This window comes from Gracilinanus agilis, chromosome 2, assembly GCF_016433145.1.
Source record: "Gracilinanus agilis isolate LMUSP501 chromosome 2, AgileGrace, whole genome shotgun sequence".
Classification (NCBI taxonomy): Eukaryota; Metazoa; Chordata; class Mammalia; order Didelphimorphia; family Didelphidae; genus Gracilinanus; species Gracilinanus agilis.
In genome coordinates this window covers 544,347,509-544,419,597 of record NC_058131.1, presented here as the reverse complement: position 1 = coordinate 544,419,597, position 72,089 = coordinate 544,347,509, and the positions used below count along the sequence as shown (strand labels likewise).

Sequence of the window (72,089 nt, the reverse complement as noted above, 5' to 3'; positions counted from 1 at the left end):
AAGGAAGGAAGGAGGGAGGGAAGGAAGGAAGGAGGGAAGGAAGGAAGGAAGGAAAGAAAGAAGGAAGGAAGGAAAGAAAGAAGGAAGGAAGGAAGAAAGAAAGACAGACTATGGGAAGCAACCCCTTTGGGGTTTTTGCATGGATCTGACAGATGGGGAAAGCTGAGAAATACAAAGGGGAAGGGATTAAAGGCAAAGTAAATGGAAGATCAGGAGAAGCCTCAGAAAGATTTTCTGGTAAAAGACTGGAGGGCTTTTTGGCCTTCACTTACAAGGTAGCAGCTTTCATAGATTAGAGGATTTGAAGATTTTGTCAACTTTGTCTCCTAAACTGGGAGAATGTATTCTAGAAGGCTGAAAAATGGAATGGGAGAGATTGAAGAGATGCCATTTCAGCCTTTCCCTTATTCCTACTTTTAAGCAGGCTATGAAAGTCTATTTAGGGAAGGACTTTCCTCACCATTGGGTGAAAGGATAGACCTGAAATTTAATTGGGAATAAGGAATTCCTCAGTGACAAAACTCCCTCTAATCAGATATGTTTGCACCTTCTTTGCAACTTGTAGTCTTAGAGAGTTACCCAGAGTCCTCAATGTTAAATGACTTTCCAATCTTTACCCAGGGCTGGCTTGAACCATGGCCTTTCTGGGTTTGAGCTCAGTTCTATATCCATGATGTCACTATGCTCTTTTCCCACAGCTTCAAAGAGATTCTGATCAATCATATGCCTCTTTGGGTCTAACAGTTACTTATTATAGGAGTTTTAATTGGCTTTCATCATTTTAACAAAATTACTTAATTTACATGAACTGTTTGCCTCTAAGTGGGGAGACAGTCTCAGGAAGTCATGGGGTATTAGACATTTGGGGTTTTATGGTTTTCCCTGGGAAGGAGTTATGGACTCTGAGTGACAGGATCCCCTGAAACACCCCTGAATTCTTTGGGCTAAGCCTGAGTCTGACACAAGTAGTACACATATAACTTTAACTTTCACCTTGTAGTTATTGTGACCTAATAATAAGTAAACGCTGGTGTTGTTCACTAATGGGAAAATATGTGAGCGTGTGTTACTATGCTTTATGCCCCCAAGGGTAAGGCAAACTTGGATTTGGGGTTTAAGACAATGTGGCAGCTCCCAAGGCCTGGGAAGGAGAGCACTACTAAAGGGGGGGCAGGGAAAGGCTGTAAAGGGATAAGAGGGTGTCACAGCTGAACTTCATCTATTTCCAAAAAAAATGTTTTTTAAACTCTTACCTTCTGTCTTGGAGTCAATACTGTGTATTGGTTCTAAGGCAGAAGAGTGGTAAGGGTAGGCAATGGGGGTCAAGTGACTTGCCCAGGGTCACACAGCTGGGAAGTTCTGAGGTCAAATTTGAACCCAGGACCTCCCGTCTCTAGGCCTGGCTTTCAATCCACTGAGCCACCCAGTTGCCCCCATTTCAAAATATTGCTGAGGGGCGGAATTAGACCCAGAAAGGGTCTTGTTTTTGCTGTACCTCTAGTAAGTACCACTTCTTCTGGGACTCAGATCTTAGGACTTGGTATTAAATCCAATTACATCCTAGATTAGGAAATAATTTGCTAACGGGGCTAGATACTATTTAAAGCATTATGTTGAAGGGAAAGTGCATTCTGAGTTCCAACAACTGACAGATAGCCACTTTGGAACTTTGGTTGGGGAATGTATTATTTTACAGGCGCTGCTATTTTGAGCCTTAGGTTACAAACATCTCCACCTTCCTAGTGTAAAAGGAGTTCTTGTGTCACTCATAAAGTCACATTATACTTACTAAAAGTCTATTGCTTCAGAATTGGGCTTATGAATAGGTAAGGTATGATTTCAGGAGTGCCAGGAGAATGACTGTCACCCTAGCGACTATTTTTAACTTGATTGTGTTGCTTCTATCTCAAATCACATGAAATTTCACATTTGAAAAGCAATTTCTTTTAACCATGATATAGGTATTATGGCTCATGTGTGAAAGGTTACTCATTTGTTATTAATGCATTTCTTTTTTTTTTAGTGACTAAATCAATCAGTCATCCTGCATTTATTAGGCACTTTGTGCCAAGACACCATGTAAAGTTGTGGAGATTCAAATGAGCCCTGACCAACCAAAAACTAGTTCCACAATGCTTATGATTTAATGATTAAAATCTTAAATTGGTAATTTTTTAAAAATTGTAAATATCTTCAGATAAAGTAGGGCTTATATAGAAAAAAGAGCTAATTGGCAGAAGACAAGAAGACTCAAGTCCAAATCCTGCCTTAAATACTAGTGGTGTGGTCCAGGGCAAGTCCTTTAACCTCTGTGAGCTGTACTTCCTTACCTGTAAAGTGAGGATAATAATAGCACATGCTTTACCCAGTTGTTGTAAAGATCAAATTAGAAAATATTTGTAAAGTGCATTGTAAATCTTAATAGATTATGTAAAGGCCAACTATTATTACTATTATAATTAGAGGAAAAGAAATAAAAACTACTGCTTTTACCTCTTGTTCTTTATTCCCTCTCTGATCTCTCAGTCCCTTACCCCTGTTTAGTTTAGGTTTTTTTTTTTTTTTTAATCTTACCTACTCTTTAGGAAGTATCTGAGGCCAGATTTGAATCCAGGGCCTCCCATATCTGGGTCTGGCTCTCAATCCACTGAGTCATCTAGCTGCTCACTAGTCTGGACCACATAGTGGACCATTTCAACAAATCACTGCCTACCCTTTAAAAATACCCTTGCCCTTTTGCTATTTTGTACCCTTGGTCATTCCTGCTTTCTTTACTCTAACTATTCCTTCTGGAGGAAGCTCCTGCTCTTTCATTGCTGCTCGAGGAAATCATGGAACTATGCTGACCACAAGTTCATGCTATCAAATATCAAGGGGGCTATAATTTCAGCTCTAATTGACTCATCACATTTTCCATGGTAGTTTTTCCACACATCTTTTTCTCTTAAGTTCTCAACTCTATCTACACTCCTTCCAATTGCTTCCACTAGATTACCTCATTTCCCTCTTATTTGACCAGGATTATAGCTATCATCTAATCTTCTCCACACTTAAACAGCCCCTTTCTGATTTTTTTTGGTCATTGAGGAAGTGTCTTCCTCCTTGCTAAGACTAATTATTTCCCTTCTTTCTCTCTCAGGATTTTGCCTTGTCAGTCATTTTCCTTTTTTTCATAGGATTGAATAAGGGCCCGAGAGATCATTTAGTAGCATAATCCCCTCATTTTATTTTATTAAAAATTTTTAAAAATTTTATTTCAATAACATATTTACACATATGTTTTTCAAGGTTACATAATTCATATTGTCTCCCTCTCCTCTTCCCTTCCCACTTCTGGAGTTGACAAACAATTCCACTAATGATTCCTCATTTTAGACTTGAAGATACTAAAACCTAGATTAGTGAGGTGAAGTGAATCTGAAGCCAGTTGCACAGCTCTGATTTCTTTTTTCATCTCTAATTTCTCCCTCCCTTCTGAATCCTTTTCCTTCTACCTAAAGACACATGCTGATCTTAAAAACCTTTCTTTTGATTTTGCTAGTTCCACAAGTTATCAGACCTAACCATTTTTTCTTTCAATTAAACTTCTAGAACTATTTGACTATATTTTCACAATATATCCTCATTTCTCTAAAATAGAGCACTACAAAATATTCTCTTCAAAACTGCTAACTGTTTAATTGTCAAATCACCAACGCTTCTCAGTCGAATTCTTTGATCTGTCAGAAACACTTGATGTTTTTAACTACTCCTTTTTAAAAAATGTAAAATAATTTTTATTGCTAATTTACATTTATATCACATTTTCCAATATAGCCCTCCTTGAACTGCTCTGAGTCACTCCTTACAACAAAGAGAAAATTACTCCTTTTTAATATTATCTCTGGTGTAGCTCTATCCAACCGGATTCTCCTGTCTGTTCTCAGTCTCGTTCACAAAGTTTGTTTTTCTCTTCCTGACACTTAATTGTAGATTCCTCCATCCATGACCCTCCTTTTCCAACACTCTTTCCCTGGAGGACCTTATCCACGCCCACGACTTCATTTACCATCTCTAAGCAGAAGAATACCAAAGAATACATCTAGCCCAAATTTCTCTGCAGAACTCAATTTTTGAATTTGTAACTGTCTGCTAGACACATCTACTTGCTTTGGTTTTATAAGATTATTCTCTTTCAAAAATGAATAATATGGAAATATATTTTACATGGTAATACATTTATTACCCAGATTGAATTGTTTGTCAGCTCCAGGGGCAAGGGGGAAGAAAGGAGGGAGACAATATGGATCATATAGTTTTGGAAAAGTTATGTGGAAATTTGTTATTAAAATAAAAAATCCAAACGGAAAGAAAAAAGATACATCCATCCGAATACCTGATTCTCATGTCCAAAAGGGAATTCACTGTCATCCTCCTAAAATTTGCCTTTCCTCCAAATTTCCCTATTCCTACTGATGGTATCACTATTTTCCCAATCACTCAGCCTTGAAATTTTGCTGTCATCTGTTTCTTCACTAACTTCCAATATTCAGTCAGTTGCTAAGTCCAGTCTGTCCTATTTTAGTAATTTCTCTCATATTTGTCCTCTTCTTTCCACTCACACTGATGCCACACAAGTTCATCATTCCTCTCTTAGACTTCTACAATGCAGTCTTTCTCCTTTCCAATCCATTCTTCATAGCTGCCAAAATAATTTTCCTACTGTACAGGAATGACCATGTCCCTCCCTTAGTCAAAAACCTTCAGGTCTTTTTTTATTAGATAAAATTAAAATTCATGGGGGCAGCTGGGTAGCTCAGTGGATTGAGAGCCAGGCCTAGAGATGGGAGGTCCTAGGTTCAAAGCCGGCCTCAGACACTTTCCAGCTGTGTGACCCTGGGCAAGTCACTTGACCCCCATTGCCCACCCTTACCACTCTTCTACTTATGAGCCAATACACAGAAGTTAAGGGTTTAAAAATTTAAAAAAAAAATTTAAAATTTAAAAAAAAAATTAAAATTCATTAGCCTGTTACTAGAAGCCTTCGACTGACTATTTGTGTCCAACCTACCTTTATGGCTTTATTTGACATTCTTCTTTACAAATTATGTGTTCCAGCCAAACTGGCTAATGGTCCTTTATCACAATCTGTCCTTTGTGAGTGGAGAACACACCTTCCACATTTTCCCTTGTGGAAATCCTTCTTTTTCCTTCTAGGAACAAATGTCATCTTCTTCAAAAAGCTTTCTGTGATTTTCCCAGTTGAAAAGGATCTACTCTTCTTCCTCAAAATTTCTTAGAGAAACTTGTCTAAATCTTTCCTTTTGCTTTTATCACATTGTAGTTTGCAACATTCTTATTTCTTTATACAGTATGTCTATCTTCCCTGTTAACTTTTAAATTTCTCTTAGATTGCCAGGAGAGTTTCCAAAAAGTTATTGTGAATTATTACAAGAACACATTCAAGAGCTTCAAGAGCTGTGAGGTTTCCTTTGGAAAAAATGCTATAGTCTTTGGACTGTGTCTCAGAGAGAACAGAATGATCATAAGGTGATCGTGTTAAGTAGGATTTACTGAAGATTCAAGATTTGAAGCGTAAGTACTTATTTGTCCTTTTAACAAATTTATCTAAACTCAATATATATTACATCTAACAAAAATCCCCAAATTCAAATTTCTAAGGTAATCATCTCTGAAAAATGTTACCTAAAAAAGGTGGATTCCCCCTAATTCAAAAGAAAGGGGCATTTTAGAAATGAAGGAATAAGGAGCCAAGTAAGCATTAAATACTTTGGTAGGATTTAATTTACTTTTCTTGGCAGATTCATGGAAAAACCTCTTGCAAATACAATCTCAATCGACACCTGATGTAGAGGAGAAGCTTTAATAATACTAATAGTTAGTCTTTAAGTAGGGCCCTAAGGTTTGCAAAAGGAAGGTAAGCATTCAGATTACTGGTTCTTGCTCACAAGGAATATTTTTTCCTTAAGTTGGACAGGAGAGATGATATGTGGAGAAATACATGCAGGATGGATAACCTCTATCAAATTGCTTAATGTTTGAAGGAGGAGGGAGGGAGAGAATTTGGAACTCAAAATTTAGAAAAGTAATGTGTTTTTTTTTTAAATTAGAAAACTAATGTCAAAAATTGTTTTCACATGTAATTGATAAAAAATAAACTATTGGAAGATAAAATACATGAAGGAGGAAAATGAGACATGTAGCTTTCTTCTACACACTTAGTTTGAATATTTTATAATCTATCTTTCCTATTAGTGCATTCTTAAAGAAAACTTCTCTTCATAAACAGCTAATTTAAGGCTCAAAACATGATAAATATTTATTAAGTAGCCCCAGGGTGCTAGATTATGACATAAACTACAGTGATTTACCAGTATCCATAGAGAGCAATTCCCCTTTGAATGGAGCTAAACTTTTGTGTTGATGAAGGGCTTTATTACTGGGACTAGCAAATTAAAAACTAAATTAACTCTTTTGAAGAAAATGTGAGGATATAATGAATGGAATTAAGGAAGCTGGACAAAAGGAGTAGAGGTATCCTAGAGCCAAATGTAGCAGCCCCTTCCCCACCCCCATAAAGGGCTGTTTTTCTTCACTGGAACTTGTTTTGGTTCTGTAACCTGCACTCAATTATCCAGAGCAATATTTTTCTAAGAGAATATGTAGAAAGATGAGATATTTGTTCTCAAAACATGGGCTCCATAGACCTAGCAGACAAACTCTGATGGTATTTATATAAGCACTAACTCCCAAGTTCTCAGCCTGAGATAGAAGTACTACTTTGCTTATCATCATGTTTTGAGAACTGGAAAGAACTCAAATTAGAATATTTACCCAAATCACATGTTCACCTAAACACTTTTGGATGATTAAAGATAATAAAATGGCATGAGGAACTACAGTGAAGCACTTTTCTCACTGCTGTATGCTTTAAAATAACTAATCAATGTCATTTCATGATGAATTACTATTATTCACCTTAGTGAGACCTCAGTGTTTTCTGAAAAACTTGAGAAGGTAAGTTATATAAAGTTATATAAGTAAATGCACTTTCTTTTAAAATATTTTTACTTAAAATTTTTATAGCATCTTTATTTCTGAATATATCTTTCCTTTCCCTGCTCAATGAGCCATCTTTAATAATTATTTCAAAAGAGGGAAAAGGAAGCCATTTAGCAAACCTTATCAACATGTAAATTGAGTCTTACAGTACATGCAATGTTCTACTTCCACAATGCCCTATTTCTCTAATGAAAGGAAGGAGGTACATTTTCTCATCTCTTTTTCAGGCATAAGCTTAAAATATTATTTAGGAAGCATATTCAGCTTCTGGTTTGGGGTTCTTTCAATTTTCATCAGTGTAGTAATTGTGTACTCTTTTCTTGGCTCTGCATCAGTTCATATAAACAGGTAAGTACATTTTTGACATGATTCTCTAGCTTCACACTTTCTGCCTCCAACCCTAGTTTGTTTAAAATTTGTTTTTAATCATTTAAAATTATATAAAATACAAGTTAGAAATAAGGTTTCTAGAGGATAACAGAGAAAGCTTAAAATTTTCAGTGCAAATATCATTACCTATATCTCTAGACTATACTCCATTTAATCACCAAAATACATTTTTAAATTACAGCCTAGTTCAAGGAAAATGACCAAATTTTAAAACAAATATAAATGTAAATAGATACAGTATAAAAATAAACAAAGCTTGGCTATCCTCAAGAGATATTCATCTTGTTTTCATGAAGATCCTAAGGGGACAACATTCAGCTAGCCTTAAGTCTAATACAACTCAGTGCAATTAAAAACTAATTATAGCATGCACAAAAATCCAGTAAAACTCACAAACATGTAAGTATAATAGACTAACTAACTTCCAATGATTAAGATAATTTAAATTTAATTTATTGTTAATTTAAGATAATTTTAATATATTGTAGGGTTCCAATGTTAAGGATAACCTTTTCTCATGGTAGTCGTTCTTTATTTCAGGTTTTATAGATCTTCCATACATGCATATATGAATTTCAGATGTGTGTATATATGTGCATATATACACAGACACGGAAGCAAAATTTGATGGTTCAAGAAACTACATCAAATTTTTTTTAATTCCCAGAACTTTAAAGGCAATAAATCAGTGAAGTATCATAGACATGTTTCTATGTGGAGATTTAAAAAAAAAATGTTTTCCCTTCCTAGATGAAATCATAATAGAAGGAATTTTGGGGGTCACATTTTAAAAATACATACAAGACAGTTCAAAAGATGTGATTTAATTAGTAGGGCTTTTCTCTCATACTTTAATAGGCAATCTTCATAACCTAGTGTAAGTCCCCCAAATTATACTTGGTAGTTAACCTTATGATAATAAACCTCTCAATTTAGGCACTATTTTGCAGAATGTTTTAGATGTCCCGCATTATTCCTACTCCAAAACTTTGGCACATTCTATCACATTGGAAAAGCTACAAATAAGGGCTTGTGAAGGGACTGAGTGCCTTTTGACCAATGTCTAGCCTAGCTAAATTTGGAAAGGCTCATCATCAGGTTGGCTATACTGTTGAATTTTCATGATATAACTTCTCTCCTGGGACAGGATGATTGGCAGAGCGTTAACCGACTAAAATCCAAATGGTTAAGGTAAAATGTAAATAGTATCTTTGATTTAAATCAGAATTCTAATAAGTACCTTTTCTGTATTGCATAAACAAATTACTTGGAAGTCTTCCACATTTGAATAAGTCATTTATTCTGTCAAATGAAGTCATCTTTAATAGAATTTCCCCCTTTTCCCTTTAATCTTGTTTCATAAACTGAAAAATCTGGAAAGGAATTCAAAGATACCATCTAGTCTCTATCTCCATGCTCCAGACAAGGGGAAAAGCTAAATCAGCTCAGAGAAATATGGTGGTATTTTTTTGAATAAAAAAATGAAAGCAACTTGACATATTATAAACTTTTCATTTCCTCAAAGGAAAAAATGTACATAGTTTATTGTTGAGCCTATTAAGAGCATTTAAGAGGAAAAAGTTAAATTCTAAAAATATTTAGTGAATGTCCACTATATGTGTGGAAGCTATAGGAGCACACTAAATCGTATATGACATAATTCTTATCCTGAAGGAGTTTACCTTCTCAGCTGAGAACAAACATATATACCATATACCCATACAATTAAATAATCCAGGTTAAAAAAAAAGAATATTAAATTGTGTGGTACAGATTAAGTGAGGCAGGATACAAAGCACTAATGTGAAGAGTGTAGTGTACTCAGGTTTCATGAAGAAGTAGGACTTGAAATGAGATTTTTAAGGATAAGTATGATTTGGATAGACAGAGAGAACATTCTGGGTGGTGGGAACAGTTTAACATGTGGAAACAACTATGGCATATTAGCTACAATCAAGAATGCTTTTTAACTTGATAATTTCTGGCATGTAAATATCAATGCAGTCCAATTCGATCACAATTTTTCATTAAAGCTATTGTCAAAGTAATCCATCAGAAATTGTTTTGGACCTATTTAAATACCTTTATTACAGTTTAAGGACATTGATAACCTGGACTTTCTAGAAGAAGGTAGCTAGAAGGGCAAAGGGTCTTGAGTCCATGTCCTATGAGGATCTTTTGAACAAATAGGTGATGTTAAGCCTGGAAAAGACAAGACTCAAGTGGGATCTAATAGTTATCTTCAGGTATTTAAAGTGCTATCAAGAGGAGGAGGAAGTAGACTTTTATTTGGCCCAAGGGAACAAAAACAGAAATAATGGGGGCAAGTTGTAGAGGAAAACTGAAGTTTGATGTTAGGAAAATCTTTCAAGTCTGCTGACAACTGGAGCTGTCCAAAAAGAGAATGAGTTGTATGGAGTTTCCTTCTTCTTAAAGGTCTCTAAGAACAGGCTGGAACACTACTTGTCAGGTGTATTAGAGTGTAGATTGATATGCGTGTATATAACCCTTTTATGTATGGGTTGGATTAAATGGTGGCTGAGGTCTCTTCTACAACTGGTGATTATGTCAAGGCAGCACCATTCTAATAGGTCTCAGTTGCATTTTCCCCCCATAATTTAAAATATAAAAGAGTCACAATTGTTTTTTAAAGAAAATGTCTTTATTATCAAATTTCATAAAATACATTTAAAATATTGTTTTATCTTGTCAGTATTTGTACATCATAATGGTAGTTCAAAGCACAATGCATAATTGTCTTAATTGAAAAAACTTCAAAATTAATTTAACACGTTTCTGCAAAAGAAAGCTAATAATGTTAAGTTTTAGGCTAACATAAACACTGAAATGCAAATTATAAATATTCCTTTCAGTCCCATTAATTTATTAAAAAATAAATGCCACACTAAATGAATCATTTAGGAAATAAAAATATAACTATTTGCTATTTAAAAAAAACAGATTTTTACAGATAAGTCTTTTTCTTTACATTTGAACTGAATAATATTTTGGGCCACTTTACAAAATGAATTGATAGTAAGAATAAGCAGAGATATAGCTAACAAACTGCTTTGTTTTCAGGTTAGTAGGTAGCCTTAACTTTTAACAATGTTTACCCTTGAGGAAATGAAGATAACTGCAAGTGGTTTAGTGGCTTTCAAGTGGAGTAACAGTTCATTGTTACATTTCCTTCAATTTTTCATTATTTATCTTAAATGTTCCTTCTTTACAACTAATAATGGTTGGCTTTGGGGTGTTAGATGAAAACTTGTTTTCTGAATGTCTCATTTCACTCCCAGCTTTTTCCACAAAAACAAAAAGTTTTGTCCTAAATTATGGAAATATTATGATGACTTAAAAGCTCAGCAATGGAGGAGAATGTTTACTAAAGTAATACTGTATAATATTAAATGTACAAAGTACAAAAAGTTTTGTAATTCAATTTAGGTATCTTCAATTTGTATGATTTTTTTGTTGTTTGTGAATTCAAAGTGATTTTATGTATGACATTTACATGGTTGTTTTGAAGATAGTATCTTGAAAATTATAAAGAAATATATAAGTGGAGATACTATTGTGTATTTTTCCTTTATGATTTTTCTATTTGGTAAAAAGGACAGTAATTTTACATAAATTGTCAGAGGACTGAACATCAGCAAAATGCAAAAGAAAAAGTTAAACATTAACACTGCAAGCTAATGATTTGGCATTGTGTGGACAAAAATAACAAAGCTGATCGAATTTGACCTAAAATTGGCCAAAAGCTATGTTTGTGTAGTACAACCTTGCCCATTGTCACATAATTACAGTCAGTATTCATGAGAACTAGAAAATATTCCTAATCTAATGCCTTCCACTAGAATGAAAAGCATCCTTTAGAAAAAAAATCTCATTGGCTAAGATCAGGAAAGAAGTTCCACTAATTAAGCACATATACACATATTGATACAAAAGTTTAATATTCAGAAATATGATTTTTTTCCAATGAAGAAACCAGAATTCGTTGAACATCTATCAAACACCTTTTGTGTGTATTGTACTGTGAATGGTAGGAGTTTGCAAAGCTTAGTTATTTTCTCTTTAAATAAGTCCTCTATGTGCAAAGACCAATCACTAGAATTAATATTCCATCAGAGAGACCAAAATTCTCACTGAAAAAAAAAAAAGCCAAAGAACTCACCCTCTAAAAAATAATTTTAAAAGGTAAGTTTTTGTAAGTTGGGGAAAAGAGAATCAGAAAATTAAAAAGTTTCTCAGGTACACATTCCATAATTTGATTAGGAAAACTCAAATGCAGGGGAATGTTGAGATCCTTTCTTCAACCCTTGGTAGCCTCACATATTAGTAGCATCTGAATCTAAATAAATAAAAGTTATATGTATATAAACACGTATATTTACATATTCCACATAGAAGGAATATTTGATAATCTACAAGCAGTTTTACATATCTTATATTTGTTGTAATTTGTTCTACTGTGTTAAGGATGAGTAAATGCAAAATCATTGTTTTATGAGATGAGCTTAAAAAGGAAATTTTCTTCTGAAACTAATAGGAGAAAAAAATGTGAACTAATTTTTACTAATTTCAGATTGTTTTGGACTTTGTTTTTGGTGATTAGGTAATTTTATACAGTGCATTTTAAAGTTACAAAGTTAAAAACTTGCTTGAATTTTACCTTGTTAACTGTTATATTTGAGTTCTTGCACTGACCAATATAACTTTTTAATAACACATTAAATTCATGATAAGTTAAAAATTTCCTATTTCTGAGTTCATTTGATAGTTTTAACTAAAAATAAGTTTTACCATAGAAAGCAGCAATGAACAATGCTTAGAAATAAGGAAATTGTATCAAAGAGTTCACATTTTCAAGAAGCAGAAAGATTATTAATTAAAAATATTATAAATAATTACTTTTTCAATGACATGAAATGGAATTTTTATTGTAAGGCATATGCAACAGACAAAATCACAAGCTATTTTGGTTTAATTTAATAAAGTAGAAAAGGATAATCATGTTTTTAAGGCTTTAATTGTCAGTTTAGATGAAAGGGCATTTTTGCAAGAGAATCTATTAAATGAAAAATCTTATTGATATATGTCAAAATATAGATGAAGCTTTTTAAGCAATTTAATTTGTTATTCACTCTTTCACTATGAGAATCTTCCAAATAAACTGGATTTGCACTTTTCTTCTTCTTATTTTTCTTTTACTTCTTATTTTTAAGCCACACTTTATTTTTCTGTCTCAAATAATTCAGTGAGAACCTACAAAAGCCTAGGTTTTGGTCCCAGTTAGGCCAATAACTAGTGTTAATATGGCGTACAAACTCTCCGGGCTTTAGTTTCTTCATTTTCAAACTGAAAAGGACAAGACCAGACAAATTCTTAAGGTTCCCTTCAGTTCTTAAATTCTATGGCCTTAAATTCTAAGCAAAACTAAGGGCTCCAGTGTTCAGAGGGCCCAAAGGGAATTGTTTTAATATGCTATGCTTAATTACTTTAGCCTCTTTTCCATTGGTAATTTACTTAAGCAAAGTTAAACATTAAACCAAAGAACAAAACTCCCTTCTGGTCCAAATTTTGTCTGCGTCATATGTCTGATCTTTGACAAAGAGAAATATTAGCCATAATTTCTGGTAAGTTAAATTTTGTCCTTAAAAATGGAAGATCACAGCTACACATATCTTCAAAATTATTTACTGAACCGTAGTATCTTGGCAATTGCAAAATCACTCTTGTATTTTCTCTCACTGTTTAAGAATTCACAAAAGCAAAAAGGGAAAAAAAAAAGGTATAAAGGTGATTCTGACTCACTGTCCTCTACTAGGATTTATGTCTTTGAATCAACTGCCAGATTCCTAATTTGATGAGTCTTAAATCATTGAATATTAGAGTAGGCAGGGACTTCAGAGTTCATCTAATCTAACCCTTACACAGGTGAAGAAGCAAAGGCAGAAGTTAATGACAAGGACTAACACCTAGTCCTTGACAAGTTCATGTGCTTCCCATTACATAGGCTACCATTTTGCCACTATATGATTATAACCATTTAAGCCTAATCTAATGTTAATGAAAAAATGAAAGCTACCACATCAAGACATGGTAAACCATTGAAAACCAGTAATTAAATTTTGGTGCTAGCAACTAAAATTTTAGTCATCTATTTTCTTAATATATGCTATTGCGAAAAAAGGGTTATAACAAGATATGTGATTAACCCTTAATTTGGCTCCCAATTGTAAAGTTCCTTTATGTTATATAAAAAAATAACATCTTGTGCATATTCCCCAAATTAAGATTCTATGCCCTGTTTACTTGAGAGGGTCAATTATTCATTAAAAAAAAAAGAGAGAACTACTTCTTTTATATTTTAGTTATTTCTACATATATAAGGACTGATAAAATATTTGTATGATTCTTTAATAGTATAATCTGTTCAGAGGCTTACTGTGACAAAAATAGTCATTTGTCACTAGTCAAAGAACCAAAATCAATCCAGAAGAAGTATTTAACCAGAGGCCCAGGAGCAAGAAATGCTTTCAGAAAAAAAAATATTCTATATACAATGCATTTGAAAATTGCACAGACAATATGCTTTTATTTAATGTGAAGGCACAACTAATATTTTGGCTCTTAAAATACATTTTAATTATTTATGCTGTACTTCTTTGTATCAGCTCATAAAAAAATACATATTTTGCAAGCATTACAAATTATTGAATATTCTTTCAGAGTTCCCATTCAAAATTCTTATTTTAAAAAATCAAACTTCATTGTCTATCTATTTGTAGAAAAATGTATATAACAGATTATTGCAGGTCCACTTAATATCACTGTTCGACAGTTTGTTGACGGGTTGTTACAACATTTTCTTCATTAGTTCCATAGTCCATGTTTTCCATCATCTAAACACAAAAGAAAACATTTAAAAAATTTGACATTTCTCAGTTTCTCAATGGAAAGCCTCTAGATCCTAAGATATCACGTGGAGCCTTTAGGACTGGAAAGTATCGCTTTTGCCAAGAGGTGAAGTTAAGAAGATAATACATTATGGATATGAAGGACACATACAAAGGCATGGACTTGGGAAATAAGAGTACAGAGGTTGGGGAGATATTAATTGATGAGTCACCCTTCTCTTTTGATTTGATTCTTTCAAAATGTGACACCCCCCCTCACCCCATCTTGCCTTCTAAAAGAAAATGTTTTTAAATGAGTTTATAGAAACAAATATTATCTCCTTGCACTTCCTTAACCTTTAAAATCTTTCCAGTAGTGGGCAGCTAGGTAGATCAGTGGATAGAGAACCAGGCCTAGAGACAGGAAGTCTTGGTGTTCAAATATGGTCTCAGAAACTTCCTAGCTATGTGACCCTGGGCAAGTCACTTAATCCCCATTGCCTAGCTCTTATTTTCCTTCTGCTGGAACAAATACTTCGTATCAATCCTAAACTAGAAGATAAAGGTTAAAAAAAAATCTTTCCAATAAAAAAGAAAAAATTCAGATTAAAATACAAATGCTAAACTTCTAATAAGCCTGGATAGCTTATAAAATTTACAAAAGGAAACATAGTATTTTTAAAAGTTATCTTCAAAAACACAATAAAACTAATGAACATGTAGACAGAAGAAATGCAAAAATTACTTGTGAATGGACTAGCTCAAATTGGAGATCTTCTTGAGTATTGATTTGATCATTTGCAGATAGCTATCTCTTTTTATAAATGGAGCTTTCTCAAAAGTTAGGCCATTAAATATTCAATATAAAATGATAAAACTGAAAAGATGCTGATATCAAGGTTGAAAAGGCTGTTCTGAGTGCTTTTGTATTATCACTTGTTAGTTTCAGCTTGTGACTTCTAAAAATAATATAAGTACTTGTGACATTTAGCAGAGCCAAAATGGATGGATTGTAGGATGCTAGCCAGCTGTAAAGTTATTTCACATTCAGATAAGAATAATGAAAAAAATTGAGGTTTTAAACTTAGTGTTTCAGGATTGGAAATTTTTACTACAAAAGTAAAATAATTCTCTAAAATCCTCCATAGCTTTAAGTCCATCAAGCAAACCCCAAGTTTTTCAAAAGAAAACATACCATTATATACTTGTTAGTCAGAAACAAGGATTGAGTTAAATCAAAGAAATGAAACAGAAAAAGAATTGTTTTATACTCCGAAACAGATTATTCCATAGCAGCATCATATATACACATGTGTAATTTACTTTTTCCAAGTTAAGAGTGCTTTAATGAGTCTGAATTTTTGCTATAATAATTTACTATTTCTGTGTAGAAAAGACCAGATAGCAAGCACTAAGATTAAGGAATAAATCCCAAACTTTTTAAAGCAGACCTTTCTTGCTATAAGCGCACAGATGTAAGCAAAGTCTGCTTTTTGAATCACATAGAAGAAATGTTAAATTTGCCAGACTATTCATAACATTACCAAATCCAGAAACAAAAGTAAAAATTCTGTCACTTCATTTAGATCTGACTTCATCAAGGGAGACAAGCCAACAGCCTAAGTTCAGAGCAATAACAGATTAAATAAATATGCTATCAAATTTGATTTGTATGTTTAATTGATTTTATTTTGGATAGTTTTATATTTCACTTTAAAACAGTTTGAGTTAAAAAAAAATCTCATTGAGAATAAAGACCACAAACAAATTAGAAGTGGTATAAACCTCTGATTCAAAGTTCAAAATGTGCCTTCATATATAATCACATATGACAATTTGGCATACTAAAAGATAAACAGGTTTGTTGTTATGCACACATCTAGTTTTCTCCCTATTAGAATATGAGCTCTTTAAGAGTAGTGATTGCTTCATTCTTTGTATTTGTATCTCTAGCATGGTGTTTGACACATAGAGGTACTTAATAAATACTTTTGATTGGCTCAGTAACTAGTAGAAAGACTACATAATGGAGAAAAGTGAGAATGATCAAGTAAATCAAATAGTAGCTGTCATTCACATTTAGCTTTCTATCATATTTAATATCTTTAAGAATGTTTAAGAAGTGGTAAAATATTGATGACATTCAACAATTTTTAAACACAGCAGTATATCATTTCAGCGTACCCCTTGTATCCTGAAGGGTTTTTTGTTTGGAAGAGCTCTTTCTTGTATACCCCATAAACATCCCACATAAGATATCTCTTTGAGGGTGAATCTCTTTGGCTATTACTTGGTCACAAAAGGCCATTAATTTTGTAAGATCTCTCTATGAAACCTCTGTGGGCTGTGAATGCAGGATAAGGATTTTGAATTTGATCTGAAAGGTGATGGGAGACTACTTTGCCTTTTTGTGCAGCAGAATAACATGACGAAAATGATGTTATATGAAGATTGACGAGGATGGCAGAAACATACTGTTAGTCTGTTCAGGTCATTGATATGACATAATGTGGAATGAGTTACTCCTGCCATCTTAAAGAGAGAGTGGTTAAATAATAGAATTGCAAAGGTGAGTTTAAGAATTCAAATGAAAGGATAAAAGCTGAGAGTGGAGTATAGATGAATCAAGTTGAACATCCTTTATTCTTTGTAAAACTTGGAATATTTCCCCACTCATTCTCTCTGATGAAGTATGAATTTAAATCTGTACCAGCCAACTATGACCTAATGGCAGATGTTAATCTATGATGTAAGGACATTTTCACCCAAGTAAGAGTACATTCCTTTTAGGACAGCTCTTCTATTTATTCAAAAATGCCAGAAATGTCTGTGGGGCCATTCAGCTTCTTCACAAAATATGGATAATAACCTCATTAGCACTTTGATAATTGCTATTCCTAGAAAAAAATTCCTCTAACTTCTCTTCCAAATACTTTTAGTCTAAAATAGGGGAAAAGGATGAAATAAAAAGATTCTGGATCTGATCCACATTTTGAAGAGAGAAAGTTAGGTAACTGAAAGACATTCACATATATAATTTTCTTTTTGAATTAGGGTTTAATTAACCCTTTTTAAGGGCTTTAGGAATCATTTTTGATAGCTGTGCATGAATCATTAATTTGCATTGACACAGATTAAGGTGAATATGATGGCTACCATTCTTGAAGCTATTAATTTTATATTTTAAAAAATGTTATAAATTAAGTTTTTATTAACTCAGACCAGTGTCTTAGAAAGAGCTTACTACAGTACAGAAAAGTAGGTAGGTGGAAGGTATCAATTTCATTTTGTAAAAAAAAAGATAATCTATGGGAGACATATTTATTTTTTTATGAGTAAAACCTCTGTAATGGATGCTCACACATGATGATAATTAAAATAGGTCTTAGGTCCAATTTCCATGAACAATTTTGTATCAAACTTCAAAGTTTTTTTTTTTACTAAAACACTGGGATTCTTGATTCATGGCTTCCACATATATAAACAGGGATGCAATATTGGCATAAGTAGGACTCAAATGTGGCTGCTTCTAGCTAATTCCCTTCCAAGCAGAGATATGTCATATGACTTGAAGATAAATGAGACACTTAATTATGGAAGAGTCTATAGGAAATTATCTAAAAAGTAAAACTAGTCTTGCTATAAACTGGTGTTTTCAACATGACTTTAAATAATAATGATATTCTGATGCATCAGTTATCTCATTTCCTCCACTGGTTTGGATGACAACCTTCTATACCTTCTCAACTTGTTCAAGTCCTTCTATTAATCTTTCAAATAAATGAATAAATGAACAAAACATTTATTAAGCACTTACTATATCACAGGCACTGTGATAAACCCTGGAGGATACAAATCAAAAGAGAGGCAGTCTTTTCCTTTTTGGAGTATTATCTGCCATGTAGGCTAGATTTTCCTGACAAGGTATTGAAACCATCTTTGAGACAGGCTTAGGTTAGTGATGTTTCCTGGGGAGTTAAGTAGACAAACCAGGAAACAAAGAGGCAATAGTTGTTCTCTCAGGTTAGACTGGTGGGCCAGCATGGCCAACAAAGAGTCAGGGAAACTGCTCCCAAGACAATCAATGTTGGTTCCTTACCGAGTGTCCTTTCAAAGCAGTGGCTAATTAAACTTCCTTTATTAACTGTTCAATAGTCTATAAGTTTCTTCTGGCTTACACCTGGCAGAGTTGCCAGGTTAGAATGGAATGGTTTTGCTCAAGAGTGAAAAAGGTGATACAGAGAAAGGCAAGCCCCAGAGGATCTCCTTGCTTATTTAGAATGGCAGGGTCTGCAGAGTGTGAGACAGCCCCACTGCTTCAGTGGGATAAGAGAGTAAACTGACTATGGATGCCCAGCAGATAGAGGGAGATGTGAATATGCTTTGTGTCTTTAAGAACCATGCACTGATAATGATAAATGCTATAAACAACCATTTGATGAATTTATATAGTTCTTGTATTTGGCAATAGTGATCTCCAGGCTCACCAGCTGTGGTAGGCCTTAGACACTAAAGAATGGGATGTGAAAACTGTCCGAGAACTATCCTGAAGGAACATCTTAGGATTTTTACATGGCATTTGCTGAACTTTATTGGTATCCTCTGCTTAAAGGTCTTGGGGAGACACACGAAAGGATAAAGCTTGATCTTTTACAGCAACCTAGTGATCTTTCTAGAATTTGAGATTTGTGTTTTATGTATAGCAGCTGATTTGTTGAAGACAATTTGAAATAAGCAAAAGAATAGATTGCTTCCATTCTTGTTCCTGTGAAATCATAACTTTCTTTTTTTCTAGGACTCCCAGGTAGGAATACGTTAGGGTTCCAGAAGAGGGAATCCTAGCACATGTCCCAGAATGGGAGGGGAAAGCATAACCCCCCTCAACAGTGTTTTCTCTGGCTCAGCACAGTAAAACTCAGGCTTCAGGAGGGGTAGCGCCTGTGGTAGTGCTTGGCTCTGGCATAAAGAAGCAGCCCTTAGACCTTAGGAGTAGCAGCATGTGCAACAGCACTTAGCCTGTCACAGGACACAGTATCCGAAGCAATGGAATGGATGGTGGCAAAAGCAGAGCAGGCAATAGTGTGGGCACTGGTTTGTGCCACACTGAAGGCAAGCCCCATGAAGCCCTTTTCTTACTGTAATCTGGAACTGATAGGTCTCTTCCATATTGCTGTCAATACAGTAATTACTGGTCACTGGCTAATCCTTTCTCTGAAGTGGCTCAGAGAATAAAGGAATAGCATTGTTGGGAGGTATTGGGAGATCTAGTGTTAAAATGGACTAAAGTCCCCTGGAAGAGGGGAGGAGCAGAGGCCTCTCAAGGGACACATATTCGGTATTCCTCATATGCCCTCTTCCCTAACAGAACTCCCAATTCCTGGTTGGTAGACCAAGGAGCAGGGAGAAGGTGGTGGTATAGGATGATTCTTTTTTTTTTTTTTTTTTTTTTTTTAATTTTTTTTTAAAGCCTTAACTTCTTTGCATTGGCTCCTAGGTGGAAGAGTGGTAAGGGTGGGCAATGGGGGTCAAGTGACTTGCCCAGGGTCACACAGCTGGGAAGTGTCTGAGGCCGGATTTGAATCTAGGACCTCCCGTCTCTAGGCCTGACTCTCACTCCACTGAGCTACCCAGCTGCCCCCCATATAGGATGATTCTTAATATTGACCCTAGCACTGGGATAGGCTGCATGCAATCTCTTAGCTACCTTTGTAGAGATGACCCTGACCCAAGATGGGGATCAGTGACTTTGCCAGAAGCATCATCATCTGTGCTGTGGCCTTGCTGTTCTTGGTGTTGCTCCTGTTCATCATCACCGCTTTCCACTGGGAGTCTCACTGTGAACTGCAAAGATTTGGTATCACCCACCACATGACCTAGATTATTAAGATCTAGGACTTGGTCCTTCTTAGAAGGGGGAGGGGGAAGGAGAAGAAACTTGGAATTTTTGGACTTCATTCATTTCCATAGTCAGTTTCTCCTCTATGGGGTCATTACATTATTTGTGTATGTGTTTTTTTTTTTTTCATCTTTCTGTTTTTCTTTTATCTTCACTAAGCTCTTCTTTGAGTGCCTCCAGTATCTCTAAAATGCCAGCTGTCTAAGGAAGGCTCTAAAACCACTTGTGAAAAATCCTCTGGGGACTATTAGAACTTTGCCACCAGGTGGTGGGGTGTGGTAATGCTACTCAGACTTGGCTAGTTTTTCTTTTCCAGACAGAAATACTCCTTGAGACTGAACTGATTCAGGGAACTAAGGCTCTTGCCTTGTATAGCTTCCTAATGGCCTAAAGTACAAAAGCCATTCCATGAGAAGGCAGAAATTGAACAGGGTGAGGAGCCAGCACAGAAACTGCACTTAAGTGAATCAACATTGTGTGTTTGCCGAGTGTCCTTTCCATATTAGAGTAAAGGTAACTTCCTTTTATTAGCTGTTAGGTAGTTGAACGTTGAAGCCGCAGACTAACTTGAATCAGGTTGAGCCTACCATAGGGAATCTAGTGAAAAGATCTGTAAGACAATCAATCGACAAACCTTTTCTAAAAGCAATAGTATTATTGATTTGATTACAATTCACAAAGAACAAAAACCCATCACAATAAAGGCCTTTTTAGGTAGAATTTCACGGAGACTAATGAAACATCTGGGTTATACATCTGTTATTCATCATTTTCACTTTATAACAGTGCGACATTTTATTTATTGAGGATACCCAGGAAACCCAAAGACAAGATATGATCCAATTCTTTCAATGTTTATTTTTAAGCCAATAAAACATTATTCTTTGGTAAACTGGTCTTTTTCAAAGTGGTTGTACTTTGAAAAGAATTTGAGCTACTAGAAACTTGATAGTAATCTTTAAAAACATTACTGGATCAAATTGTTTCTCCACTTTGTACTAAATTTCTCCACTTGGTACAAAATTGATATAAAAGTAAAATTTATTATGCAAGGTGATATCAAAGTTTAAAGTAAATATTAAAGATTATACTTTAAAGATTAAAGTAAATCAATGCCAGGAGAATATATGTTCTAGCCTTTAAAACTTATAAAAACATTTTATTCAATAATTTTGACTTTCCACAGGGTATAGATGTGTCTTAACTCCAGTGAGGCATTTGGAAACAATACTTTCTCTGAAGTCCCATGGAGACTTCAGTAAAGAGATTTCAGAAAACCTGAGTGAGAAGTAATGGGAGTCTTCCCAATTATTCATAATGGATTTTGCAAATGTTTATATCACAGATGTGACATGGCCTAAGGATCTTGTGCAATTCTCTATTTAAGAAAAGTGTTCAGCTCGGCACATCTCCTTATTTCTTATCTACTACTCTGGAACTTCTCTCTGACTTTATTTCATGCTAGATATCTTTTCTTACTTCCCTTCTCTTATGCTTTTCAGCTTCCTTTTATGTTTAGTCTTCCTCCATTAGATTATAAGCTTCTAGAGGGCAGGAACTGTGTTTCTTTTTTTCATATCTGTATCCCTAGGGCTTAGCAAAGTGCAGGGCATATAGTAGTTGCTTAATAAAAATTTACTGACTGACAGCGTAGCTCACTGGACTTGGAATAAACTCATCAAAACATGGACCAAAGCCATGACTTTGACCTCAGTAGCAAAGTGCTTCTATCTAGAGTTTCTCAACTATTTTCAGTGCTAGCACACTTGTAAACATTGTGTGGGTGAGACGGGGGGAGGGAAGGACTCAGCTTCAGTGAACCTGGAATATAGTTTCAATGAAGAGACAGCCCAACACCCATCATAAACAAGTTCTAATAATGAAATTTTCTCTGCCCTAGGAATTTACAGGCTAGCTAATATATCATTTAAATTTGTCATCATTGTCCTGTCTCTGTCGCTCTCTTTTAAACTAAACTTATGATTCATTACTGTAAAAAATTCCTGGTAAGGAAACTCCTTCTTATCAAAATTGGCTTATACCTGCTTGGCAACTCAAAAGTTTTAGAGTTGCCTAGGGGAAAGAAATTAGGTGATTTGCCCACAGTCAATATGTATCAAAGACAGAACTTAAACCAAGGTTTTCCAGATTCCAAGGCTGGTTTCTTATATTTACTATGCCACCCTCATCCTAAAACATTTTTTTAAGTACCTCTAAGAATTCAAGAGCAGCTAGCTAGTTATATAAAGTTAATGCTTTGGTTATTTAAGATTAAAAGTTAATTTTTAAGTAAAGTTATATTTTCCCCAAATCATGCCTTTGAATGTCTGAATATGTTTTTAGGAATTTGAAGTGGCTTTTGTTTTCTGAAGTGATTCCTTTCCTAATCTTTATCTTCTTCTTTCCATAGGTATGGTTTTTCAAAGGATCTTGCAATATTTGTACTTTTGGTTTCAGGTAGAGAACAGAAACTGTCAGAAATGGACAATATGGCTGGTAGGCAGGCACCAGAAGATTGATCCCATTTCTAGAATGTCTTCATAATACACTAAAGTAGGCAAGGCAGCAGTGACTAGTCAACTAAGTTAACTAGTCATAAAGGTAAGAGGAATTATCAAGACAGAAACATAAGTACATACCTGGTAGCTACTACCTTTCCAGATCTTCTTCACTTCTTTACGTCTCCAAGCAACAATCACAACAGTAATAAGTGTGCAAGGTACTAAGTACAGAAGAGCTGGCTGCCCCTGCTTCATCAGCACAAGAACTATAAAAGTGAGCACCATGCCCACAGCATAGGCTGCAAAAGGAAGAATGTTAAATACTTGTCACTGACAGGCACTTGTGCTGAAATTTTTTAAATTACTAAAGACTATGTTTAAACAATATGAAGGCCCTGGAAAATTGGCTTCTTTTTTTACAGTTTTAAGATTGCCCTACTAATACTTTCTGAAGACCAACTCCACAATCTCTTAAAAGTTAAGAAACTGATTAGAGTGTGTGCACATTATTAGTTTAATTATTCATCAGTGATAAAAATATTAGTAACGTTTCAGCTATCTGGCATCATCAGAGAAGGAATTGTTCCATAGTCCAAATGACTAAAATGTAATCATTGTACTGAGTGACAATACTTTGCATTGACCCCTTTGGATAGTTAAAAAGTACTACTATAGACTTTCTTGACTTCTTAAACAGGGTATATAATGAGAAATACTAACCCTTTTTGGATGATCCAAAACAACCATTTTGAACATATAATCACAGAATGTTAGAGCAGGAACAAACCTTGGGAATCATCCTAGGCCAACTCCATAATTTTTTTAAACCCTTACCTTCCGTCCTGGAGTCAATACTGTGTATTGGCTCCAAGTCAGAAGGGTGGTAAGGGTAGGCAATGGGGGTCAAGTGACTTGCCCAGGGTCACACAGCTGGGAAGTGGCTGAGGCCAGATTTGAACCTAGGACCTCCCATCTCTAGGCCTGGCTCTCAATCCACTGAGCTACCCAGCTGCCCCCAACCAATCCCATAATTTTATAGAGGAAGAAACTGACGTCCAGAGGAATTAAATCATTTGCCCAGGGTCAAGGAGCTCCACAGTTCAGTGCTTCTTCCACAATATCAGAATGCCTTCTAAGATATCTTTAAGGATTACTGAAATATATAGAACTGCTTGACTTAAGTCTATATATTTAAATTTTTTTGGTTTGATTTTTTTCATTTCCTTTTATTTTTTTAAAAAGAAAAGTTTTCCTGGTCTTTCTTACTATGAGACTATTGACTATCATTTGTATAATTAAGTTTGCCTATAATAAAACTGCTTTTTTTTGGCTTGTTTTGATTTGTTATGAGCTAAGAAACAAGTCTAAGAAGTTTATTAGGACTGAACCTGGGGGCAGCTGCGTAGCTCAGTGGATTAAGAGTCAGGCCTAGAGATGGGAGGCCTTAGGTTCAAATCTGGCCTCAGACACTTCCCAGCTGTATGACCCTGGACAAGTCACTTAATCCCCATTGCCTAGCCCTTACCACTCTTCTGCCTTGGAGCCAATACACAGTATTGACTTCCAAGATGGAAGGTAAGGGTTTAAAAAAAATTTAAAAAACTGCACCTAATGTGAGCCAAAAGGCTCTGAGTGAGGAGTAGTGGGGCTGTTCTTTTTTTTTTTTTGTGATATCTTGGATAGTTGCTCAGAAGCCTTTATGATTACTTCCTGGTAGTTGCATATGGACTAGAAAATTGCAGTTCCAGGCAAGAGAATTCCTGAAGAATGAGCTATATTATACTTTACATCTGTTTGAATCTTCTTTTGATTTCAAATCTACTGCTGGGGGAGAGGGGCAGGGAGGGGTGGTAAGTGGTAGATTTGGTGCAACCTTTGATTTATTTTACACAAGGAACTCACAAATAGGAAACTCCTTTTTACCTAAGAAGATCTGTACCTGTTCCACCAATTAATAGCCTTAGAAAGTTGCCCAGAGAAAAGTGAAGTTATTATCCTGAGGTCACACAGCCAGTTCATCTGTTAAGAAACAGAACTTGAAGTAGAATTTCTTGCCTTCTAGGCTGCGTTCTAAAATCTAATTTTTTGCTTTATACTAATTAATGTTTTTCAGTCTAATTTTGCCCTTTCAAAAATCTTGAGAATTAGGCAAAGTAAAGCAAATATTGTAATCTCCCATTGATTGATGAGTAATATAGAACAAATAGTTGATTTGCATATATAGTTACGAGCAAAGTGAGAACCATGTCTCTCTCTCTTTTTTTTTTTAAACCCTTAACTTCTGTGTATTGGCTCCTAGGTGGAAGAGTGGCAAGGGGTGTGTGTGTGTGTGTGTGTGTGTGTGTGTGTGTGTGTGTGTGTGTGTGTGTGTGTGTGTGTGAAGTGACTTGCCCAGGGTCACACAGCTGGGAAGTGTCTGAGGCTGGATTTGAACGTAGGACCTCCTGTCTCTAGGCCCGACTCTCAGTCCACTGAGCTACCCAGCTGCCCCTCCATATGTCTCTTAGTAACCAGATTCTCAGATTTGTGCTCTATTTGCCTACCGATTATGAATTCAAAATAAATAATTTTTATTTTATGAATAAAATAAATATAAATAAAATAAAATAATTTACCAATTACACAGGAAATATAGTAGATAGAAGAACCAACATGAATATCAAATCTTCGACAATAAGCAACCAGAAGACCTAAAAAAGTCCAATAAGATTAATTTTTTAAGAGTGGGCAAACCTTTAAAGATCAGTCAAATTATGTATTCATTTCAATATTATACTGTCAGTAAGGAACCTTGAACTCTCTGGAATAAAAGAGGATATATAAATTTAACAAAACTTGAAACCATTAAATCTAAGATTAAGTGGGTCTTCTCCCTACTGACTTTCTAGAACTTTGTCCTCTTGATTTTAGAATATTTTAATTTCTATTGTATTAACTATGACTATGACTAATCCTTGATTAGAGGATTAGATCTCATCCTCCTAGGTATGTCATATGATCATAGATTATATGATAAAATTAAGTTACATGATAAAAAGTCTATTTCCCTAATAATATAAGAAAGTTTCTAAAATTTCAATCAACTCTAGTTTTACAGATGTATAGAAATAATCAGTTTCTTCTAAAATCTAGCGAAAGAGATCATTTGCAAAATTCCATCTACAAAGAAATCTCAGAACTGCATTAATAAATATTTATATATACAAGTAAACAATTCAATAAAGTACATGACACATACATAAAGTGGTAGGCCTGAAATGTAACTGCTATTTCATTTAGTCAAAATAATTTCTTTTTATTGCCTGAATTCATAGAAGAAAAAGTTCACCTTTATTATTTCTGATCCCTGTATAGAAAGAGGAGGGCTTACTATAGTTTGTTGTTTTCTATTATTTCAATTGTTTAATCACATTTCTACACCTTCAAGAAAAACAATACTTTATCTTTTTAAAATGAGATTAAAATTTTAAATTAAGCCATGAATTTTTAGCAAACTAGTTATTTTTGGAATTTGAAGTCATTTTAAGGTCATGCCATAGAAATGTTTCCCTATTTTTTCAATTGCATAAAAAGGGAATTGCCACACAACCATGCTAGAAGCTACGCTAAGAAAGACTATACTGTGTCAGCTTCCATAAAGTAGTACCACCATCTTTCTTTCACTGGCCATGCTGAGAGTCTCTCTTTTTTTTTTTAAACCCTTAACTTCTGTGTATTGGCTCCCAGGTGGAAGAGTGGTAAGGGTGGGCAATGGGGGTCAAGTGACTTGCCCAGGGTCACACAGCTGGGAAGTGGCTGAGGCCAGATTTGAACTTAGGACTTCCCGTCTCTAGGCCTGGCTCTCAATCCACTGAGCTACCCAGCTGCCCCCCTGAGAGATGTTAACTAGGACTCCTCCTTTTAAGCTAGTACCTTCTATTGGCCTAGCTTCCCTCATAGGCATCTGCTGCATAGACTGTCCATGACCAAACATGGGAGACTGCTCTCAAGAGATGTGATCTGTTGCCCTAAAACTATGTATCCCCTATGTGGCTGGGAGCACTGTCCTTTACGAGTCAGGAAGAGTTATACGAGCAGTTGGAAAGAGAAATATCCTATCTAATATCTTAAGTGGAGACTATTTCAATGGTCTAATCACGCAACTACTCTTCAAACATACCTCTTATTATCCTGCCCTGGTTCTTCCAACTCTGCCTCTTCTAAGTCATCTTACATTTTAAAATGGAAATTAAAAAAATATAATTTGTTTTACAGGCAACTTTGGGAATAATATCTTCTTTATAAAACCTAGAGTAACAAGGTAACACTAAAATTCAAGGAAAATATGGAAAAATGAGTTTAACACCCACATATTAAAAGCAAATTAAAAAGTTATTATAGACAACTGCTCACCTGGAACAATGATGTCTCCGAAACCCAGTATTGAAACAGGTGCTAGACATACACTCATTGCTGAGAAATATATAAGCCTTGGTACCTTGATAACCACTGGCAACTGCAGGAGGAAATGCTGACAATAAGCTTCACCTGAATCTTTAATTATATTATTTAATAAGCAATGTATTGACATTAGAACTATTATGCCCATTTTAAATGATATTTTAAAAGAATTTGAAATCAGAGGACACACATTGAACACACACACACATACACACTCACACATGATTTATAAAGCTTGAAAGAAGCAGATTATGTAGCTTTAGAAAAATGAAACCCAACACACACATAGGATTGATTACTCCTATTAATCCAATAGTCCCACTGTCTAGCTTCAATGACCAACAATATGACTCAGGTCTTGAAACAACAGACTTTATTTTGGCCATCAGTTTTTCCCCCAAAGAAGAATCTTGTCTCAGAGGATGTGATTTAGAGTCCAGTGAACATATCTGAAATACAATCCTTACTTTCTCATGGGGAGCTGAGGGCTGAGCAGTGGCTTCCACCAAGTTTCCACCATTCTAGGATGAAACCCAAGTCAATAGGTATTTAATGATTTTAAATGACTAAAAAGTGGCTATATTTTGTAAGAAAAAAATTATACCTTAATATGCACTACATGCTCATTGAATTAAATGAGAAGACAAAATTATTAATTGCAGACACTATGGATATGTAGCAAAATTGATTTGTGCACACTCACTCAATATGAATATGCATTTCTGTGTAGCATATCCTACCTTTTCATTGCTTCCAAAAGGTCCAGCTGCAACTTCAATCATGATACTTTCACCATTCTATTTAGTAAAAAGAACAAAGTTGAATTCTCTAAATGATTTAACAATTTACCACTGTACAAGAACTTTCTGAGTACCTAGCACAGTGCTCAGCACAAAGCACTAGTTAATATTTGTTGAATGAATAATTAGCATAAGATGTTTCAAAATAAGCTGCAAAATGCCTTTTCCCAATTCAATATTCATGGAGAACCAAATAGAATGTAGTCATGTAACATACAAAAAATGCCTAGCACACTTCCTCTACCTTAAAAGGGTGTTGATAAAACACTGGTAACTGACAGATAATAAAATTCATGCATTTTAACAAAGTAAACCAAAGAACTGTTTGTTCTGTACTAACATGTAATTCTAATAGTCACAGTCAACTCTTCATTATCTTCACGAATAGTGAACGACAATTACAAAATCTTTCATATTTGGCTAAAGGACTTCATATTTGTACTTTTATTTGAATATGTGTGGATATGGTTTTCTGGAAAGTCACAATACTCATTATAAATTAATGAAACTACATTGCATAACAATTAAATGACACTCTAAACACTGAATATTGGCTATTACATGTTAACAGAGAGACTAATATTTGTTGAACAAAGAAGCAGTCCAAGAAGAACTGGAAAGCTCTTTAAGTATCCTGATCTTGAAAGCTGCTCATCTTCAACTCTGTCTGTTTTCACCCTCCAAGCTGAGAATTAGTATTCTTTCCTTCCTATTTTACTTAGTTTTCTATGAAATGGGGCACACAAGGGGGAAAGAAGCAAAATAAACTTTTATGAAAACATTTCCTGGAGGTAGAGCTTAGCATGGAAATGGTAAATACTCAATCACTGGAGAGTGCTATGGAATGTAAATATCTAAGCTCTTTTATCTCAAAGCAAAATAGGTTATGAAGGTAAATAGTTATTAAAAAACAAAAATGATGATAAAAGATCCCTCCCCCCTTAACTTTGCTTCTTGGGTGGAAGAGGAAATGAACTTTTTTTTTCCTTAAGGCTCTTTTTTATGCCTGAGTAGGGTGGCAAGAGCAATGAAATTGTCAGCTGTAGTGATCATGGCCATGATTTTTCCACAATCAGAGCACAGCTTACCTTACTTCTCTAGGAAGCTAGGGACTTTCTCTCTCTCTCTTTCAAAAAAATCTCATTTGTCAAATGCAATAGCTCTCTAGGAGAAGGGAAAGGAATACATAGGATACTATGGTGACATAAAACAGGAAATATCAATAAAAATATATTAAAAAAAAGAAAACTAAGGGCATCCAAAGCTTCATTCATCAAACATTTCTCCTCTATCCAACAAAAACCCTTTGCACTGTCATCCATTCTCTTCTCTTTCCTTCATTTTGAATCCTAGCTCTGCTAGTTATTACTTATACGACGACTTACTCAAGTTATTTGGTAAATCAATTCACATTTCTGGGTCTATTTCCTTATATGTAAAAATGAAGGATATAGACTAAATTATTTCTAAGACCAGTTTTAAAACACAATGATTTCCAACTTCCATAGGCTTCCTCAATCTGGATTCACTAGTATCTCAAAATCAGCCTGTTAAAAATGAATTTATTTTCCTTTTGAAACCTGCTCCTATTTATTACTTCATTCACTATTTGTCAGGGGAACCATGATGTTCTGAATCTCCTTCATCTAAAACTTATTATTTTTGACTTTCTATCTCCTTTATCCCTTATATCTAACCAATTTGCGCTTCCTGTTCATACTACTTCTAGATCACCACTGGAATCTATCTCCTCTATTCTGATTGCTACCACTCTAGTAAAAGCCCTCATTTACTAAAGGCCTGGACTAGAGGTCCAGGTCTCTTAACAGGTGTTCGTTTTAAAAAACTTTTACTTTCTGTCTTAGAATAGATACTAGGTATTGGTTCCAAGGCATAGTGGTAAAGGCTAGGCAATTGGAATTAAGTGACTTGCCCAGGGTCACACAGCTAAGAAATGTCTGAGGCCACATTTGAACCCAGAACCTCCCATCTCCAGGCCTGGCTCTCCATCCACTGGACCATCTGATCTGGCTACCCCCTTAAAAGGTCTTCTTTCTTCATTCTTGCCTTACTTCAATCCATCTAATTATAATAGCTACAAGACTAAGTCTCTATATGCATAGTCCCAATAAAATAAATAAAAAAGTTTTATGTAGGTCCCACCACTTTGGTTTCTGCATTATATCTCGGCCATATGATAGCAATAGACTTTTTTGTTCTCCCTATCTCAGTACTCTCCCCATTCTAATTCATCTTCATTCAGCAGCCAAAGTGATTCCCCCACCCCCCAAATCCTTAACTTTTGTCTTAGAATCAATACTAAATATTTGTTCCAAGGCAGAAAAGATGTAAGGGCTAGAGTCTAGACCAATGGTCGGCAACTTTTTTGGCTGTGAGAGCCATAAAATGCCTGTGGAAGGAGGAGGATGGAGGTGGAAGGCGCTGGAATATGGGGCGGGGGGAGCTGAAGGGCCCCCTGGGGCACATCCTGGGGCTCTGCCCTGACTGGCCAGTCGGAGGTGGAGCCAAATATGGCTCGAGAGCTGTTGTGGACCCCTGGTCTAGACAATGGGGACTAAATGACTTGCCCAGGGTCACACAGCTAGAAGTATTTGAGGTCAGAATTGAACCCAGGATTTCCTGCCTCTGGGCCTAGCTCTCAATCCGCTGAGCCACCCAAGCTGCCCCAAGAAAGTGATTTTTTTAAAGCATAGGTTTGACCATGTTACTCACTCTTCTTTCTCAAAAAAACTCTAGTGGTTTTTCTATTAACTGCAGGATCAAATGCAAAGTCCTCTATATGGAATTTAAAGTTTAGAATTTAGAATTTGCTTTCTTCCTAATCTTCCAGTCTTATATTTCATTCCTTGATTTAGCTACAGTAGCCCATTTGTACATGTACATGATAGTTCATCTCCCAACTACCTGCCTCTGCAATGGGCTCTCCCCTATTCCTAGAATGCACTTCACATCTTCATGTTTTAGTTTCCCTGGCGTCTCTCAAGCCCCAGTTTAAATCTGATCTGCAGGAAACCTTTCCTAGTCTTGCTAGGTACTTTCCCTTTTGAGGCTACCTTCCACATAACTCCTTCTGTATCTTGTATGGCCCCAGAGTTTCCTCATTCATTATAAGATGAGTTCCTTAAGGGCAAAAACCATTTTTGTTTTTCTATATATCCCTGTGAGTTAGCACAGTGCCTGGCAGATTGGAAGTATCTAATAAAAGCTTATTAATGAACTACTAGGTCATTAAAGGAGATAGTGACAAAATAAAAGGATGCTAAGGCAATTTCTTAAATAATATTTCTATATCATGATCAAATTTCCATTTAATGGAGAGCTGACTGTGATTCATTTGCTAAAGAATTGTTGACACCCCAAAGTTAAGTATATTAACACTTCCACATGCTCTAAATAACATGCAATCTTATATTCCTACTTCTATACCTACTTGCCTACCTGCTATTAACCTATTAGGCTCATGGACATGATGTAGCACTTCCATGGTTAAACCTTCTAAGTATAATAGCAAAAATGGAAAAGTTAGGAATGAACTTGTCTGAAATGAAATGAATGGCTATGCAATGAGGTGACTTCAATAGCCTAAATGTGTAAATTTAATCCTACTAAAGCATACTTTAATACCATTCTTTTTTGTGGTGGTTGTTGTTTTGCAATTTTGTTGTAATGAATATTAATAGCTAGTCAACATATCTAGTCTCTTGAGACTAAGAATGAAACAAAAAAGTAAAAAATTATTTTTACAGAGTTGAAAGAAGCAGCAATAGTCACAGATGTCTTTCCTTCTCAGGGCATATGATTACAGCAGAACCTCATTTTATGTGACCAATATGTTGTAAGACCCTTTGCATAAGCTAAAAATCACATATAATAGTGAAATCCATTTTTTATAATTATTTCTTATATGAACATACCTGGGCACTTTATAACTTTTCTTAGGCTTATCATAGCTACCAGCATTACTGCTCTTGTGCTTTGCTATCATTTGCTATTATTAATAACTAAACAGTGTTAATAAAACAAAGAGAAGCACTAGTCTGACGTGTACATGACTTGATATATGTAAGCACTCAGGACAAAGACTGATGCAGGAGCTAATTTTGGGTACAAAACAATGTGATTACTCACACTAATGCTTCTCAGAATGAGAATGAGAGTGACTAGGAAAACTGCTGTGAGATTTTATGCCACTTGGGAAAATGGCATGGATTTAGTATATAATTAAAAATAGTTATCTGATTCATTTTTCTACCTTAATTTTTTTGACTGCCAACCATACATGTCAGAATTTATATGTGATGAGTTCAGGTTAAACAAGGTCTTACAAATAGGTTTCTAAACCTAAAAGTTTCTAAAGAAAGAACCTTAGAGGTTACATATCTTTAATATTTTTCTGTATGCTTCTGTTTTTAATTTTGGTATGTGTTAGGTGGGTGTTTCTTACAGAAATGAGTGATATAGCCGAGGTAAAGAGAAGCGATGGTACTTGAAGGATAACTGCTTACTGGTATAAGACAGAACACAATAACTATAAAGAGCTCAGCTTTCTCATGCATACTTTGTTCTCTCTCTCTGTATATATATACATATATATACACACATATACATATGTCTAAATATACACAGAAAAAAACAGAGGTTATCTTGAACACTGAATTAACATAACAAAACATGAGATATTCCCTTATAAAGTAAATATCATATTAGAGTATTTATTTACTATATTGTATTATGAAGATTCAATAGGGCACTATTACTATAGGCCACTATTGGCCAGATATTGAAATAGCTTTGCTATTTGGAATCTGACACAACAAAGGTATTTTTTGCTTCTTATAAATGCATGCAAAGTGAAGTAAACCAGTAGATGGAAAGGATTTAGTGGGGCTTATAGTATGTTCTAGAAGGCAGGAATTAAAAGTCATAGAACTAATTTTTTGTTTATGTAGATCAGCTATTGAGATGGTAGGGAAGTTACTTACTTTTAATAATATTTGCACTTACTATTTCATAGGGCAGTTTAAGGATGAAATGAGACAATGTATTTCATGAACTATACTGCTATATAAGTATATTTCTCCTGCCCCCCAACCCCCACCATTCACATTCATAGCCTCATCACTGTGGCATAAAAGTGAAGATGCTAGTAAAATATTGCAGGCTGATGATAAATTTAAAATATAATTTTAAAATTCAAAATTACTTGGAAGAATTTTCTCTACAAATCATCACCATTAGGGATACAATACATATTAAATGTTAATGAAGGCTTTCATCATAAATTAAGAGATCCCTGGGAAATGATGAAGGAAGCCTAACTAGTAGGCTGAGGTGCACTTAGAGAATCACATGTGGATAGGCAAGAATAGTGAGTTAGAAAAGGAAAAACATATGACTCTCAGGAACGCAAGAGAAAGAAACACAGAGCAAGAAGGTGAGTGAGAATAGAGAGAACAGAGAGGAAAGGAGTGCTCAAGTAATGATAACAGCTTCTCTTAAGTTGCGGAATGAGGGATGAAGGGGTAAAAAAAGCAAGTACCAGGCCTCTGAGTATCTCAAACTAGAGATGATTTTTTTAGTTAAGAACGCACAAAAAGTACACTTATACCTTCTTCTAACTGGCTTTAACTTCAAAAGTAAGAATTCTTAAAATATTTCAAAATAAGGGAGGGGATTCATAAGATCTCAATTACATGGCAAAATTCCCAAGCATGAGCAATCTAATGGACAGAATGAATGTCACATTTCTCATAATGTTAAGCACAAATTTCAGAAATATTAACATACCTTTGTGATAAATGGTGTTATGAAAACAAAGAAAACATCATAGATGAGAAGAAGAACTAGAAGAATTACACATGCCTATCAGAGAAAGAAAAAAAAAATTAGAGGATAAGTCTCCCACATCCAAAGAAAGAATTGATAGTATTCTGAGAAAATCACATATGTGTAGATCTATGAAAAAATAATTCCTACAATACTATTTCTGATTTTGTCTTATAAGGCAAAAAATTCTGTTTTCCTTTCTACCGCTTTCATTTCTTTGAATATCACTGAGTCAAAGAAAAGTCCTTTGTCAAATTAACCACTTCTTTACAAGGCTAATAAGTATGTTATTGTTCAAACAGGCAGTATTGTGTGGTAGAAAGAGTACTAGCCTGAGAGTTAGAAGACTTAGGTTCAAGGCTCAGATCCCTCAACTTACTAAACTGCATAATGTGTTCACAAACATAAAGGGGGGAGATGTAAATACTTTATATAACCTATTTCACAGGATTCTTTTAAGAATCAAGTAAGATAATACATAGAAACTATTTTGTAAACATACACACTTTGCAAGTATGATTCATTCTTATTATTCATTCACATAACTAGTGTATTTTGTTTGAACAGGGTAACATTATACTTTACCTTGAAGTTGGGTAATTTCAATGTCTTAATTAGATTCAGACAGAAAGCCATTCCCAAGATATCTTGTAAAATCCAAGCCCACCTGCAATCAGACATTAAATTTTTTTTAAATCACAGTCATTTAAAAATGAATCCTCAGACAATTCTGAGGGACTTATGGAAAAGAACGCTACCCACATTCAAAGGAAGAACTGCAGGATAGAAAACATATAAGAAAAACAACTGCTTGAACACATGGGTTGATGTGGACATAATTGGGGATGTTAGACCCAAAATGACCACACCAATGCAACTATCAGTAATATGGAAATAGGTCTTGATAGATGACACTTGTTAAAACCAGTGGAAATGCGTGTTGGCTATGGCGGGGAGGGGCTTGGGGGGAGTGAAGGGGAAAGTAAGAACATGAATCATGTAACCATGGCAAATTTTTCTAAAAAATAAAAATATAAAAAAATAAAATAAAAATGAATCTTCACAAAATAAAGGGCTCACACTGAATACTATGCTTAGCAAATACAATCCAAAAAATATTAAGCACCTAATACTAAGGTTAAGAGTTGGGATAAAAAGATAGACTAAAAACAAGACTAAATTCTCAGGAAGTTTATAATCTAAGAGGAGGAATAAAGCATAAACACAAATCACAATAATCCAAGGCAGAATGCACCAAAGGAAAAGCGAGAGGTGACATGAGAAATCAGTGGAGAAGGCTCTCTTTCAAAGAGAAGGGGGTGCAAAAGTAGGAAAAGTTTCATGAAGAAGAGCATACTTGAGTTACTCTTGAGAGAATGAAGGATCTCAGTAGTGAGGAGATGGGTGAGGGAAGTCCATTCCAGGCATGTGAATAGTCACAGAGATGAGAGAAGATGATAATGGTAAGTGTTCAGATTTGACTAGAGACTATGAAGAGAAGTAATGTGAGATAAGTCTGGAATAGTAGATTGGAGCCAAACTGTAGAAAGAGTTGTATGCTACTATAAGGGACTTTAATGGTAAGTTAATGAAGGGTTTGGGGTTGAGAAGTAACATGATTTGAAAATTATCTTTGCAGCCACATGAAGACTATATTGGAAGCAAGAGAGACTAGTGGCAGGAAATCTATTCAAAAAGGCATTACAATTATGCCAAGCAAAGATAGTAGTGAACTCCTGAACCAGAGTGGGTGAAGTTAGATTCGAAAGCAAGGAATAAGTATGAGATTGTAGAAGTTAAATCAAAAGGACTTTACCAATGATTTTATGTAGGTAATAAAGGACTAGAACAAGTCAAGGATGTTTCAAAGATTTCAAAGGTGACTGGAGGGATTACTGGTACCAAAAATATAAATGGAGAATTTAAAGAAATGAGTAGGTTTTTGGGTAGAGATAAATTCACTTTGATTATGTTAAACTTGAAATACCAGCAAGATCAGAGATAAGATATCTAGAAGGCAACTGGAAATGAACTCAGAAGAATTAGAGTATTGGAAAGTTATTGTCATGGAGCTGTTAAGAAGCCTTGGGAATATATGACACTATAAGAAAAAAAAAAAAAGAAAAAAAAAGAAGAGGGCCCAGGGCTTAAATCCCTGTGGTGTGACAAATGAGGTAGCATGGTATAGTAGAGTGTTGGAATTGGCATTTTGAAGACATGGATTCAAATCTTGGTTTAGACATTAGCTGTATGATCCTGGACAGTTCATTTATCTGATGGATCTTAGGATCCCTTCTAGCTGCAAATTTATGATCATATGATTGTTTACCATTATCTTTGTTAAAAAATAAGGAAACAATATTTTCTATATTTACTAACACAATGACATACTAGAATATTGGTTGTTATGATGAGAAAAAGATGCAATAATGTATAATTTCTTTTTTTTTTTAACCCTTAACTTCTGTGTATTGGTTCCTTGGTGGAAGAATGGTAAGGGTGGGCAATGGGGGTCAAGTGACTTGCCCAAGGTCACACAGCTGGGAAGTGTCTGAGGCCGGATTTGAACCTAGGACCTCCTGTCTCTAGGCTTAGCTCTCAATCCACTGAGCTACCCAGCTGCCCCCTATAATTTCTTTTTTAAATGTTGCAAATTTTAAAATAATTTTTCTACTGCAAACTTGCAAAATAATTTTCCTAAATTATAAGCCAACAAGAGCATTTTATTTTAAAATTGTCTAAAAAATTTTAGATCCATCAATTCCTATCTTTAACAATGTTAATAATTCATTAAATAATCTTTATCCTTTTTGCTCTTAAGCCTACATTTAAACATGAAATCAGTTTCAAATGTCTTTGTACATTTGAGTCCAAATCAATCAACCTGAAAACTGTTTGACTTGGTTTTTCCAGAAAACTGGTTCTTGAAAGACCATGATATTCTAGGACAAAAGCCACAAATTCCTCAGCAACTGAGTGAAATGTGTGACAGTCTGATTCTAATCTAAAGTAGTAAAAATTGATTCCCTACCTGTCATCATTTCGAAAAACAGCCCAAACAACAGCCACGGATATGCAAAATGCCGAAAGAAAGAGAAGTCTTACTTCAAGGCTTTTGCTGCCACATGTAATCCTAAAAGAAAACAAAAACGAATGGAGAGAATTTAGCTTGCAAGGTAATTTGGAGTGGTAGTGGTAAGGTAGGGTCTCAATGAAAACATAGTCAAAATAAATACAATAATAGTAGTTCAAGACTAAAGTTGTTACAATATCCACTAGTTTCTTTTCAATAAAGCAACTGGTAATTAAATGTTTGAATTTATGACAATTTTGACATTTCTACTTTTTCTGTATATAGCTTAAATAGCTAAATGCCCAGAAGAAATTCATACCTGCAGTGTCCACATGGTATTTTCCTAATCAGTGGTACAAGGCAGTTGTATAAACTCATTGAAGATGCCAAGCAGAAAATTGAGATCATAACATAGACTAGAAAAAAAGAGAGAAATATTTAGTGAAAACAGGAAAATGCTATTGTATAACATATAATTTATCTGCAAATACCATATTTCAGTTAATTTGTTTTTTTAAACCTATCTTAAATAGATATTCAAAGAACATTAAATTATACTGACTAGACTGCAACATAATGGTATCTTTCACTGTTATGCTTATTTGGGGTTTATACTAGGAATGAAGAGTTACCTGAATGCCAATAGTTGTTTGAAAACAATCTCTTCTCTTAAAACGTAAGCTAACACAATTATAAAGCAAGTCCAAGAATGGGAAGAAGAATGATTTCCTTTATCCTGCTTGTTTGAGATAAATATAAATATCTAATAATCTAATAATAGCATATCAGTAATTTCTGTAGGTAGTTTTAAAGTTTATAAGATATAACTTGATCTATTCTATTAAAAATGACTAAGCTTAAAAGACTGTTTTCTTTTTTCCCCCCACCTCTCAATAATTCAAAATGACAAATAATTTATTGTACAGGCGTTTTGAAGTTTTGGTAAAATAGTGAGACCATTTTGTTGTTCAAGAGATGAGGACAAGGAAAAAGGGGCTAGAGCCAGTGAAATATAGAAAGAGTAGTGGCTACCCCATAAGGTGATTCGACAACAAATACTAAAGGCCTACTATGTGCAGTATATTATGCCAAGTACTGGAAATAAATCTAAGATGTGGATGAGATGTGTATAAGTTAACTAATAAAGGAACCTGGGAAGTTAGATTTATGAAAAATTAGAGGAAGGAATCACTATTAGCTCAAGGTAGGTTGAGGGACCAAAGGCTTGGATGAAGAAGTGGCAACTGGCCTGAGATTGTAAAGGGAAGAGTTTAAATAGGTGGAGATGTGGAAAAAATCTTTTCTAGGTTGTGTGTGCATGTCTGAAGCAGAAAGGTACAGTGGGAAAGGGGAGATGGAGGAAGGATGGTGTGTGCAAATGAACACAGATGGGAAGGATGAAATTAAGAAATAGCCAATAGTCTAGTTTGCCTGGGATACAGAATATCTGAATAAAAGTAATGTTAAATAAGAAGAAAAGTAGATTGAAATTATATTATAAAGGACTATGAATGTCAGGCTAAGGAATTTGTATTTTATCTCAATAGGAAATGGTGAACCACTGGAAAATAAGATGATCAGATCTACTAGTATTACTTTGGTAGCTATGTAAAGGATGGATTAGAAGAAAAAAAGGAGATAGGGGGACAGGTATGACAAATTATGAGAGAAGAAGGCTAGAAGTGTATCAGTGGGCCAGGGGAAAAAGGGATGAATCAAGGTAGTAAATTTAAATAAAATGCTATTTTAAAAAAAGCTAAAGTAGCTATTATCAAAGTTTATGAGATTTTTAGAAATATATGCCACAGAACAGATGAAATTAAGCAACTGAATCAAAATGTGAGGCATCAGGTTCTTGACCCCAGTTTTAGGGCCAATACTTTTCAAACAGTGGCTTGGTATAGATTTTTGGATGGTCTTCATGAATGTTCCTTTTCCCTTATTTCCCTCTTCTTGCTGTTGTACATTTTGGCCATTGTTAAACTACTACAACAGCAAGACTGGCAAATTTCCAAAAGGCTATTCCATGAAGAGGATCATTCTAGCTTTCACTTCAGCTATCAAGAGTATAATTAATGATAGAAAGTTAACAAATAGGGAAAATTATTTAAAAATAAATTTTAAGTAACACTAATATTACCATTTGAAAAAGTAGATGGATTGCACTCTTGTGGTAGACATAATATTTGTGATCCTTCTATTTCAGACCACTGTTTTAGATATTGAACAACTATGCTCTATCTGCATAGCAAGTACTTCTGCCCTGCCAAGAATGGGGTCTGCATCATCATCTAAATTAACAAGAGTTGGGGGGCAGCTGGGTAGCTCAGTGGATTGAGAGCCAAGCCTAGAGATGGGAGGTCCTAGGTTCAAATCTGGCCTCAGACACTTCCCAGCTGTGTGACCCTGGGCAAGTCAATTGACCCCCATTGCCTACCCTTACCACTCTTCTGCCTTGGAGCCACTGGCTCCAAGACAGAAGGTCAGGGCTTCAAAAACAAACAAACAAATTAATTAATTAATTAACAAGAGTGGAAGAATCTAAAAATTTGGTTGAGCATAAAAAGGTAAACTTAGCTAAATAAATTAACCAAGTTTTCATAATAAAAATATCTTAATTTTAAGAAAAGAGGAAGTGCACAGAAGTGTTAAGATAATATATACCCAGAGTAAAAAATATAATAAAGCTAATTTCTTACCTAACCATTTGTAGAAGAAATAAAGTAAAATAATTATAACACAACAGCCAACCACAAAGATTATAACTGTAAGTGGAGTAAAAGTTACAGAGTCTTCCTTCTTTTTTGTTTCTCTTTCTTCAGTGTTTGTTACTGCCTTCATATCTTCTCTGTAAAAACACACATAAGAGCCTCAGTCAAACTCTTTCTGTCCGACATTTACACCAATACTTGCAGAATCTAAGACATCTCAGAGCTCATATATGGTTGAGCAGACTGACAGACTGAACATTAATATCATCTCCTATATAATTTTGCCTGGAATGATCCTTGGAGATACCATTTGGGGTGGAGTGGGGCATGAAAGGATAAATAACAGAGGAGGAATAGGACTATAGAAAGCTACAGTGACAAATTTAATGGAAAAAGACATTTAGGGCAGCTAGGTGGCTCATTGGAATGAGAGTCAGGCCTAGAGAAGGGAGGTCCTAGGTTCAAATCTGGCCTCAGACATTGCCTAGTTGTGTGACCCTGGAGCTCTGCTAAACCTCTGACTTAATTGTGAGTACAACTCAGCTAATTAGCCAGTTAACTTCATATTTAAAGTCAAAGTTAAATAGTCTTCCTATTTCTCTTTCTTTACTACTTTCATGTCCTTCCTGCACATCAACATAGACATACTTCATTTTATTGTGCTTCATAGATATTGTAGTGTTGTTTTTTATGAGCTGAAGATTTGTGGCAACCCTGCCTCTAACAAGTATATTGACACCCATTTCCCTAACAGCCCAAGTTTATATCAGATCTCTGTGTCACATGTCGGTGATTCTCCTAGCATTTCCAAGTTTTTCATTATTATTAAATCTGTTATGGTAATCTATGATCAGTGACCTTTGATGTTACTATTGTAATTGTTTGGGGGCACTATGAACTTCAACAATATAAGACAGCAAACTTAATAGATAAATATTATGTGCGATGACTGTTTTGTCTCTCTCGCTCTCTTTGAGCCTTCCTATTCCCTATGATACAACAATACTGAAGAATATTATATAAACTTAATTGTAAATCACTTGCAGGGTTTGAGAGGATTGACGCTGATTTTGAAAGAAGTTCTATTGTGAGTAAAATGCTATCAAATAGCATCACATGCTACTAGAAATTTTGCATGAAAGGAAAAGTCAATAGATAAGGTAAACTTCATTGCTTTCTTATTTTAAGAAATTGCCACAGCAACTCCAGCATTTAGTAATCATCACTTTGATCAGTCAGCAATCATCAGCATCAAGGCAAGACCCTCCATTAGTAAAATGATTATGACTCGCTAAAGGCTCAAATGATGACTAATGTTTTTAGTAATAAAGTATTTTAAAATTAAGGCATGCATATTGGTTTTTAAAATTTTTTTTAAACCGTTACCTTCTGTCTTGAAGTTAATACTGTGTATTGGCTCCAAGGCAGAAGAGTGGTAAGGGTAGGCAATGGGGGTCAAATGACTTGCCCAGGGTCACACAGCTGGGAAGTGTCTGAGGTCAGATTTGAACCTAGGACCTCCCGTCTCTAGGCCTGGCTCTCAATCCACTGAGCTACCCAACTGCCCCCTATATTGTTTTTTTAAAGTCATAATGCTATTGTACTCTTAATAGACTACAGTATAGTATAAACATAACTTTTATATGCACTAGAAAACCACAAAAATTCTGTGACTTGCATTATTGTGATATTCACTTTATTGTTGTGGTCTGGAGTCAAACCCAAACTATTTCTCAGGTATGCCTGTAGAAAAGAACCTCAAATTGTTTTTGTTGGCCAAGAATTCACACAAATACTTGAAGGATTTGTGGTGATTTCTGATACGAGAACTCCATCACTTTTACTTAATAATACAGTAACCCAGAATTGCAGGAATAAGAATTGGATCTAATTGAAAAAGGTTTGGACCTCAAAAGACCATTCTGAAAGCAATATATGTCATTTTCCTACTTTCTGAATAAAAAAAAAAAAACCTATTTTGAAGCTCTGTAAATGAACTAGAGCTGTCATGTGACAATGGATATTTTCTGAACTTGGGAGTCAGAAAGACTATCCCATCTCTAATTTTTACTAGCCTCTAACCATAGGCAAACATCTTTGAGCCTATAGCAACTCTTTAAGAATATAAACTGGAAATAGATGACAATCTGTGTCTATTAAGATATTCCCATAAAGAAAAAAAAATTAATATATTGATGGAAATTAGTGTACAATCAAATCTTTTTTCATAAAAATATCTCATATAGGCAGATATTTTAAAGTCTAAACTTCTGTCACTAACCATATCAAGAAAGAGAATTTTTAAAAAGCACATCAAAACAGATTATGCTAAAAAAACTTTGATCAACTGGATTATTACCAGTCAGAATCTTCAATTAAGGTTTATGTGTATTTTGAGGAATGGAGAAAAGAAATTAGATTTCATAGCAAAATAGATGAAACGCAGTAAAATACATTCATATGAATAATTTAAAACAACAACAATCTTCACCTAAATCTACTTTTAGTTGGATGTCTTAGAATCAGTATGCATTCAGTTCAGCCTTTTATAGATTCTAAATCTGACCCTAACCATATTATGAACTGGTGTTCCCTCTAACTTTTCTATATATGAACTAACCAAATGGTGATTCTTAAACAATTGCACTTTCACATTGCAATATAAAAAAATTAAATTAAATTTCCATTTATTAATTACATATTCTGACACTATTGCCCAGATCTCATAAGGAAAAAATTTTATAGTTAAATTGCTCTCAATTAAACTGTCCAATTCTTATTTAATTACAAATGTGTCTGGTACTTTACTAACAAGCAATTTTGCCATTTAAAAACCACGGGGGCTGAGTTGGCTAGTCATCATTTTTATAATTTCTGCTCCTAGTATAACTAGGGAGGCTCTTAGAAGTCTCAATAGATACTCTTGCTGTCTCAATTATGGAGCTGTACTGAATGGCAGAAAATAAAGAGTTTTAAGAGATTTGAAAATGGTTAAGTATTAGCTGAATAGAAAAAGACTGCTTACTCCTGGCAACTTTCATTGCAGACATAAACATTTTAAAAGTCATTTTTAAAACAATGAACACTTACAAAAAATTACATTTACAATACTGTCCAGATACAAATGCCTTTGATAAGATTTTATGTATTTATTTTCAGTAAACTAGAGAACAGGGCAATCTTATGGAGGGCAATAATATATTTATATTTTACAATATTTACCTTAAAGTTACACTTAAAATTGTAATTTATCTTTAAATTAAAACTAACATATAAGAGAACCAGGCTTAAATTAGCTTTTAAGATAGTCATCTGCACAGAGAGAAGCAAGATAGTTTCTTTCACACAACTTAGCTTTGAAAGGATTATGCTTGAAGGCTAGGGATTTGTTTACAGTGGTATTTCAACAATCCATGCTAAAGAAGTCTCCAAGTGGAACCTAGGTCAGTTCCTAAAATAACTAAATATCTTCCACTTGAAAGAACAATCTTTGATTGTGATCTGGTGCTCAACACATTTTTTGCAACTCAATAGACCCCAATCCTTTTATTCGCCTCTCCATTTACTTGCTAAATAATGATCCTTATATGGTTTATATTTCTGTTTTCTAGGAAAATCTTATACCTGGTCAACCAACAAATCAATAAGCATTTATTAAGCATCTACTATGTGCCAGGCACTGGGTATAAAAAAAACAAAATGAAACAGTTTCTTTCCATAAGGAGTTTATATTCTATGTATATGCAGCATTTAAAAAAAAGGTAATTTTGGCATGGAGGTAATAATACTTAGATGAGAGGCATTAGAAATGTACTCATGTAGAAGATGGCATTTGAAATTCAAAGGAAATTCAGTATTCAAAGAGCTTGCAAAAGTTTGATTATATTCCAGAAATGGGAGACAGCCTATGTAAAGGCACACAGAGAGAAAATGGAGGGTAGTGTGTGAGGAAGAGCAAAGCCAGCTGGCTGGATGACAGAGTATGTGAAAGAGAGCAATATGTATACAGGTTGGAATGACAGGTTATGGAACGTGAAGGATTAGCCAGATACAGCACTAGACTACTGAGTAGGGCAAGTGATGGCGAACCTATGGCACAGGTGCCAAAGATGGCACGCAGAGTGCTCTCTGTGGGCATGTGCCCCCTGCCCCCCAGAGTTTGTAACTAGAAAGGCAGGGGGACTCTGGCAGAGCTGCTCCCCTCCCCCTCTCCACTGTGCCTGATGACATTTTTTCACATCCCCGCCCCTCTGCCCAGCAGCCAATGGGAACGCACAGGGGGTAATGTGGGCAGCTCGCAGGTGGGCACAGCAGAGCTGGAGTGGAGCAGGGAGCTTGGACCACTCCTCTCCCCCTCTTTACACTCGCTGAGGCCATTGTTCATTTCCCACCTCCATCCAGCAGCCCAATGGGAGCACTTCCTCCCTCTCCTGTGTGGGGTAAGGGGGTGGGGCAGGGTGCACCTGGCATTCAGTGGGAGGGAGGGGCATGGCACAAGGTCTTGTGAGGGGCTGGCATTCCCATTGTCTGGGGTGTCTGCAGGGATTAGAACTCCATCTCTAAAAGGTTTGCCATTACTGGAGTAGGGACATGATACAGTCAGACCTGTGCTTTAAGAATATCACTTTCTACCTCTCCCTGTTTCTGGTAAGCCCATATCTTTGCACAGGTCTTCCTTTTCTTCCTCTAGACCTGTGATGGCAAACCGATGGCACACAGAGCCCTCTCTGTGGGCATGCCTGCAGTTGTCCACCAGAGTTCATTACTAGAAAGCCAGAGGGACTCCAGACAGAGCTGTGCCCCTCCCCCTCTCCAGGTGCCTGAGGACATTCCTAACTTCCCTCTCCCCTCCCCCTAGCAGCCCAACTAGAGCTTCCCCATGCTCCCCCACCCCCCACCCCCAATCTGGGGTAAGGAGAGGGGTGGGGGTGGTTAACATGCCACGTGAGGGTGTGTTGCTGATAGCAGCCAGTTGAGTCTGTGGAGAAGGTGATTCCTGTGGTGGGGTTGGAGAGGAGCATAGCTCACAGAGTAGTACAAAACTGGAGGGGAGCTGAGTGTTGGGGCCACTCTCCTCTCCTCCTCCATCCATGACTCTCATCACCAGCCTACCCCTCCAAGCCACTCAATGGGAGCTCTTTCTCTCTCCCCAGTCTAGGGTTAGGGTGGGGGCTGAGGGGATGAGATAGGGAGGTATGATGTGGTACTCTGCCTCCCCATCACTAAACTAAAAACATTTTTATCACTTTTTCCAAATTTTATCATTTTATCACTCTTTCCAAAACAATATTTGTTTTAAATTCATTTTTCCATTAAGATTTTTCTGTTAATTTAATGCAAATTTTAGTATTCACAAATACTTGAACAAGTACAAAAAGGACATCTTAAATAATGATATAGACTCCATATGTTTACCTAGTTAAATGCAGCTATATTTAAAAACATATGACAGAACATAATCTAGCTGTAGACACTTAATAATTGTGTGACCATGGGCACATCAGCCTAAATTTTGTAATTCATAAATGGGGATAACAGCTATAGTATGAACACCTCACAGGGTTATTATGAAGTACAAATAAGTCAATGTATATAAAATTCTTTATAAATCTTAAAGGGGACTATCTCATGCTTCTTTTCTTTTTTGAAAGAAATCAGAAAAGGACTGGGTAGAAATCAGTATCCTGGTATTATTCATTCTCTCTGGACTCCTCTCCAGATTCTTAGTACTTCTTTCTCTGCTATTCCCCAGTAACTTTCTCAAATATTGGAAGACCTCTCTGTCCCTGTGGCCACTTCTAAGTTTCTCCCAGAACCTTCATTTTAAAGAAGTATCCAGGGCAACCATGTTTATTCCTCTTCAGATTTCTTTCTCTATGATGCTCCTACAATACTGCCTCTTTCATTCCTCCTTTTTTTTAGCTTCCTTTTATGTGTTGTCTTCTCCTCTTAGAATGTAAGTTCTTTAATAGGAAGAACTGTATCTTTTGCTTTATTTATTCTCAGGGCTTACCACAGTGCTTGGCATATAGTAAGAGCTTAGTAAATGCTTGTTGGTTTAATTTAAAACTTTGGACTCTAAACCATATCATGCTTTAATTTGCTCAGTTGATCTTTAAAAATTAGTTTTTCAGGGCACCAGGCAGCCCAATCTAAGAGCACCAGCCTGGAGCTGGAAAGACTTGATTTCAAATCTGGCCTCAGACACTTTCTAGCTGTGTGATCCTGGGCAAGTCACTTAATCCCAATTGCATAGCCCTTACTGTTCTGCTTGCTTAGTATCAATTCTAAGCAAGTTTAAAAAAAATTATTTTGTCAAAAAAAAAAAAAAAAAAAAGCATTTCTTTTCAGCCCCTTAGTTAAACTATACAAAAGTTGAATGTGACTTACAATTCGCTGATGCCACTCCAGTAACCTCCTAAGGCCACAGTTGATACAGCAATTATAAAGATGACCACCATAGTATAGTCAAAATTAGGCCATGGTGGAGAATACAGGTTCACAGTAATATTATTTCCAAGAGTCTGAAAAAAATCCATTTAAAAAATGATAATAAACACCTTCTATTACACAAGTATGGAAACAACACTTTATGCTTCAATCTAGAATGGACTCTGACTGATACTAGACTTAAGCAATTGGAATATCAAATCTAAGCTATTGGTAGGCATGATAAATTCTCTAAGGAGGGAAGCCATGTATGTTTTCTTTGGCTGTGTACAAAATATATTGCTTGACACAAACTTGGGAGTGTAGATTTTGATAACCACAATAATATGATTAAAAGTACTTAAAGACTGGAGGTTACGGATAAATACAGTGAACAAATGAGACTTCAGAGACCCGACTTTTGTAAAGTATACCTCTTGTCAAAAGAAAAAAAGCAACAAAAAAACATATATCTTTTTTTAGGTAGAGATAGTACTATGGATAAGGAATAAGGAATCTCTTTCAGAGATAGCAAATTTGCTATTTTGCTTGATTAATGTTCTAATTTGTTACAATAGGGATATGAGACTGTGTGTATATTATTGGAAAATAGTGAGGTTAAAAAAGGGTATCAAAATATTTTTAAAAGCTTACAATTTATAGCATCACATATTCAATTTCTTAAAGTAAGAATAATTTACACAAAAAAGGAGGAAGGCACAAACATTAAGGAAAGAGTTCTAAAAGTTCATGCAGTTCCCTTCAAAATAGTTACGGTTTCCTGCCCTTATTTAATGTCAATAAGTAGATCAACAAGTTCAGTAATGTATTTATAATAAAGTACCTTTCATGTACTGTGTGACTCCAATTATATGCTCTACTTTTATATCCCTACTCTATCTAATGTAGTCTCTTCACCATCAGTTTCTTCATTAAGTACCTGTAGCTAGAGCTGACCTTTAATTTAGATGTGCCCCATCTTCCCCAAGGTCCAACTGTCAATGTGAGAGAGTAGACCCTTTGGCCTTCTTGAATCAGATGCTGACAAATTATGTGATATGTCTTGATTTTGCCAGCTCTATTTATTTAAGGGTTTGGCATAGGTCTTATTATTCAAAATAACTAGAACTGGTCTAATGGCCTCTCCAGGTCTTGGAACTGTCAGTCAAAATTACCTGAACCTCAGTTATTTTTGAGACTCTGATAACTTTAACCAGTCTATGTGAAATAGGATTATATAAAATATAAAAGTAGAGCATATAACTGGAGTTAGACAATACATGAAATGTACTTTATTATATTACTGAGCCTTGTTAATCTATTTATTAACTATAAGTATCAGTCGCATTGATTCAGAACACCTCACACATTTTCTTTTTGTTTGGCTTTATCCTAGTTGGACTGCAATTGGAAATTATATTCTTTGCAGTCATCGACAGGCAGGAAATCCTTTTGATTCCTGCTAATACATCCAGTCTTCAAACTCTAATCATTGTCTTTAATAACAGATCTTACCCAAAGTGTTACCCTAGGAATATGGGTGTCCAGTTGGAAGACCGATTCCAATGACTTTTCTTATGAATTAAAACTGTTGTAGATAACTGCCACTTCTTTGGGACATAATTATATTTGTGTGATGTATTAAAAATGGTTGTTAAAATTTCTCTCTCCAGGTCAATCTTCTTCCAGCCCCAATATCAGACACTATCCAGGTCTAGGTCTGGGTGCTTACATTTTTTTAAATGATCCTATATTTCAACTGGGAGGAATAGGTCTTAGAAGGGATTACTTTTTCAACAAGGATATTAGTTTAGAGGATGCAGGATATTATAGAGGATAACTTGGAGGGAGTCTCAGAGGAAAGGCATCAACATTAAGGAATTTAAGGCGAGTTCCCAAAAGTTAGCAAGTTCCCTTCACAGCAGTTAAGGTTCCCAGCTCCGTGTCAATGAATAGATGAACAAGTTCACACAATAATAAAACAATTAAATGATGATTTTCTTACAATAATATTGTAAAATAGCTTTGCAATTATTCTCACTATTTTTCAAATTAAGGCAGGCTGTGAGATGTTACATACTTGGCTTAAGGTCACACAACTGATAAACTCAGGACCCAATCTCAGCTAAGTTCAGCTTCATTATAGCTCAGTGGGCACATACCAGGTTTGACTACTGCCACTAAAAATTAATCAAATTAGGTGGCTATTGTAGTCACAATGTCTGGTCACACGTGTTAAGGAACAGCTACTTTTCCCCATGTTTTACTATATTGAATAATATTTTCAGCCAGATTACCTGCAGATTTTGATAAAAAAGTGGCCAAGGAGGAGATAAGAAGCAAAGGAAGAAGCAATTTATAGAATGAAAGGAAGAAGGAAACAATTAAAACTTTTTTTCCCCCTCAATGGGAAAAATCTTTTTATTCAAAGTTTTGAAATGCTAAGACTTATGATGCCCTCGGGGGTGGTATTGTCCATATTATCAAGAGGAACGGCAAAATTTCAAACTCATCCAGGGTTAGAGCATTATTTACAGAGTTCTGTAGTCATTTCAGAAGTGAAGCTTAGCTTTAACATGCAAACACTAAGGACCTTAACTCAATTTTTCAATATAGAAAATTCACTGATATACAAAAATGCTAAAATGTTATGTGAGAACATATTAAAAAAAAACCTGTGGCTAAAATTCCCTGTGTGTGTTTAGTACGTAGGTGCACATGCACTCACATCCACACAATCATCACCCACATTCTACAGTTGATTTATGTAAATAATTCAAATCAGTGCAACCTAAAAGCATTTCAATTTATGTTTCCTGGGATCTACTCCAAATGTTTTGTTAAGAAAAAGCATAAAAATTTCCTCAGAAGCTATAAGGCAGACATCATAATATCAATGGATCAGCATAAATAAGCATAGTAAAAAAAAGGACTGCATATTTAAATTTAGGATAGTCATTCATAAGGATTATCACCATTTCCAATATAAGGAACAAATCCTCTTGCTCATCCTACTACAACTTTCTTCTGTAGCTAGAATTGTTACTTAGATAGTGTTGTGAGGAAGATAATCTTCCTCACAACAATAGCCCTGGATCATCAACAGCATTATTGTCTCCTTTGGTCAAAACCTTGACGTGTCCCCTTAACTTTCATGAATGTTTGGGACCTAGGAAATGTTAGGAATTTCCCTTCCCTCCATCTTAGACAATTTCTCCCTCTTTGTGAAACACGGGTTCTATACTACCTCTGAGTACCATGCTTTTCACTGCCAATCTTTTCCAGTTCATTAGAACCAAGAAGACAATCATCTCAGAATTTATGACTTGATAATACAGCTGTCACTTGTTCATCCACCACACATCATCCAAGAAGTCCAGGAAGAGCATGTCATGATCAGGACAAAATGAAGGTCTTAAAATTGTTCTAAGAAAGGTTAGTCAAAAAGTTGCTAAAGAGGGAAGTCATGGGGTATCAAATCTAGAAATGCTAGGTATGAAAAGAGAGGCAGAAAGGAATGAACATTTGAAGGGGGTAGAAAACATCTAAGAAAGCAGGCCCTTTCAAGGTATAGTGTAGATGAAGGCATTAACAACTACGGGGATGAGAATAGGACTCCCACAGAAAATAAGATTTGAACTGAATCTCAAAGAAAAGAAAAAAGAAGTAGAAGTGACAGGCTAGAGCATTGTAGGCATAGGGAATAGCAAATCAAAAGCAGAAGGCCCCACACATGACAGGCCTGTCTTGTGAGGAACTGCAGGTAGGGCAATATAACAAGATAAGAGTATGGAGAAGAGAGCCAGATATAAGAAGGCTCAAAATGATATATGGAAGACTTTATGTTTGATACCAAAAGTAATGGGGCCAATGAAACTTATGGAGTAGTGAGGTAATATCATAGTACCCTTGAGAGCTAGCTATAAAGGACTAGAGTGGGAGAAAAGGGACTTCTGCTTTGGTAACAAAGAGTTTGAAATGTCTTTGGAACACTCTGAGTGTTCTCTGAGTTATAGACTCAAGAGGACTCTGGAGATGCAGACAGATACAGAGATACAGAAACAGAGATAGCTCTATAGACAGACTAGGGGAAGATATAGCTCTAGGAATCATTGGCTTAGAGATGATAACTGAACCCATGGGAGCTGATGAGATGACTGAGTGGGACAACAGACTGAAAAGAAGAGGACCTAGGACATAGCCTTGGAGGAGATATCCAGTTAGTGGACATGACATGAATGAAGAACTAGCAAAGGAGACTGAGAAGGAGCAGCTAGAAAGATCAGAGGAGAACCAAGAAAGACCAGCGTCCACAAAGCCATTAATAATAACAGTAATAATATCTAGCATTTATACAAGCATTTTAAGATTTGTAAAGCATTTTAAAAATATTATCTCATTTTATCTTCACAACAACCTGGATTGAAACTCAAATTTTCCTGGTTCCATGTCTAGTATTTTATTCACTGAGACATCCAATTGCCTTGATTATGTTATACCAGATTACCTTAATCATTGCTTTATCAGAGAACTGGAAAAAAGAGTTACTGAAATTAGACTTCAATGGCGTTAAAAATATACATTAAAATATAACTTACCTGCTGCATATCTCTCAAGTCTTTTTTACTCATAAATGCAATTATTATTTTCATATCTTGAAATTCAGATATGTTAACTGATGGAGGAAACTAAAAGAGAAAATGTATTTTAAAAATCAGATGAATTAAAAAAATACTAAAAATCATTAAGTCAAAATGCTTTATAATTTGAATGCCACACTATTGTTTTGTTATTTCTTAATAGACATTAACAAAATTTTATGTAAATGATACTTTTCTTTGAAAAATGAAATAACAGAAAAGTAACTTCAAATTCTCTTGTGGCAAAGTTATTTATATCATATACAGTATTAATTTCAGCTTTTGACAAACTTTATAGTTAATGACTTTAGAGAAATGGGCATTAAATACAATAAAAACTACATTCCATATTATTATGGTACCTAAGAATTTTGTAATCCTCAAAAGTCTTTAGAGCCAAATATATTTTGTAATCATAAAAATTCTTAGGTACCAAAATAATATGGAGTATAACCTCTCCTGTATGAATACAATAGGAAATGAAAAAGCTTAGCAAAATCCTTTTACAAAGGAGAGAACTATTTGATATTTTCTGGACATGAGGTTGTACTTGAATGTTCAAAACAAAAGTACTGAAGCTATATGAATTCTTCCAATTTGATTATTAATCTATGCATACATTTTAACAATATAAACACCAAATTACTACATTAAAAAGGAAATAAGCTTATTAATCTCGGTTTATGTAAAATGTGCTTGAATCCATAGGTGTCGAAATAGATGGAGAAAGCTAGTGAAGGTCTTTGTTCACAAGGTACATTTAGAAAATCCCAGAAAATTAGCAAATTATTTGGGAGGATTAGAAGTTTCCGCAAAATGGCAGAAACAAACTAAGTACACACACTCTCAACATTTTCATACAATTTTAACAAAAAATGATAAATCCATTCAAAATAACTATAAAATACACAAACTACCTGGGAATACACACTCGAAATTTATAAAAATAAAAGTTCAAAATATTAGAAATGACAAGATTTAAATAAATGAAGAAATATTCACTAGTCATGGTTGGCCTGTACCAATATATTAAAAATAAATACTATTTTAAATTAATTCATAGATTAAAGGCTTTGTCAAGGAAATTACTAAGGAGACTCTTGTTTTTTAAAACTAGACAAACTAAATTCCTGGAGGAGGAAGAAAGAAGTCTAGAATCAAAAGACAAATCCTGTGGAAAAAAATATGACTGAAGGAACATATTACTAGACATGAAAGTATAAAGCAATAGTCATCATAACTATCAGTGGGATAGGCTAGATAAGCAAATAAAAAAATTCAAAGCAGTAGCTCAGGGTTTAAAAAACCCAATAACATAAATTACTAGGAAAATAATTTCTTTTTTTGTGGGGGAACTACTGGGAAAAATGGAAAGCAATTCATAGAAATTAAGTTTAGTTCATATCTCAAAATGTATGACCTGAATACAAAAGATTAAAAGACAAAAACAGAGAGTTCCTTTTAAAAAAAATTGAAGCTAGGGGAAGAATTATAAACCGAAGGATAAGGAATATTATAAAAGACAAAACAGACAATTTTGATTACATAAGATTTTAAAACTTCTGTATGAATAAAATAAGTGATGATGGAATAAGAAGAGAAACTTGAGACAGAAAAAAATCTTTGCACTCAACATCACTGATAACAGTTTCATATCCAAGATAAAGAGATTATATACAAATATATAATATATAGCAGAGGTGCTATGGAAAGAAAGATTTGTTAATATGCTATCAACTGATCTTGACATCAATTTTGAATTATATAGAAAAAAATAACTAAAGAGTTCACAACCTTTTCCAAACATAATCCCACTACATGCCTCAAATAAGTTAAAGACAGAAAGGTATATAATATATGGCAAAATATTCAGAGCAGATTGTCTATAGTAATAAAGAACTAATAAGTACTCAATACATGGGAAATAGCTTTAAAAATGATGATATATCATAGGATCATAGGATAAATATAATGAGAGTACTAATGTGTAGGAAGAAATGATGAATATGAACAATCCAGAGAAACAGGAAGATTTGATTGAACTGATGTAAAGGGAAAAAAGAAGAAACCATGAGAAAAAATATGCACAACTCTTATAACAATGTAAATGAATAGTTAAAGGAAGCTGAACTCTATACATCTCTCGTTGCATAGCAGAGAGGTAGAAGACCACTGGCTAAATACTGTATACACTGTCAGATGGAGTTATTTTGTCAGGCGACAATTTTTTTACTCAAACATTTTCTGACTCAATTTTTTTTTTGAAACCCTTACCTTCCATCTTAGAATCAAAAATATGTATTGGTTCCAAGGCAGAAGAGTGGTAAGGGTAGGCAATGAGGGTTAAGTGACTTGCCCAAGGTCACACAGCTGGGAAGTGTCTGAGGTCACATTTGAAACCAGGACCTCCTGTCTCTAGGCCTGGCTTTCAATCCATTGAGCCACCCAGCTGCCTCTTCAATTGTTTTTTATTCCATTAATTGTTCTGGTATGAGAAAATATCTGATCTGACGAGAAGAGGGTCTTCTAAAAATGAGAATGATGTAAAATTAAAAGATGTCAATAAAATGTATTTTAAAAAATGAAATACTGAGTTATAAAATACTCTATATAAATACTCATGCTTATATTAATTTTGCTTTATTTTATGATTATTTCCTAATATATCCCTCTTTTCTCCCCAACTAGAAAGCCATTACTTAAAACAAAAATGAAAGGAAAAAGGCAATTCAGCAAGATGAACCAACACATCAACTAAGTCTGACAGTATATATAATATTACACACCCAAAGCCTACCACCTTCCACAAAGAAGGGAGCAGGTAAGTTTTCATATCTCTTTTGGAGGCCAAAGTGATACAGCATTCACTAAAATGAGTCTTCTGCAAAAAGCCTTTCCTGGTTTTCCCAGGCCCAGTCACGGGAGCCTTTCCCTTAATTGGAATTTTCACACTTAGTATAAGTACATAGTAAGTGCTTAATAAATGCCAACTGATTGTTTTTTGTTCTTTAACCTAATGTTGCAGTAGTCATTTGTAGATATTGCTTTTCTGGTTTTGCTTTTTGCTTATTTTTTTAAAGGCCATGTATACTTACAAGTAAACTGCCATTAGCAATCAATAATGCTTTAGCACCTCCTCTCTGTGCAATCCTGGCTTTTTCCAGGAATTCGCAGGTGCCCCATGATACTGCAACTGCTTTGTTCTTTATTCCAGTGGAAGGAATGTCAGAAAAGTTGCAGAGGGGTGAGGTCAGGTTCTCCAAACTAAGTGAAGTCTGCAAATGTAAGAAATACTTTTAGTTTACATGGTAAGTATTACACCCATCCCTCCAAAAAGTCCTCCTTAACAAGAAACAAGTAGCATTTTGATACTTCAGTCTTGCAAATGAGATATATTATTTGATACTAATTCATTCTCATGGATAATTATAAGAAACTCCCAACCTGATGGTTCTACAGGCTCTAGCTTATTACAGCAAGGTAAATGAGAAAAGTAAAATCATTATCCGCCATTATTTAACTACCATAAATGGCTATTGATACCACATATTATAAAATCAAAGTTTTATCTCAGAATCTTCATTTTCATATAGATTATCTACTTACTGAATTTTCTAGTGTAGAGGGAAGAGCTTTCCAATATGGATTATATAGCATGCAGTAGTCCTTAGATGATAATGTTCCATTTCCATACGCATGTATGATTCCTTCCTGAGCAACTGTCTGAGAAAAAAAAATTCTACATGAACAATTTTGTTTAGTAATAACTCGAGATTTATTGAACAGTGTTTATATACAAGTTTAGCCTTTACATTACATAACCACATTTCCTTGAGAAAAGACTGTGAAGGGACTTGCTTATTTGTGGGATATTTTAAAACTATAAAAATAATCAACCAGTAAACATTTAGTAAGTGCCTATTATGTGCCAGGCACTGAGTTAAGTACTAAGGAATAAGAGGCAAAAAATATTGTTCCTGAATTGAGAGTTTACATTCATTCAACTACATACAAAACAAACTATATATAGGATAGACAAGAATTAAAAGCGGGAAAGCACTGGAATTATGAGGAATTAAGGAGGGTTTCCTGTAAAGAGACAGAGAAGAAAGAGCACTCCAGGGATAAGGGACAGTCAGAGAAAATTCTCAGAGCCAAGAGATGGATAATCAGATGGATTCATGCATAAACTGTTTTTTTATGACACACACACAATCTTTTATACAGATACATCTATACATGGTTTTGGTAAAATTCTGGAAAGATGACTCCAACTTCATTACTCCCAACACTTACTATATTTCACTTCCAACCATTTAAAAATTTTTGTTATCTTGTAGGCATTAAGTAAAACGTAATGGGAATATCTACCCTTCCACACTCCAATACCAATTACAGACACTAGGTACATCATCAGTTTTCATCTCAGTCTACAAAGTAGGGTAAATTGGAAAGAGGGGCAAAAGTTATTTGATGATTGGTCCTTGACCTTCCTATCATATTTATAGATGACTATTCTGTTATGTATTGTAAGAAACACAAAAGAAGTTTAAGAATTGTTCCCTACACTCGGGAAAATGCACACATCTTATAATTATGGCATCTCAGAGTTAGAAGGTTTGATTTGTAACTGACAGAGAATCCATCCTACCATACTGCCAACAAGTGATCATTAAATCTCTGAAGGTCTCAAGTGAAGTGAAGCATGCTATCTATAGGGGCAGCTTACTCCACTTTAGGAGAGCTCTAATTATTAATAAACTTTACATAACATTGAAATCAACCTCTGTGATTATCCATTGCTTCCAGCCCTCAGGTTTTAAGAAGATCAAAACTAATACCTCTACCTTTTGGGAGCCCTTCAAGCACATGAAGATGACTATATATCTATACATCCTGAATCTTTTAATCTCTAGGCTAAATGCTCAATTCCTTCAACCAATCTTCATATGTTATAACTGAGAGATCTTTCCCTATCTTACTAACTTTTCTCTAGATAACTTCCTCTTCAGCTTATCAAATGCTCTTTTTAAATGTGATGCCAGGATTTGCTGGGATAATTTTGGATGTGTCTCTCCAAATGTAGACTAAAACTGCACTGTGTGGGGGCAGCTGGGTAGCTCAGTGGATTGAGAGTCAGGCCTAGAGACGGGAGGTCCTAGGTTCAAATCTGGCCTCAGACACTTCCCAGCTGTGTGACCCTGGGCAAGTTACTTAACCCCCATTGCCTAGCCTTTACCATTTTTCTGCCTTGAAACCAATACACAGTATTGACTCTTAAGATAGAAGGTAAAGTTTTTTTTTTTTAACTGCATTGTCTGATTCATTTCACATTCTTGACACACATTGAGTTTGTCTGAAAAAGATGCCATCCAATCAAATCCCTGCCATCTTGGATTTGTTTTCTTTTCCTTTTTTCTCTAACAAATGAAGATATTATATTTATCCTTACTAAATTTATTCTTAATAGATTCAGCATCAAATTCTAGCCTATCAAATTGTTTTTCTATCATTTCATTGAATGTTCTCTCTCCTTCCCAGCTTAGTATTATTTGTAAAATTTTAAAGCATGACATTTATGCCTTTAACATTTTTAGCATTGACTTGGATAAATAGCACTGAGGCAAGAAGAGAACCCTAGAACACTGGCAGCCTCTCTCCCTAGTGGCATCAATATATTAATAATGACTATGCTTTGGGGCCAGTTGTTCAATTGATCCTGAATTCACTTAACCATACTTCTTTCTAGTTTATTTCTCACCATCTTTTCCACAAGAATGGCATGGCTTTATCAGACACTTTGTTAACATCCAGGTAAACTACAGCTACAACACTCCCCTTATCTAAAGTGGCCTGTTGTGATGAGGCTATGCTGGGGTCTCTTTTTGTAGATATTCCATTCCTTTAATGATTTGTTCCAGATTTTTTGTCAGGAACCTGAGAAAATTAGTTCTGTAGTTTTATATCACCTCTCCTATCTCCTGCAAGCTTTCCAAGTTTACTGATAGTGTATTATCAATTATATTTGTCAGTTCTATCAACTGGTTAATCAGTTTATCTGATGACTTGAACTCATAAGGGCAGCTTTAACTTTGCTACCAAGTCACTATTAGCTATTTTCATTTTGTCCTTTCCAGTCCAAAGATAATTATCCTTGGCAGAGAAAATAGAAACAAAGTAGGAGTAGGAGCAGTACCAGATATTAAGCTATACTATAAAGCAGCGGTCATCAAAACAATATGATACTGGCTAAGAGACAGAAGGGAGGATCAGAGGAATAGACTTGGGGTAAGTGACGTCAGCAAGACAGTCTATGATAAACCCAAAGAACCCAACTTTTGGGACAAAAATCCACAATTTGACAACAACTGTTGGGAAAATTGGAAAACAATATGGGAGAGATTAGGTTTAGATCAACATCTCACATCCTACACCAAGATAAATTCAGAATGGGTGAATGATTTGAATATAAAGAAGGAAACTATAAGTAAATTAGGTGAACACAGAATAGTATACTTGTCAGATCTCTGGGAAGGGAAAGATTTTAAAACCAAGCAAGAATTAGAAAAAATTACAAAATGTAAAATAAATAATTTCGATTACATTAAATTAAAAAGGTTTTGTACAAAAACAATGCAACTAAAATGAGAAGAGAAACAACAAATTGGGAAAAATATAATAAAAAACTCTGACAAAGGTCTAATTACTCAAATATACAAGAAGCTAAATCAATTGTACAAAAAAATCAAGCCATTCTCCAATCAATAAATTGACAAGGGACATGAATAGGCAATTTTCAGATAAGGAAACCAAAACTATCAATAAGCACACGAGAAAGTGTTCTAATCTCTAATAATTAGAGAAATGCAAATCAAAACAACTCTGAGGTATCACCTCACACCTAGCAGATTGGCTAAAATGAGAGAAGGGGAGAACAATGAATGTTGGAGGGGATGTGACAAAATTGGGACATTAATGCACTGCTGGTGGAGTTGTGAACTGATCCAACCATTCTGGAAGGCAATTTGGAACTATTCCCAAAGAGCAATAAAAGAATGCCTGCCCTTTGATCCAGCTATACCATTGCTGGGATTGTACCCCAAAGAGATCATAGATAAACAGACTTGTACAAAAATATTTATAGCTGTGCTCTTTGTGGTGGCAAAAAACTGGAAAGCAAGGGTATGCCCTTCAATTGGGGAATGGCTGAACAAATTGTGGTATTGGCGATGGAATACTATTGTGCTCAAAGGAATAATAAACTGGAGGAATTCCATGTGAACTGGAAAGACTTCCAGGAATTGATGCAGAGTGAAAGGAGCAGAGCCAGAAGAACACTGTACACAGAGACTGATACACTGTGGTAAAATCGAATGTAATGGACTTCTGTACTAGCAGCAGTGCAATGACCCAAGACAATTCTGAGGGATTTATGGAAAAGAATACTACCCACATTCAGAGGAAGAACTACAGGAGTGGAAACACAGAAGAAAAACAACCACCTGAACACTTGGGTTGATGAGGACATGATTGGGGATGTAGAACTGAAAAGACCACACCAATGTAACTATCAATAATATGTAAATAAGTCTTGACTGACCACACATGTTAAAACTAGTGGAAATGTGAGTTAGCTACAGGGGGTGGGGGGTGTTGAGGGGGTGAAGGGTAAAGTAAAAACATGAATTATGTAACCGTGGAAAATTTTTCTAAAAATAAAAAATTAAAAAAAAAAAGAGAAAAAAATTACAAAATGTAAAATAAATAATTTCGATTACATTAAAGTTTTTGTACAAACAAAAACAATGCAACTAAAATGAGAAGGGAAACAACAAATTGGGAAAAATCTATAATAAAAAACTCTGACAAAGGTCTAATTACTCAAATATACAAGAAGCTAAATCAATTGTACAAAAAAATCAAGCCATTCTCCAATCAATAAATTGGCAAGGGACATGAATAGGCAATTTTCAGATAAGGAAATCAAAACTATCAATAAGCACGTGAGAAAGTGTTCTAATCTCTAATAATTAGAGAAATGCAAATCAAAACAACTCTGAGGTATCACCTCATACCCAGCAGACTGGCTAAAATGACAGCAGGGGAAAGTAAGGAATGTTGGAGGGGATTAAAGAGTTAAACAGTTCTGTCTTCCTTCCATCATCTGCTATCATCTCAGCCACCCCAAGGGACAATCATTTCCCCTTTAAAAAAAAAATCTTCTACTTGACTCCCATTGCCTACCCTTACAACTCTTGCACTTTGGAACCAATACACAGTATTGACTCCAAGACAGAAGGTAAGGGTTTTAAAAAAAAATCTTCTTTTGTTCAATATAGAAGCCTTTTTCTTTTCTTTAGCATCCTACACAATTCTCATTTCATTCTGAGCTTAAGCATTTCTGAAACAATTCATACAGGATAGTGCCTCACTTCTGTATTCACCTTCCTTTACCCTTGAATCCCATATTTGATGTCATTTTAATATTGAAATTAGTCTGAGTTCCCTAGGTATTCACATTTATGTCTTTAGACAACTTTTTTCCCTCTTCATCAGAATTACCTTTCTGTTCCCAGAATTTCATTATGAGAGCTTTTATCCCTCTTGAGCTTATTTCTTCGCTTATAAAATTCAAGGCAATGGGATCCTTTTTCTTGATTCTCTGAAATATTCTTCTCTAAATCTACAGTACATATTGGACTATGCTGGGTTATTCTTTCCTTCTCTATCAAAGATTAAAAAATAAAGTGTTTATTTCCCTCAAAGTGGAAAAATTACTGGAGTGGAAACCTGGGTTCAAATTCTACCCCAGACACTAGCCGTTTGTTACATGTACCACCTATCTTACTGGACCCTTATAAAGAAAGTATTTTGAAAATTTTAATGCATCATATAAATAGTGGCTGTTTCTCAATATAGTGGACAGAGAACTGGACTTGGATTCATAAGACCTTAGGTTGAATCCTATCTCAGATACTAGCTAACCACCCCCTTAGGGAGCTGTGAGCAGGACTTTTAAAGGTTAAACCACAAATAAGTATGGGCACGCTGGTGATCAGTTCAGGGAAGACATAGGTTGTCCAAGTACAAGAAGGGATTAAGAGTTAACATCAGCTGAAGAGGAATGGGGCAGGACGTCCTTAGGGTTCCTTCATTAGAATTTCCAATTGGGCATTGTCTGTTCAACTGATTTCATTAGGGCTTCCAGGAGTTCTGGAATGGTGGCCCTCTGCTGCAGCATCTGCAGGGATGGGATACATTCCTTACAATCACACTCTACATTATTACTATTTAAGTATTTTAAATACCCACAGTTAACATCTTTTTTTTTCTCAGTCTTCCTTTAGTAATTATCATACATTGATAACTTGGTCCTCAATGAGTAAGGCTTCAGAAGATTAGTTTGTTTAGATTGTACCAAAGAACAGAACAGAATTTGGATTTCTTGACTTTGACTTAAAATATAGGAATAATGAATTTGTGACTAGAGATAAGAGTATACCTAACAAGAGTTGGTAAAAATATATTTTCGTAGAATCTTAGAAATATGGCTTTAAGCCAAAAAAAAAAAAAAAAGTGTATGTGTGTGTGTGTGTGTGTGTGTGTGTGTGTGTGTAGATAGAGAAAAGTACACATGTATATTCACCAATCTAGATGCCATAGAGGATACCATGTAGGAAGAAAAAGAACAATAAAGGTTCCTAGTAATTCACAGAAGGTGAATTCAAGAAAGAAGCTAGCATATCTATACCCTATATTATATAACTAAAGGACATGAGGTATAAAGATAAACTGGGAGCATGGTTAATTTACCTGGCATTTAATTCACAAACTTTCATTAAATGTTTTCTATATGCAAGGCTGTGTTTTAGGCACTGGAGACACAAAGGTGGATGCAAGAACCCTGCTTTCAAGCTTTCAGTTTAATGAGGGGAAGTACATATATACAAATAACTATGATAGAAAAAAGAGTGTGAAAAGTACAAAAAAGTCTATAGAAAAGTGTTTAGAAAATGTAGGAGGAAGAAATCACTTACTTAATAAGCTGGAGGCAGAGAAAGGTTAAGTAACAGGGCAAGGATTCATGGAGATGGCACTTGAGTTGTTCCCTAAAGAGTAATATTGCAATAGATAAATGGTGATGGGGAGATGAGTATCCATTTGGTATTTTGGAAGGTGATGAAAAGGGGTAAATCAATGAGGAATATTCTAGGTAGGCTGGAATTAAGAGTATACAAGGGGGAAGGGGAGGAGGTTATACTAAGGAGAATAGTAAGAGATAAGGTGAGAAAGATAGGTTGGAGCTAGCATGTAAAGGACCTTAAATCCTTGGGTCAGGAGCTTACATTATTCCATGTAGGCATTAGAAAGTCACTGAATATTTAATGGAAGAGTGGCATGGTGACATGTTCAGAGTGGTACATTAGGAAGATTATTTAGGTAATGATGTGAAAAATCATAGGTCTTTGGGCAGAAAGGCACCTTAGAGATCTTCTCCAAGTCTTTCATTTTACTGAGGCTCAGAAGAGTTAAAATGACTTGATGAAAATCACATGACTAGTTTGAGGCAATGGTAGTTAAACCTAGCCTCCCTGATTTTCTGTGCTGCACTCTGACCATTAGATCAAGAACAGACTGAAAATAAGATTAGCCTAGAAGCAAAAAAGATACCTGTTGGGATGGCAGTAATGTAGTATATAGGAAAGCACATCCACAACACACACACACACACACACACAAACACACACAGATAATAAGGGCCTCAACTAAAGTGGTTACAGTGCAAAAAAAAGAGGGTAGATTAAGAGTTATAATGAAGATAGAATGAATGAAAATTGTATTTATTAAGTACTTAGTATGTACAAAGCCTTGTACTAAGTGGTCCACAGCATTTGATGAAGAGAGATTAAGAAAGAGATTAAGAAAAAAAAGAAAAAAACACAATTTCACTTTCAGACATCCAAATTTCCTCTAAAATATACTAATTTCTATGAGTAAATTCATGGATGACAAGGCCACAATGAGCTGTAGGAATTAAACTGTAAAGTTTTCTTTAAAAATTGCTTTTTATTTAATGTGCTCATTAAATATTAGGGCTGAAATGGACCTCAGAGACTATCTAGTTTATCCTCTCATTTTCTCAGAGAAAGAAACTAAAAACTAAAAACTGACTAGCCTAATTTTTTCATATCTGGCTAGTGAAAAGACCAGGACAAGAACTCTTTTCCTCTATTGTCTTAAATATATCCCATTGCAGTGCCCCAAGTATACCTGAATGTTTCCTTGACACTGTCTTTCTTTAATTGCATATCCTCATTCTCTCCTCACTTAATTAATTCTTAGATTTGCTGACTATACAGACCATTCACAATTTTATAGACTTTGGACCTATGATTTTCTCAGTCTTGATCTTTTCAGACTTAAGAGTTCTACTATTTTTATGACTATCCTCATAATCTTCTATAGCTTTAATCATATTAATCTCCACTAACTAATCCTATTTTATTTTTGGTGTGGTGAGGTTGCATGAGAAGAATCATGATTTTTGTATAAGGGTAATGTTTTTTTATTTGTAATATCATTCTTGGCAATGGTCATTATTTTCTTGGTTGTTTTGATTACAGCAATGCCTTGGGTTGACCTCTTCAGGGATCAGTCTTCAATGATTCTTGAGTCTTTTAGGAATAGCTTCTAGCCTTTGGAACTTGTGTCAATTCCTTTTAGACTTTAGATGTGGGGCAGCTAGGTAACACAGTAGATAGAGTGCCAGGCCTGGAGTCAGGATGGAATCAAGATGCCTTGATTTCAAACTGACCTTAGACTCTTCCTAGGTGTGTGATTCTGTGTGACTTGATCGCTCAGCCCTTGTTGCTTTTTTGCCTTAGAATGAATACTAAGACCGAAAGTAAGAATTTTTTAAAAAAAGTTTTAGATATCAGATATTTATCAGAATTGTTCATCACAAAGAGTTCTTAGAAAACATTAAAAAAATCATTCAAGAAGCATTTTTGTCATAAAAAATTTCTTGAACTCAACCGATCCAAAACTGAACTAATTTTCATTCAGAAATTCATCCCTTATTTCTTCAGAGAATTTTAATCTAATTTCTTTATTCCTACTGGGGCTGGAACCATCCTTCCAAGCTTAGACTCATCCTCACCTTTTCCCTTTCTCTATATATCTAATCAGTCCTGTAGATTCTACCTCCATTACAGCTCTAACAACAGTCCTTTATTTCCATTCACAGGACCATTACTTTAGTTCAGATTAAGGCTTTTTGCCTATAGTTTTACAATAGCTTACTAATTAGTCTCTCTCCTTCCAAACTCTTTTATTTTTAATCTGTGCTTTACATAGTTACCAAAATAATCTTCCTACTGCATAGGTCAGACCAAGTTACATCTCCTCTTCCCAATGCCTACTTACTCTGCCCAGGCTTCACTGCCACTACAATAAAATACAAACTTCCAAATTTAGCAATTGAAAGCCTATAAAATCTGGTTCCTACCTACATTTTCAGACTTCAAACAATTCAAGATCTTAGCCCCACTTGTCTACTTTCTCTATTTTGAACACCACATTCTATTTCCATACCTTTGCACAAGCTGACTTCCAAGTTAGGTATGTCTCCCTTCTCCCCAGACTTTTTTAAAAAACTGGCTATCAACAAATACTCGAAGGCAGGGACTGTCCTACTTTTGTAATTGTATTCTCAGAGCCTAACAATATCTCATCATATAATGGGTTTCTAATGCTTGATTCTTGCCATCTTTTAGTGCCCATCTTGAAACTTGCATACATTTAATAATGTACAAAATGTTGTTCTCCACAAGCAGAATATCAATTTCCTGAAGGCCGAGACTGTTTGGCTCTTGTTTTTGTATCCTCACTGACCTGTAATTCCTAACTGCCTAATAAATGCTTGCTGGATTTAATTTATTGGTTCACAACTAATAGGTCAGAAGGCTTCCATTTTTTAAGAATAGTTTAGGTATCTTTTCTCTCCATGAATTATCTTGAGTTTATGGTTCCTTCCAGACGATGTTATAGCTTACACCTCAGTAAACTTCAGTATCTCCCTATCACTTCCAGAATCTAAAGGCAAAATACAGTAGAGTTTCCTTTATTTAGGGGCTGATACATTCCCAAAATCTACACATGAAACTGGGGATATAAATGAACATTTACTGATCCCCTATATATGTGTTCTTTCTCCCCATTCCTGTTCCTCAGTTGGATGCTCCAGGCCCTCCCACCCCCAAAGACAAAACAAAAACTCATAAAAAGCAAAAGTGAAAAAAAAAAAAGCAAAACAAGGTGAAAGCAGAAGAGCCCACCAGAACCTTGGGGTAGATACTTGAATAACTAAACCTTGAAAAGGGGGGTTGTACTGTACTCAGGTGTTTGGAAGTCCTTCAAAGCCTGCCCTTCCTTTTCCAGTCTTAATCCCCACCCCAATCCCCTACATGGTGTGCAATCCAATCCAGAGACACTGAAATTCTTTATTGTCCAAGAATACTCTCCTTTCTTATCTCCAACTTCCTTTAAGTCCCAGATAAAATTCAAAGGTCTCTAAAGGAAGTCTTTTCTGATCTTTCTTAATTCTAATGCTTTCTCTCCATAGAGTATTTCCAATTTATCCTCTATTTAGCTTGTTTGTACATAGTTATTTGCATATTGTCTCCTCTATTGGACTATGAGATCCTCAAGAACACAACAGTGTTGAGCACAGTGCCTGGTATATAACAGGCACTTAAAAAATATTTATTGACCAACTAACTTCAAAGGATCATAGATTTAGAGCTGGAAGACCCACATATTTTACAGATAAGAAGACTGAGGTCCAATGAGTTAAATAACTTGCCCAAGATCACTCAAACAGTAAGCATCAGAGGTGAACTTCAGACTTTTTAAGCTTCCCCCTTGCTCATGATGAAATTGTTGTTCAATTGTATCTTGACTTAGGTGTCCTTAGAGACACTGTCCATAGGGTTTTAAAGATAATGGACTGGTTTGTTATTTCCTTCTCTAGTGTGTCCCCATTTTACAGACAAGGAACTGAGGCAAATGGACATTAGGTGGCTTGCCCAGGTCCTACAGGTACTAAGTTTCTGAGACTAGATTTGAACACAGATTTTCCTGACTCCAGGCCTGGTGCTCTATCTATTGCACCTCCTAGCTGCCCCTATCACCATGAAACAGACCATTATTCTTCTCACTTGGCTTTCAAGACTTTATAGCCATTCGCTTTTTTTTTCTATTCAGAAGAATAAAATGTCATTTGCAAACATGAACATTTTCCTATCAATCCTTCCTGGAATCTTTTATAAAAGTGTAAAGATTGGTTTTAGCCTATATCTCTGAAAAGTACAACGATTTACATTTATCCATCCAGAGTAGGCCCTGCTTATCTAGACTATCATTTCCAGTCTTTAAAAAATTTCCCTATTCAGGACAATAATCTTCATTTCGAATTTTGAAGGAACTAAAAAGTTTAGGATAGTCTCTGTATAGAATCTCCTCAAGGGATTTCTAAAAGCTTACACAGGTTTATCTATATTGGCCACAGGCCTATAACCTTCACTCGTATGCCTATTTAATTCTCAACTGCAGGATCATCCCTACTTCATAATAGAGAAGACCTTAAGCAGAAAAGCCTTTGAAGAGCTTCATGCTGAACACTGAGCCAGTTTTCCTATAGGTCCTATTATGACATTATTGATTCTATCTGGCACAGAAGCAGAGTCTCTGACCTCGTCACTGTCAACAAACATTTTATTAAGTACTTGCTATGAGCTAGGTCCTATGCTAAACCCTAGGAATATAAAGTAAAAACACAATCCCCATCCTCAAGAAACTCACATCTTATTGGGGAGACAACAGGCAAATAATTATGTACATACAAGACACATTCAGCATAAATAATCTCAGTGCTGCAGTCCAATAATTTACTACTGATTTTCATTTCTTGTGCCCAAGTTCCATCTGCTATCCATTTTCTTGACCAATTTGGATCTCTCTCAGTTGCCAAACCTTTTAACTCATTGGATGAACAACTTGAATCCTAGACCCCTTGTTGTTAGTTCTATTGCACAATACTTTCTGGGTTTTAGTTTAATTTGTTTTTTTTTAAATGCCTGTCATATGTCTTCTATAGTTACTGTACAGATCAGATAAGCTCATCTATTCACAGTACAAAAGAGAAAGTATGGCTAATAGTTTAGTGAAGGACTAGGGTGGACTCTGCAGCATCTGTTACATCAACTCACTCATAGCTTAGGAGGTAAGATGGTAGAATACAGAAATAATAACAACAAGATCAACATCTAGCATTTACCACAGAGTACTTTAGAATTTACAAAGTACCTTTCATTTGTTGTCTTATTTGATCAATGAGAGGAAGATATGAAATGGGAAAGATAGTAAATAGGCATTTCAGGAATAAGGGCAAATAAAGATTTCAAATGGGATTGGGGAAAAGGAGTGAAGAAGGAAAACAAAATGACTTGGGATCAACAAGAAATGTAGTATGAACATAGAGAACCATAGAAAGATTATATAATCTGATGCAGAGTCAAGAAAGCAATATAGACAATAACTATAATGATATAAATTGAAAGAACACCGCAAAACAATCAAAAGTGAATGTTGCAAAATTAAATAAAAAACATAGCTCCAAACAGAGATAGAAAATACATCCAACCCTACTTTTTGTAGAGATGGGAGGTCTATGGATATGGTGCATTACTTATATTTTCAGATTTTTCTGATATAGTGCTCAATTTTACTGTTTCTTCTCTTCATTTTTTCTTTAAAACAATTTTAAAAAATGAGATGGTCCTCTGGGAGAGGGGGAAATTTAGGTGAAGTAAAAAAAAAATCTCAAAAAGGTATCTATAACAACATATTTTTAAAACAAAGTACTTCCTAGTTGTGTGACCCTGGCGGGCACAGAAGAAAAGAAGAAGCTACCATCTGTTCCAGAATCCCTTCTGAAAAAGTGAAAGGCCTTTGCAATACTGAAGGCCAAACACTTGAAGAAGAAGATGGCTATAAAAAAGCTTCGAAAGATACGGAGAAAAGTAATCTATGAAAAAGCTAAAGCCTATCACAAGGAGTATAGACAGATGTACAGAAGTGAAATCCGGCTGGCTAGAATGGCACAAAAGGGGTCAAAAGAGGAGTCTCAGATTTTTATCTATTCTCTTATTGGCTTCCCACATGACCCTAGGTCACTTAACCCCCATTGCCTGCTAGCCCTTACTGCTCTTCTGCCTTAGAACCAACAGGTAGCATTGATTTTAAGCTTAAAGTTAAGGGTTTAAAATAAAAAAGCACACAGCAAACACAAAGCAGGGAGAAAATGGTACCTGCTGGGCAAAGACTCGTAGAATGAATGTGCTTCAAAGAACCACTTTGTTTGAATTTCATAGTGGATAGGCGCCTGGACCTGAAGTTGGGAAGACCTGTATTCAAATTTGGCTTCAGACACTTCTTAGCTGTGTGATCCTAGGCAAGACACTTAACTTCTGTTTGCCTCAGTTTCCTCAACTGTAAAACAGGGCTAATATTAAAACCTATCTCTTAGGGTTTTTGTGAGGATCCAATGAGATAATTTGTAAAAAGTCCTTAGTATAGTGTCTAGGTAGGTTCTATATAAATGCTAATCTCCTTCCCTTACTTTCCCCTCCTTTTATAGAATAAGAACAAAGAGAGGGCAGAATTTCTAGGGGAAGTAAAAGGAAAAAGTTAATGTGAAGGACAAGAAACTTATTGAAGAAATATAATAAGGGGGAAAAAAACCTACAAAGCACAAGAATACAGGAAGGAGTTCAAGAGAAAGGCAATAGAGAGCTTAAGAGGAGAAATAAAGGTATCAAAGGTAGGGAAGAAAGGAGAAATTTCAAATAAATCATAAAGGTCTAATTGAAACCAAGCAAATATAGTGAAAAGCATAAAAAACTAGAAATACATAAGAGGATGGAAAATAAGATATGCAGCCTATTGGGTTCTGAGGCACAAGTAGCAAAATGGGAAGGAAAACTGAATTCAAATGTTTTATAGGAAATTGAGTTAAGAGTGTTTTGGGAGGCTGTGTTAGGAACAACTGTAAATATATTTTATTCTTTAAAAAGATATTCTAAATAAATTTTCAAAATGCCCATCGGGATTACATGAAATGGTATAAAATACTGTAAAAGGTATCAAGAACTAAAGAAAACAGGGAAATCACATATTTTCCAGGTACTTTTTAACTATACCAGTGTTCAAGAACTTAGTCTCCCTCACTAAATTGTCAGCTTCTCAAAGACTATATGTATAAACATATGCATGTATGTATATATATATATATATGTATGCACTCACTAATGATCCTAAAGAATAAAAATAAAAACCCACATACCAATATTCTTCTAGTAGTCTTTTTATGTTTTCAAATAATGGAACGTTACAGTCTCCAAAGAATTAAACTTAAGTAGCATATAAAAGAGAATTGAGAGGGACATCAGGGATGTGAGTAGGTTGCAATAACATTTGGAACATAATTCAAAAATTAGAGAGAAAGGGATGTCATGGGGAAACAAATGTTAGAAAAAAAATTAGCTGATAACTTTGTGATTATGAATATCTCTGGAGAGTCTGAGTACCCTCAAGATAAAAAGAAAGGGAGGAGGTCACTAGCACTTTGGATGCACCAAACAGTTGTGGAACTTACTGCCAGACAAGAATTACATTGGATGGGTCAGTAGATATGGGTTGTGATCTGCACCATTAAAAGGACCATTCAAATCAATAAGATCATAGATCCATTTTAGTATCCCCCCCCCCAAGACTTTAAGATAGTTCATTTCATTTATATTTCCTGTACAGCACAGAATACTTACAAGGATAAAGTGGTAAAATTTAATTTATCTATTAATGATGAATCTTTACTGCAATAGACTCTTAAACATAAATATAACCTTTCCCAGGTGTTTGCTAGACCAAGCATGATCAATATGGATTTGGTATTTTAAAAATTCGTAAAACAGTATCCAGGAAAAAAGTTTTCTCCAAGATTGCATTTACTAGTATATTTAAATGCCAATCTAAAGAAGGTTGGTTTAGATATCCTTTCTTCCTAGCTTTAAATCTACTATAACCACATACTCTATTTAAAGTTACACTGCTGTAAACTTCTTAAACGTCAAGGTGAAACTCGAAACTATAAAACAAAAGTGAAATCATTCTACTAGCTTCGTGACAATTTCAAGTTTGAGCTGAAGCTCCACGCTGTGATTTGGTTTCCTTTAAGTTATACAAAAGGGGAAGTGCCCGAAATGAATCGGTAGAGCCCTCAGAACAGTCGAATACACCTCTTCAATGTTAATTTACGAAGAGGAATCCTCCCCACCCCCAAGTCTCCATTAATACAACTAAAGCTCAATGTGTGTGGAAGTTAAAAGACTGGGAATGCCACACTGTTGGGGCAGGGTGGAGGGATGATATTAAAGTTATTCCCAGAAGGGCAAGTCTTCACAATCCAGAGGGTAATAAATCACTGCTTGAAATAACTCAGAGAAGAACTGGAGTGGAAAGCAAGAATCAGGGGAACTGGGGGGTGGGGGGTGGGGGGAGGTGGATGGGAGGGAAGGGAAGCTCCATCTACACCTTACCCGAGGAATAAGGCATTCCAGGGGACAGCAAGTAAAGAAGTGGCATAACACTGGCGGAAAGTGGAGAGCGAAGAGAGGAGGATGGGGGAATAAGAGATGGAGCAGAATATAAGGAGAGAGGAGGCGGATGAAGGGAGGTAGGAGAATGGGGAAGGCGGATAGAAGGGAGGGGAGAAGAGGGATAGAGTAGAGTGCGGGAAAGAGAATCTGGGGAGGAGGGGAATGCATGGCAGGATGGGCGGAGGGGAAGACGGGAAGAGGGGGAGGAGGGAAGGAAGGGAAACCTAGGGATATCCTCAGCCACGCCCTAGGGCTCGGCTCGGGGAGGCCCAAATGGGAGGGAGCCAGACCTCCGAGGCTGCCCCCGACCACACTGGACGCCCCGCCCGCTGCCCCAGCAGCCGCTCCCTTACCATAGGTAGCAGAAAGCCCCAAATCAGGGCGATTGCGGCCGGGAGCAGCCGCCTCTTCGTCCCCATCCTCCTCAACCCCTAGAGCGCCTGTTCCAGAAACCCTGGCTGCCACTCGGACCCGGCGAGGAGGAGGTTCGCTCCTGCCTGGTCCACTTCACTTCCTTCCGGCTCGAACCCGGGCGGGTGCTTTCGGCCGGGGCGCCAGCCGTGGAGCCAAGCTCGACTTCCGCCCCGACGTGTCCAGCGGGGGCGGGGCGGGGGTGGATGGGGGGACGAGAGGAAAGTCCCCACGCGTGGCTACGCCTTGTGGGCGTCCCCCAGCGGGAATGGGCGTGTCTTGGAGGGGGTGGGTGGGGCTGTGAGTTTTATCCCGCCCCTAGCCTTTCACCTCGGCTCCCCTTTTGGACAGCTTTGCACTCTTCATATCTCTCTGTGTGTCTGTGTGTGTCTGTGTGTGCTGGCTGTGCTGGCTGTGTGAACTTGACCAAGTCACTTTCTGGCTCTGACCACTTTCCTCAGCTGTCAAATGAGAATACTAATATTCTTACTAGACAATATATAGTTCCTATATAGTTATTTGCTTGTGATCTTGAAAGCAAGGACTGTTATCTCCCCTTTTCTTTGCATCCCCACTGCTTAGCTCAGTGCCTGGCATAACAGACACTTAATAAATGTTAGTTGGCTAGTGTCTGAAGTGGGATCTGAGTTTAGCAATTTCCATTTCACTAAAGCACACAGTTCACTGGCTTATTGTTAAGTATCAAAGGAGAAGGAACCTAAAGAAGCTTTAATGTTTTTCAACATACGGATTGTTATTGTGACTCTCTGTGTGATATTGAACAAGACACTCATTTTGAACCTCAGTTTCCTCCTCATTTGAAAAATGGGGACAATATACAAGAGTCACCTCTACCCCTGAAACTGGCTGGGAGTGTAATAAGAAGGTGTTGTTTAATGGGAGCTCATCCGGTTGCTGAGGCTGGAACCTAAAGAATATCAGTACTAAGAGATCTGTGGTGGGGAGGGGTCACCATTTATTCAATCTCCCAACCCCCTAGGATGCACAGTGGATAGAGCTAAGTTTAAAGTCAGTTCAAATTTGATCTCGGACACTATGTGACTCTGGGTATTTCATCTTAATTTCTTCAATGGCAAAATGGGGATAATAATAGAACCTACATCATAGGGTCATTGTGAAGATCAAATGAGGTAATATTTGTAAAGTGCTTAGCACAGTGCCTGGCACATAGCAGGCACTATATAAATGCTGCTGCTGCTCTTGTTAATGGGCAATTGTGCTAGGAGAGATTCAAAGTTTAGATAATGGCCATTATCCACTAGAAGCTTACATTCTAGTAGTTTGCTAGTATGAGGAAATCTGCAAAGTAGAGCACTTTGAGAACAGGAGCCCTCAGGCTGGTGCTTATCATTTCTGGATCGGGAATTCAGCTGATTCTCATTAACTCATTCATTTTGACAAACATTTGTTGCATCTCATCAATGTACAGTTAGAGGCACTGGGGAGACAAAGAAAAAGGAAAAGTTTCTGCATCCTATTTTAATCAAACCTGTGTTGTTGTTCAGTTGTGTCTAACTCTACATATATAGATTCTGTCCATGGGGTTTTCTTGGCAAAGATGCTAGAGTGATTTGCCATTTCCTTTTCCAAGTGTGTTACCATTTTACAGATGAAGAACTGAGACAATTATGGGTTAAGTGACTTGCCAAGGATCACATTGCTGGCAGGTATCTGAGGCTGGATTTGAACTCAGATCTTTCTGATACAATGCAGGAAACTTCTAAGACTAAAAGGATACTTAAAATTTGATTAGGTCTCCTATCAGTCTAAGGTCAATTGTTCAGTCTGTAATGGCAAATCTGAGACATCCCTTGAGGTGAACTCTCATGGGACAAAGGGCAAAGTTGGGATCTCCAGATTTCAAGATGACAGAATAAATGTTTTTAGAAATTTTCTAATAAAGTATTTATTGATGGAAGGAACCTATATAAACAAAAGCTATTTGGAGTCTTCAATAATTTTTAAGAATTTAAAGAGATCCTGAGAACAAGAAGTTTGAGAAACTTCTGAGGCCCATGGGTATTTTACCTTTTTTAAAATAAAAGATTAAGCTTGAGTAATAACTAAGTCTCTAACTTAAGAGACATTGTGCTTGAAGAGACATTAAAAAAAAAAACCACAATAAACAAGCAACCCTTACTTTCTGCCAGACAGAAAGGCAAAAGGGGTTAAATGACTTGCCCAGAGTCACACAGCTAGGACGTGTCTACCTACTTGCCCCCTTAAGGAGACTTTTTAAATCATCTT

General features: G+C 35.6%; 1 protein-coding gene and 1 pseudogene across 2 annotated transcripts; both read right to left on the bottom strand.

Annotated features, from left to right (window-relative positions):
• Positions 1 to 14,028: 14,028 nt before the first annotated feature.
• On the bottom strand, positions 14,029 to 69,915 carry SPPL2A (signal peptide peptidase like 2A). 2 transcript variants are annotated; one of them, XM_044665168.1, is made up of 16 exons: positions 69,764 to 69,915; positions 54,301 to 54,417; positions 53,790 to 53,969; positions 50,653 to 50,742; positions 46,016 to 46,149; positions 39,614 to 39,762; positions 37,234 to 37,330; positions 36,873 to 36,974; positions 34,427 to 34,508; positions 33,803 to 33,877; positions 27,935 to 27,991; positions 27,662 to 27,715; positions 27,147 to 27,249; positions 25,370 to 25,444; positions 22,893 to 23,053; positions 14,029 to 14,363 (listed from the first exon to the last, which is right to left on the bottom strand). In XM_044665168.1, the coding sequence occupies exons 1-16, from the start codon at positions 69,827 to 69,829 to the stop codon at positions 14,289 to 14,291; spliced, it is 1,617 nt and encodes a 538-aa protein (XP_044521103.1). In that variant the 5' UTR covers positions 69,830 to 69,915; the 3' UTR covers positions 14,029 to 14,288. The 2 variants fall into 2 exon arrangements, with proteins under 2 accessions (XP_044521103.1, XP_044521104.1); XM_044665169.1 differs by lacking the exon at positions 27,662 to 27,715.
• Positions 48,940 to 49,906, bottom strand: LOC123236613 (annotated as a pseudogene).
• Positions 69,916 to 72,089: the final 2,174 nt, after the last annotated feature.

Bases quoted from the DNA above. Each gene is read 5' to 3' on its own strand.
- SPPL2A (XM_044665168.1), bottom strand. From the start codon at position 69,829: ATGGGGACGAAGAGGCGGCTGCTCCCGGCCGCAATCGCCCTGATTTGG. The intron at 39,763-46,015 runs GTAAGTCACATT...GTGTTTTTACAG, and splicing joins TGGAGTGGCATCAGCGAATT to AGAAGATATGAAGGCAGTAA. The intron at 34,509-36,872 runs GTAGGGAATCAA...GTCTGATTGCAG, and splicing joins GTTTTTCGAAATGATGACAG to GTGGGCTTGGATTTTACAAG.